The 65,535-nt window shown below is 34.7% G+C and overlaps 2 protein-coding genes across 3 annotated transcripts; both read right to left on the bottom strand.

Moving 5' to 3' along the window:
* Positions 1-20,906: 20,906 nt before the first annotated feature.
* On the bottom strand, positions 20,907-30,033 carry LOC117316276. The gene is made up of 3 exons (XM_033870814.1): positions 29,596-30,033; positions 21,743-21,876; positions 20,907-20,927 (listed from the first exon to the last, which is right to left on the bottom strand). Exons 1-3 carry the CDS (start codon positions 29,972-29,974, stop codon positions 20,907-20,909), a joined length of 534 nt encoding a protein of 177 aa, XP_033726705.1. The 5' UTR covers positions 29,975-30,033.
* A 12,273-nt stretch (positions 30,034-42,306) lies between these two features.
* On the bottom strand, positions 42,307-50,032 carry LOC117317087. Of its 2 annotated transcripts, XM_033871874.1 has the most exons (4): positions 49,333-50,032; positions 46,667-46,794; positions 44,208-44,298; positions 42,307-42,654 (listed from the first exon to the last, which is right to left on the bottom strand). In XM_033871874.1, the coding sequence occupies exons 1-4, from the start codon at positions 49,676-49,678 to the stop codon at positions 42,434-42,436; spliced, it is 786 nt and encodes a 261-aa protein (XP_033727765.1). In that variant the 5' UTR covers positions 49,679-50,032; the 3' UTR covers positions 42,307-42,433. The 2 variants fall into 2 exon arrangements, 1 of the variants encoding a protein (XP_033727765.1); XR_004530091.1 differs by lacking the exons at positions 46,667-46,794; positions 49,333-50,032 and adding an exon at positions 44,682-45,637.
* Positions 50,033-65,535: the final 15,503 nt, after the last annotated feature.

The following is a 65,535-nucleotide window of genomic DNA, read 5'->3' as shown; positions in this document are numbered from 1 at the left end:
AAACCAAAGCAGATAATGAATTTGAAATACCACAATATCACGTAAGAAAAAATAGAAAAGAAAGATCAAACGTCGACCGGTGGGATGATAGTAATCTATAAGAAAAGCTTATCGAAAATTCTGAAATTTTACAAATCTGAATCCGAATTTGTACAATGGTTGGAAATAGCTTATGATGTATTAAAGGGAAAAAAAACAATATTTTAATTTGTTGTAGTTTAGTTTAGTTTAAACATATTTTATTGCAAAAAGTTTACAAACGGATTAGGTACACGTTATTACAACTTATGTCATCACCCTTTCCTTAATAATGTACAAAATAAAGAAGAATATGCAATTGGTATATTAAACATTAATTTACATTATTAAATCCTTTTTTTTTTTTGGAGGGAGAAAAAGAGAAAATGGGAGAGATAGGGTTGAAGAGGTAGAGAGAAAGGGATGAGGAGAAACAGAAGGGTGAGGAGAAAGGGAAGAAAAGAAGAGAAGAGAATAAATCAGTATTTTTATTATTTGAATCTATTGCTAGTTTTGATGAAAGTATGGACATGCAAGAATATTTCTGAATTACATTCAAACGATAAATCTTCGTTACCGAATAAAAATAAATCTAAATCACAAGGTATTTTTAAATTCATATTGTTCAGGTGTTGCATAAGGACGTTTCTCTCTACAGTATAAAGGCTACATTGAAAGAAAAAGTGATGCGCATTTTCACATATATATCCACATAAACAGCTAGGAGTTTCCACAAGGTTAGCTCGGAATAGGTCGTAGTTAAGAGAACTACATTGATATCTCAGCTTCGTATGTATAATATTTAATTTACGATCCCCCATGCCAAAATATGAAGGAGAAAAAATCACAACGGGTTTTAAGATTTTTTTGAATACATTTAGCGATATTGATGACTTTACAGATTTATCAAGGTTATTCCAACAACGAAGTGTAGAAGGTAAAAAAGAAGAATTTGTTGATGATAACCTGTAAAAAGGGATTCTATACTTTCCCATATTTCTTAGTGAATAGCCAACATGATCTTGTACTGTAGAGGGGAGTAAGGACGAAAGCTATTCAGGTATTTGATGATTATGCATTTTATAAAAGAGCTGCAGTTTTTTTTTTTCTTTTTCTTCTGGAAGTTAAAGTTTCTAACCCCATTTCAAAATATAAAGAATTTGTAGTGGCATAAGATGGAAGGCCAGTTATAATTCTTGCAGCTTCACGTTGCGCTTTCTCTAACTTATCAGATTCTGAATTTGAACATTCGTCCCAGACTTCACAGGAATATTCTAAAACAGGTAAAATAAATGTTCGATATATCCTCAAAAGAGCATCACGTTTTAACAAAAAATTCAATTTTCTCAAGACATTTATTGACAAAATGTTACTATCACCAGCTATAGTGAGAACAATGCGCGCCAAAACAGGTACGGGAATAAATTGCTTGAACTATGTAAAAGATGTTCCTTATTTATTGGGAACGGTCGTATTTTTCGGGACAAATTTATTGATGTACTACATGTAAAAATAATAGTGTTGTAGGCTACCTTTTGTTGTCTCTATAATCATTTGAATTAGTGCCTTACTTCGAAATATGTGATTTTGATTTTTTATGTTCGAACGTTCGAAAAACTATAAAATTCTCTTGTCGCTTACAATGTCAAAATACATTTGATATAAACCCTTTTATAAGGTAAACGTGAAGATGATAATACTGAAAATATATGAAATGGGACCAATCTAAGGCATATACTTTCTCGGTTTGATAAGGACAGCATCCGAGATATTATCAATAGCACTCTGGATAGATTAGTGGGAAATGATTCGATTACTAGTGACCAAATCAACGATGTAGTAAATGACATTTACTCCGTGTCAACGACTACAGCGAAAGACATCTTTGGAGTTAAAAAATATCGCTTTATAAAAACGATCATAAAATGTAGATGAGTTATGGTTTAATAAAGAATGTAAAACGGCACGTAATGAATTAGATAGAGCTAAAAATTCATATAATCGTGTAAAGTCAACGTATACCAAATCACTGATGACTGAAAAGGGGGCAGATACAGGAGAAGACTCCGTATCAATTTCAGAAAATATAAAGAAAGGTGCGCGAAAAAAAAGGCAGATTTCTAAAAATAATCCAAAATTGTTCTGGAATACATTAAATAATAATGTAAGAAAAAAAAAAAAAAACAGGTGAAATTCCAATAGATACCCTTTATCAGTTTTTGTTTTTAAAATCTCAATGGATCTTGAGCAACTTGGAAAACCAGAGTCATAAATATGTTGCGTAGTAGCAATAAAAAATGTTAAATAATTACAGGGGGTTATTTATAATTCATTACCTGGAATTTTGATCAATGTAAACGGATACACGATGAAATCCTGTACCCTGATTCCGCTTCGGATTATAAATACGGAGCAGTAGGAATATAACTTTAAAATAGTATGTTTCTGTAATGGAGTATACTTTGATAACATATGATTTCATCCATCTCATACTTTAAACAAACATTAATATCACACAGAACAATTGAGTCACGATGTGATAGGCTATGCTTGTCTTCACCATTTGAACAGATCTGGCGTTTGTTTACATCTTTACCTGCATCTGATCCAGCTCATCTTACAAAATCAATACACTCCTTTAAAGCTTCTTGCAAGCTATCTAAGAGTTCTTGTCGTCTGCTTGAAATAAAAACAATCATTGTACAGTAGCAAGTAATTGATAATAAAGACGATTAGACATATAAAGTATTCACAACCCATAGGTATACCTATCACCCAGCAAGTTAAATAATTAATCTGTATTAGTTAGTATTAAAGTCTTTATTTATATCAAATCAAACAAAATACAAATCTGGGTTACAAATTACGAAAATGGAAGGTAGAAAACATGCAAACATTCCATAAAGCTAATGAGAGGTTTTTCTCGGCTGGTCGGGTAGCACAGTGTTAACACGATTGCCTTTCACCTAGGCGGCCTGGGCTTGATTTCCTGATCGGTTGTGAAATTGTTGGGTTTACATGCTCAACCATGTAGGTTTGCCTTGGACTATCCAGTCTTCTCCCACAGTAAGACCCTGTGCGCATCAATCCAGACGTGGTCAATATCAATTGATATAATTTGTTTCGAAATTGTTGTAAATAGAAAAAGGTCACTAACATTATTCATGGTTATTCTTTCAAGTCATGGCTACCTTACTTGTCTGAAGAGACAATTGGATAACAGACAAATTGATTGCATGTACAACTAACAATGATATACATGTTTATATATATATATCTGTTACTATCTTAAAATAAAGTTTTCGTTGGCATGATTTGATTTTATCTAGAAATATTAGATTTTATTCGTATGCATCGTAACCATTTTAGGTCAATATATATACATAGTCCATTGCCTATGAACCCAAAATAACTGTTGCTGAAAAAAATGAATAATTTGTGGCGGTTGCTTAACTTATAAAACGAGACGTAAAATTTTAAACTTGGAAAACAGGAGTCACAAATATGTCGCGTAGCAATATAAAATGTTAAATCATTACAAGGGGTTATTTATAATTCATTACCAGGAATTTTTATCAATGTAAGCGGATTCACGATTAAATCCTGTACCCTGATTCCGCTTTGGATTATAAATACGGAGCAGTAGGAATATAACTTTCAAATAGTATGTTTTTGTAATGGAGTCTACTTTAATATCATATGATTTCATCCATCTCATACTTTCAACAAACATTTATATCATACAGAAACTTCGAGTCACGCTGTAATACATGTAGGTCATGCTTGACTTCACCAATTGAACAGATCTGGCGTTTGTTTACATCTTTACCTGCATTTGATCCAGCTCATCATACAAAATCAATACATTCGTTTAAAGTTCATATGACAATGGTCGTCGGAGTTACAGCTTCTTACAAGCTATCTAAGATTTCTTGTCGTTTGCTTGAAATACAAAAAAAAATCATGGTACAGTGGCAATAGTGTGAAAAGTAATTGATATTAAAGTAGATTAGACATAGAAAGTATTCACAACCCATAGGTATACCTATCACCAAGCAAGTTAAATAATTAATCTCTATTGGTAAGTATTGAAATCTTTATTCATATCAAATCAAACAGAATACAAATCTGGGGTACAAGTCACGAAAATGGAGGGCAGAAAACAAGCAAACATTCCATAAAGCTTATGAGAGTTATTCTCAGGTGGTCGGGTAGCACAGTGTTAACACGATTGCCTTTCACCTAGGCGGCCTGGGCTCGATTACCCGATCGGTTGTGAAATTTTTAGGTTTAAATGCTCAATCATGTAGGTTTCCCTTGGATTATCCAGTCTCCTCCCACATTAATACCATGTGCGCTTCAATCCGGGCGTGGTGAATATCAATTGATAACATTTGTTTCGAAATTGTTGTAAAATAGAAAAAGTTCATTTAACATTATTCATGGTTATTTTTTTTCAACGAAGATCATTCAGTAATTCTAGTCATGGCTACCTTACTTGTCTGAAGAGAGAATTGGATAACACATGTCATAGCAATGCAAAAGCATTCTATAAGCAATACACGTACAACATTTTTTTTCAAACAGTTCGGCGATAGTTGTCAATATCAGTCATGTGGGAATTGCATATACGCTTTAGAAATGAATTTATTTGTATAATAAAACATCCATATCCTCGCTTATATATATATCACTATCTTAAGATTGATTTTGTTTTGGTATGATTTGATTTTATCTAGAAATATTACATTTTATTCGTATATATACATAGTGCATTGCCTATGAACCCAAAATAACTGTTGTTGAAAAATACTGAATAATTTGTTGCGTTTGCTTTATTTATAAAAAGAGATCTAAAATTAGAAACTGGGAAAACCTGAGTCACAAATATGCTGCGTAGCAATATAACATGTTTAATGATTATAGGGGGTTATGTATGATTCATAACTCGGAATTTCCATAAATGTAAACGGTGTCTTTTACCCTAATTCTGCTACGGATCATAGATACGGAACAGTGGCAATATAACTTTTAAAATGATAAATTTCTGTATTGAGGCCTACATTTAATATCATATGATTTCATCCATCTCTTACTTTAAACAACACGTATATAACACAGAACCATCGAGTCACGCTGCAATAGGCTATGTCTGACTTCACCAATCGAACAGATCTGGGGTTTGTTTACATCTTAACCTGCATCCGATCCAGTACGTCATACAAAATAAATACATTCCCTGTAATTACAAACGACAATTGACATAGGAGTTACATCTTCCTATACGCTACCTAAGAGTTCTTGTCGTCTGCTTGAAGTAAAAAAAAAAGCATTGTACAGTAGCAATAGTTTGATAAATAATTGATAATAAAGTAGATTAGACATAGAATGTATTCACAACCCATGGATATACTTTTCACGAAGCAAGTTAAAACAAAACTTTAATTGGTTAGTATTTAAGTCTCTTTTCATATCAAATCCAATAGAATACAAATCTGGGGTACAAGTAACGAATATGAAAGGCAGAAAAAAAAAACAAAAAAAAAAAACATTCCATAAAGCGTATGAGAGTTATTCTCAGGTGGTCGGGTAGCACAATGTTAACACGATTGCCTTTCACCTAGGCGGCCTGGGCTCGATTCCTCGATCGGTTGTGAAATGGTTGGGTTTGCATGCACAACCATGTAGGTTTTCCTTGGGTTATCCAGTCTCCTCCCACAATAATACACTGTCGGCCTCAATCCGAGCGTAGTCAATATCAATTGATATAATTTGTTTCGAAATTGTTGTAAAATAGAAAAAAAAGTTTACTTAACATTATTCATGATAATTCTTTTTTCAACGAAGATCATTCAGTAATTCATGTCATGGCTACCTTACTTGTCCAAAGAGACAATTGGATAACACATCTCATAGCAACGCAAAAATATTCTATAAGCAATACGCGTGGAAAAAATCATAAATCAATCACGCGATAATTGTCCATATTAGCCATGACTGAATTGCATGTACACCTAAGAAATGTATTGATTTGTATGATAATAAGTTTTGTTGGTACGATTTTATTTTATCTAGAACTGTTACATTTTATTTGTATGTATCGTATCCATTTTATGTTAATATATATACATAGTCCATTGCCTATGAAGCCAAAATAACTGTTGCTGAAAAAACTGAATAATTTGTTTCGGTTGCTTACCTTATAAAACGAGACGTAAAATTAAAAAACTTGGAAAACCGGAGTTACAAATATGTTGCGTAACAATATAAAATGTTCAATGATTACAGGGGGTTATTTATGATTCATTACCTGGAATTTCGATCAATGTAAACGGACTTACAATGAAATCCTGTACCCTGACTCCGTTTCGGATTATAAATACGGAGCAGTAGGAATATAACTTAAAAATAGTATGTTTCTGTAATGGAGTCTACTTTAATATCATATGATTTCATCCATCTCATACTTTCAGCAAACACGTATATCACACAGAACAATTGAGTCACGATGTGATAGGCTATGCTTGACTTCACCAATTGAACATATCTAGCGTTTGTTTACATCTTTACCTGCATTTGATCCAGCTGATCATACAAAATCAATACACACCTTTTAAGTTCAAACGACAATTGACATAGGAGTTACAGCTTCTTGCAAGCTATCTAAGATTTCTTGTCGTCTGCTTGAAATACAAAAAATTATGGAACAGTAGCAATAGTTTGAAAAGTAATTGATAATAAAGTAGATTAGACATAGAAAGTATTCACAACCCATAGGTATACCTATAACTAAGCAAGTTAAATAATCAATCTGTATTGGTTAGTATTGAAGTCTTTATTCATATCAAATCAAACAAAATACAAATCTGGGGTACAAGTAACGAAAATGGAAGGCAGAAAACAAGCAAACATTCCATAAAGCGTATCGGAGTTATTCTCGGTTGATCGGGTAGCACAGTGTTAACACGATTGCCTTTCACCTTGGCGGCCTGGACTCGCTTTCCTGATCGGTTGTAAAATTGTTGGGTTTACATGCTCAATCATGTAGGTTTCCCTTGGATTATCAAGTCTCCTCCCACAGTAATACCCTGTGCTCTTCAATCCGGGCGTGGTGAATATCAATTGATAGCATTTGTTTCGAAATTGTTGTAAAATAGAAAAAGTTCATTTAACATTATTCACAGATATTCTTTTTTCAACGAAGATCATTCAGTAATTCAGGTCATGGCTACATTGCTTGTCTGAAGAGACAATTCGATAACACCTCTCATAGCAACGCAAAAACATTCTATAAACAATACACATCAAAGAATCCTCAAACAGTTCGGCGATAGTTGTCAACATTAGTCAGGTCGGAATTGCATGTACGCCTTAGAAATGAATTTATTTGTATAATAAAACATTCATATCCTCGCTTATATATATCACTATCTTAAATTTTATTTTGTTTTGGTATGATTTGATTTTATCTAGAAATATTACATTTTATTCGTATATATACATAGTGCATTGCCTATGAACCCAAAATAACTGTTGCTTAAAAAATACTGAATAATTTGTTGCGTTTGCTTTATTTATAAAACGAGACCTAAAATTAGAAACTGGGAAAACCTGAGTCACAAATATGCTGCGTAGCAATATAAAATGTTTAATGATTACAGGGGGTTATGTATGATTTATAACTCGGAATTTCCATAAATGTAAGCAGTGTCTTTTACCCTAATTCTGCTACGGATCATAGATACGGAACAGTGGCAATATAACTTTTAAAATGATATATTTCTGTATTGAGGCCTACTTTTAATATCATATGATTTCATCCATCTCTTACTTTTAACAAACAAGTATATAACACAGAACCATCGAGTCACGCTGCAATATGCTATGCCTGACTTCACCAATCGAACAGATCTGGGGTTTGTTTACATCTTAACCTGCATCCGATCCAGCACGTCATACAAAATAAATACATTCCTTGTAATTTCAAACGACAATTGACATAGGAGTTACAGCTTCTTACACGCTATCAAACGGTCTTGTCGTCTGCTTGAAATAAAATAAATAATTGTACAGTAGCAATAGTTTGATACATAATTGATAATAAAGTGGATTAGACATAGAATATATTCAAAAGCCATGGATATACTTTTCACGAAGCAAGTTAAAAAAAATAATTTTAATTGGTTAGTATTTAAGTCTCTATTCATATCAAAGCCAAAGGAATACAAATCTGGGGTACAAGTAACTAAAATGGAAGGCAGAAAATAATAAAAAAAAAAACATTCCATAAAGCGTATGGGAGTTATTCTCGGGTGGTCGGGTAGCACAGTGTTAACACGATTGCCTTTCACCTAGGCGGCCTGGCCTCGATTCCTCGATCGGTTGTTAAATGGTTGGGTTTACATGTTCAACCATGTAGGTTTCCATTTGGTTATCCAGTCTCCTCCCACAATAATACACTGTCGGCTTCAATCCGAGCGTGGTCAATATCAATTGATAACATTTTTTTCGAAATTGTTGTAAAATAGGAAAAGTTCACTAAACATTATACATGGTTATTCTTTTTTCAACGAAGATCATTCAATAATTCATGTCATGGCTACCTTACTTGTCCGAAGAGACAATTGGATAACACATCTCATAGCAACGCAAAAACATTTTATAAACAATACACGTGAAAAAATCTTCAAACAGTTCGGCGATAGTTGTCAACATTAGTCATGTCTGAATTGCATGTGCGCCTTAGAAATGAATTTATTTGTATAATAAAACATTAATATACACGGTTATATATATTACTATTTTAAAATAAAGTATGTTTGGTATGATTTGATTTTATCTAGAAATACTACATTGTATTCGTATGTATCGTATCCATTTTAGGTTAATATATATACATAGTGCATTGCCTATGAACCCAAAATAACTGTTGTTGAAAAATACTGAATAATTTGTTGCGTTTGCTTTATTTATAAAAAGAGACCTAAAATCAGAAACTGGGAAAACCTGAGTCACAAATATGCTGCGTAGCAATATAACATGTTTAATGATTATAGGGGGTTATGTATGATTCATGACTCGGAATTTCCATTAATGTAAACGGTGTCTTTTACCCTAATTCTGCTACGGATCATAGATACCGAACAGTGGCAATATAACTTTTAAAATTATATATTTCTGTATTGAGGCCTACATTTAATATCATATGATTTCATCCATCTCGTACTTTAAACAACACGTATATAACACAGAACCATCGAGTCACGCTGCAATAGGCTATGTCTGACTTCACCAATCGAACAGATCTGGGGTTTGTTTACATCTTAACCTGCATCCGATCCAGTACGTCATACAAAATAAATGCATTCCCTGTAATTACAAACGACAATTGACATAGGAGTTACATCTTCTTATACGCTACCTAAGAGTTCTTGTCGTCTGCTTGAAGTAAAAAAAAAGCATTGTACAGTAGCAATAGTTTGATAAATAATTGATAATAAAGTAGATTAGACATAGAATGTATTCACAACCCATGGATATACTTTTCATAAGCAAGTTAAAACAAAACTTTAATTGGTTAGTATTTAAGTCTCTTTTCATATCAAATCCAATAGAATACAAATCTGGGGTACAAGTAACGAATATGAAAGGCAGAAAAAAAAATTCCATAAAGCGTATGAGAGTTATTCTCAGGTGGTAGGGTAGCAGAGTGTTAACACGATTGCCTTTCACCTAGGCGGCCTGGGCTCGATTCCTCGATCGGTTGTGAAATGGTTGGGTTTGCATGCACAACCATGTAGGTTTTCCTTGGGTTATCCAGTCTCCTCCCATAATAATACACTGTCGGCCTCAATCCGAGCGTAGTCAATATCAATTGATATAATTTGTTTCGAAATTGTTGTAAAATAGAAAAAAAAGTTTACTTAACATTATTCATTATAATTCTTTTTCAACCAAGATCATTCAGTAATTCATGCCATGGCTACCTTACTTCTCCAAAGAGACAATTGGATAACACATCTCATAGCAACGCAAACATATTCTATAAGCAATACGCGTGGAAAAAATCATAAATCAATCACGCGATAATTGTCCATATTAGTCATGACTGAATTGCATGTACACCTAAGAAATGTATTGATTTGTATGATAATACGTTTTGTTGGTACGATTTTATTTTATCTAGAACTGTTACATTTTATTTGTATGTATCGTATACATTTTATGTTAATATATATACATAGTCCATTGCCTATGAACCCAAAATAACTGTTGCTGAAAAAACTGAATAATTTGTTTCGGTTGCTTAACTTATAAAACGAGACGTAAAATTAAAAAACTTGGAAAACCGGAGTTACAAATATGTTGCGTAACAATATAAAATGTTCAATGATTACAGGGGGTTATTTATGATTCATTACCTGGAATTTCGATCAATGTAAACGGACTTACAATGAAATCCTGTACCCTGACTCCGCTTTGGATTATAAATACGGAGCAGTAGGAATATAACTTAAAAATAGTATGTTTCTGTAATGGAGTCTACTTTAATATCATATGATTTCATCCATCTCGTACTTTCAGCAAACACGTATATCACACAGAACAATTGAGTCACGATGTGATAGGCTATGCTTGACTTCACCAATTGAACATATCTAGCGTTTGTTTACATCTTTACCTGCATTTGATCCAGCTGATCATACAAAATCAATACATACCTTTTAAGTTCAAACGACAATTGACATAGGAGTTACAGCTTCTTGCAAGCTATCTAAGATTTCTTGTCGTCTGCTTGAAATAAAAAAAAATCATGGACCAGTAGCAATAGTTTGAAAAGTAATTGATAATAAAGTAGATTAGACATAGAAAGTATTCACAACCCATAGGTATACCTATAACTAAGCAAGTTAAATAATCAATCTGTATTGGTTAGTATTGAAGTCTTTATTCATATCAAATCAAACAAAATACAAATCTGGGGTACAAGTAACGAAAATGGAAGGCAGAAAACAAGCAAACATTCCATAAAGCGTATCGGAGTTATTCTCGGTTGATCGGGTAGCACAGTGTTAACACGATTGCCTTTCACCTTGGCGGCCTGGACTCGCTTTCCTGATCGGTTGTAAAATTGTTGGGTTTACATGCTCAATCATGTAGGTTTCCCTTGGATTATCAAGTCTCCTCCCACAGTAATACCCTGTGCTCTTCAATCCGGGCGTGGTGAATATCAATTGATAGCATTTGTTTCGAAATTGTTGTAAAATAGAAAAAGTTCATTTAACATTATTCACAGATATTCTTTTTTCAACGAAGATCATTCAGTAATTCAGGTCATGGCTACATTGCTTGTCTGAAGAGACAATTCGATAACACCTCTCATAGCAACGCAAAAACATTCTATAAACAATACACATCAAAGAATCCTCAAACAGTTCGGCGATAGTTGTCAACATTAGTCATGTCGGAATTGCATGTACGCCTTAGAAATGAATTTATTTGTATAATAAAACATTCATATCCTCGCTTATATATATCACTATCTTAAATTTTATTTTGTTTTGGTATGATTTGATTTTATCTAGAAATATTACATTTTATTCGTATATATACATAGTGCATTGCCTATGAACCCAAAATAACTGTTGCTTAAAAAATACTGAATAATTTGTTGCGTTTGCTTTATTTATAAAACGAGACCTAAAATTAGAAACTGGGAAAACCTGAGTCACAAATATGCTGCTTAGCAATATAAAATGTTTAATGATTACAGGGGGTTATGTATGATTCATAACTCGGAATTTCCATAAATGTAAGCGGTGTCTTTTACCCTAATTCTGCTACGGATCATAGATACGGAACAGTGGCAATATAACTTTTAAAATGATATATTTCTGTATTGAGGCCTACTTTTAATGTCATATGATTTCATCCATCTCTTACTTTTAACAAACAAGTATATAACACAGAACCATCGAGTCACGCTGCAATATGCTATGCCTGACTTCACCAATCGAACAGATCTGGGGTTTGTTTACATCTTAACCTGCATCCGATCCAGTACGTCATACAAAATAAATACATTCCTTGTAATTTCAAACGACAATTGACATAGGAGTTACAGCTTCTTACACGCTATCAAACGGTCTTGTCGTCTGCTTGAAATAAAATAAATAATTGTACAGTAGCAATAGTTTGATAAATAATTGATAATAAAGTGGATTAGACATAGAATATATTCAAAAGCCATGGATATACTTTTCACGAAGCAAGTTAAAAAAATAATTTTAATTGGTTAGTATTTAAGTCTCTATTCATATCAAAGCCAATGGAATACAAATCTGGGGTACAAGTAACTAAAATGGAAGGCAGAAAACAAAAAAAAAAAAACATTCCATAAAGCGTATGGGAGTTATTCTCGGGTGGTCGGGTAGCACAGTGTTAACACGATTGCCTTTCACCTAGGCGGCCTGGCCTCGATTCCTCGATCGGTTGTTAAATGGTTGGGTTTACATGTTCAACCATGTAGGTTTCCATTTGGTTATCCAGTCTCCTCCCACAATAATACACTGTCGGCTTCAATCCGAGCGTGGTCAATATCAATTGATAACATTTTTTTCGAAATTGTTGTAAAATAGGAAAAGTTCACTAAACATTATACATGGTTATTCTTTTTTCAACGAAGATCATTCAATAATTCATGTCATGGCTACCTTACTTGTCCGAAGAGACAATTGGATAACACATCTCATAGCAACGCAAAAACATTTTATAAACAATACACGTGAAAAAATCTTCAAACAGTTCGGCGATAGTTGTCAACATTAGTCATGTCTGAATTGCATGTGCGCCTTAGGAATGAATTTATTTGTATAATAAAACATTAATATACACGGTTATATATATTACTATTTTAAAATAAAGTATGTTTGGTATGATTTGATTTTATCTAGAAATACTACATTGTATTCGTATGTATCGTATCCATTTTAGGTTAATATATATACATAGTGCATTGCCTATGAACCCAAAATAACTGTTGTTGAAAAATACTGAATAATTTGTTGCGTTTGCTTTATTTATAAAAAGAGACCTAAAATTAGAAACTGGGAAAACCTGAGTCACAAATATGCTGCGTAGCAATATAACATGTTTAATGATTATAGGGGGTTATGTATGATTCATGACTCGGAATTTCCATTAATGTAAACGGTGTCTTTTACCCTAATTCTGCTACGGATCATAGATACCGAACAGTGGCAATATAACTTTTAAAATTATATATTTCTGTATTGAGGCCTACATTTAATATCATATGATTTCATCCATCTCGTACTTTAAACAACACGTATATAACACAGAACCATCGAGTCACGCTGCAATAGGCTATGTCTGACTTCACCAATCGAACAGATCTGGGGTTTGTTTACATCTTAACCTGCATCCGATCCAGTACGTCATACAAAATAAATGCATTCCCTGTAATTACAAACGACAATTGACATAGGAGTTACATCTTCTTATACGCTACCTAAGAGTTCTTGTCGTCTGCTTGAAGTAAAAAAAAGCATTGTACAGTAGCAATAGTTTGATAAATAATTGATAATCAAGTAGATTAGACATAGAATGTATTCACAACCCATGGATATACTTTTCATAAGCAAGTTAAAAAAAACCTTTAATTGGTTAGTATTTAAGTCTCTTTTCATATCAAATCCAATAGAATACAAATCTGGGGTACAAGTAACGAATATGAAAGGCAGAAAAAAAAATTCCATAAAGCGTATGAGAGTTATTCTCAGGTGGTAGGGTAGCAGAGTGTTAACACGATTGCCTTTCACCTAGGCGGCCTGGCCTCGATTCCTCGATCGGTTGTGAAATGGTTGGGTTTGCATGCACAACCATGTAGGTTTTCCTTGGGTTATCCAGTCTCCTCCCACAATAATACACTGTCGGCCTCAATCCGAGCGTAGTCAATATCAATTGATATAATTTGTTTCGAAATTGTTGTAAAATAGAAAAAAAAAGTTTACTTAACATTATTCATTATAATTCTTTTTCAACCAAGATCATTCAGTAATTCATGTCATGGCTACCTTACTTGTCCAAAGAGACAATTGGATAACACATCTCATAGCAACGCAAAAATATTCTATAAGCAATACGCGTGGAAAAAATCATAAATCAATCACGCGATAATTGTCCATATTAGTCATGACTGAATTGCATGTACACCTAAGAAATGTATTGATTTGTATGATAATACGTTTTGTTGGTACGATTTTATTTTATCTAGAACTGTTACATTTTATGTGTATGTATCGTATACATTTTATGTTAATATATATACATAGTCCATTGCCTATGAACCCAAAATAACTGTTGCTGAAAAAACTGAATAATTTGTTTCGGTTGCTTAACTTATAAAACGAGACGTAAAATTAAAAAACTTGGAAAACCGGAGTTACAAATATGTTGCGTAACAATATAAAATGTTCAATGATTACAGGGGGTTATTTATGATTCATTACCTGGAATTTCGATCAATGTAAACGGACTTACAATGAAATCCTGTACCCTGACTCCGTTTCGGATTATAAATACGGAGCAGTAGGAATATAACTTAAAAATAGTATGTTTCTGTAATGGAGTCTACTTTAATATCATATGATTTCATCCATTTCAGCAAACACGTATATCACACAGAACAATTGAGTCACGATGTGATAGGCTATGCTTGACTTCACCAATTGAACATATCTAGCGTTTGTTTACATCTTTACCTGCATTTGATCCAGCTGATCATACAAAATCAATACACACCTTTTAAGTTCAAACGACAATTGACATAGGAGTTACAGCTTCTTGCAAGCTATCTAAGATTTCTTGTCGTCTGCTTGAAATAAAAAAAAATTATGGAACAGTAGCAATAGTTTGAAAAGTAATTGATAATAAAGTAGATTAGACATAGAAAGTATTCACAACCCATAGGTATACCTATAACTAAGCAAGTTAAATAATCAATCTGTATTGGTTAGTATTGAAGTCTTTATTCATATCAAATCAAACAAAATACAAATCTGGGGTACAAGTAACGAAAATGGAAGGCAGAAAACAAGCAAACATTCCATAAAGCGTATCGGAGTTATTCTCGGTTGATCGGGTAGCACAGTGTTAACACAATTGCCTTTCACCTAGGCGGCCTGGACTCGCTTTCCTGATCGGTTGTAAAATTGTTGGGTTTACATGCTCAATAATGTAGGTTTCCCTTGGATCATCAAGTCTCCTCCCACAGTAATACCTTGTGCTCTTCAATCCGGGCGTGGTGAATATCAATTGATAGCATTTGTTTCGAAATTGTTGTAAAATAGAAAAAGTTCATTTAACATTATTCACAGATATTCTTTTTTCAACGAAGATCATTCAGTAATTCAGGTCATGGCTACATTGCTTGTCTGAAGAGACAATTCGATAACACCTCTCATAGCAACACAAAAACATTCTATAAACAATACACATCAAAGAATCCTCAAACAGTTCGGCGATAGTTGTCAACATTAGTCATGTCGGAATTGCATGTACGCCTTAGAAATGAATTTATTTGTATAATAAAACATTCATATCCTCGCTTATATATATCACTATCTTAAATTTTATTTTGTTTTGGTATGATTTGATTTTATCTAGAAATATTACATTTTATTCGTATATATACATAGTGCATTGCCTATGAACCCAAAATAACTGTTGCTTAAAAAATACTGAATAATTTGTTGCGTTTGCTTTATTTATAAAACGAGACCTAAAATTAGAAACTGGGAAAACCTGAGTCACAAATATGCTGCGTAGCAATATAAAATGTTTAATGATTACAGGGGGTTATGTATGATTCATAACTCGGAATTTCCATAAATGTAAGCGGTGTCTTTTACCCTAATTCTGCTACGGATCATAGATACCGAACAGTGGCAATATAACTTTTAAAATGATATATTTCTGTATTGAGGCCTACTTTTAATATCATATGATTTCATCCATCTCTTACTTTTAACAAACAAGTATATAACACAGAACCATCGAGTCACGCTGCAATATGCTATGCCTGACTTCACCAATCGAACAGATCTGGGGTTTGTTTACATCTTAACCTGCATCCGATCCAGCACGTCATACAAAATAAATACATTCCTTGTAATTTCAAACGACAATTGACATAGGAGTTACAGCTTCTTACACGCTATCAAACGGTCTTGTCGTCTGCTTGAAATAAAATAAATAATTGTACAGTAGCAATAGTTTGATACATAATTGATAATAAAGTGGATTAGACATAGAATATATTCAAAAGTCATGTATATACTTTTCACGAAGCAAGTTAAAAAAATAATTTTAATTGGTTAGTATTTAAGTCTCTATTCATATCAAATCCAATGGAATACAAATATGGGGTACAAGTAACTAAAATGGAAGGCAAAAAAAAAAAAAAAAAAAAAACATTCCATAAAGCGTATGGGAGTTATTCCCGGGTGGTCGGGTAGCACAGTGTTAACACGATTGCCTTTCACCTAGGCGGCCTGGCCTCGATTCCTCGATCGGTTGTTAAATGGTTTGGTTTACATGTTCAAACATGTAGGTTTCCATTTGGTTATCCAGTCTCCTCCCACAATAATACACTGTCGGCTTCAATCCGAGCGTGGTCAATATCAATTGATAACATTTTTTTCGAAATTGTTGTAAAATAGGAAAAGTTCACTAAACATTATACATGGTTATTCTTTTTTCAACGAAGATCATTCAATAATTCATGTCATGGCTACCTTACTTGTCCGAAGAGACAATTGGATAACACATCTCATAGCAACGCAAAAACATTTTATAAACAATACACGTGAAAAAATCTTCAAACAGTTCGGCGATAGTTGTCAACATTAGTCATGTCTGAATTGCATGTGCGCCTTAGAAATGAATTTATTTGTATAATAAAACATTAATATACACGGTTATATATATATTACTTTTTTAAAATAAAGTATGTTTGGTATGGTTTGATTTTATCTAGAAATATTACATTGTATTCGTATGTATCGTATCCATTTTAGGTTAATATATATATATAGTTAATTGCCTATGAACCCAAAATAACTGTTGTTGAATAATACTGAATTATTTATTGCGTTTGCTTAATTGATAAAACGAGACCTAAAATTAGAAACTGGGAAAACCTGAGTTGCAAATATGCTGCGTAGCAATATAAAATGTTTAATGATTACAGGGGGTTATGTATGATTCATAACTCAGAATTTCCATAAATGTAAACGGTGTTTTTACCCTAATTCTGCTACGGATGATAGATACGGAACAGTGGCAATGCAACTTTTAAAATAGTATAATTAATTTATCTTTGTTTTCATTGTAAATACTCAAATGTCGAAAAATTCCTTTCATTCTTCTATGAAAGAAATTCCGAGAATGGCGCGAAAAATGTGACGTCACAATACGACAATTGACGTTGCGTATTGATTTGAGAAAAAGAATCCCATTTAAAACCAGTAAAATTGTACATAAAACATGTTTTAAATTAGAAAATAATTTTCAAAAATTAATTATAAGCGTTGATGTCAATTAATATTTAGTTTCATCGGGGTATGAAACAAATTTTGTTTGCAAACTTCTGTAAGAATCCGCTACGCGGATTCATACAGTTTGCAAACAAAATGTGATTCATACCCCGATAAAACTAAAAAAAAATGACATCAATGCTTAAATGTTTCTGTTATGAGGCCTACTTTAATATCATATGATTTCATCCATCTGTTACTTTCAACAAACACGTATATCACACAGAACCATTGAGGCACGCTGTAATAGGCCATGCCTGACTTCACCTACTGAACAGATCTGGGGTTTGTTTACATCTTAACCTGCTTAAAATAAAATATTAAATCATGGTACAGTAGCAATAATTTGATAAATAATTGATAATGAAGTAGACTAGACATAGTGTCATTCAAGCAAATAAAATGTGTTGCCATAGCAATAGATCCATGTCATTGTTTTCTTTTGAAATAAATCAATGGACCATACATGTATATAATTATGGTTGCTGAATATTGGTTGAAGAGCAACGCAACAGATAAAATGTTTTTAAATATTTAATGTAGTATGTATAAATGCATTATATATTTATCACGGGAATGCGATAGGAAACTAAATGCTTTATTTCAAATTTCGAATATTTATCTAATGTTCACACACCTATATTTACAATATATCCAGCATCCTATCAGATTATATGATATTTATGATGATATTGACGAGAAAACTATTTAATGTGTGCTGCCAGCGAAGCGGTCACCCATCCTTTAGCTGATCACACTTGACGTTTTTTAACTTCTGTACATGGTTATGACACTAATTGCACAACCACTCATGCTAGCTAATGGGCTATGCAGCTGAAATCCACAAAAATATTGTATGAAAAGAACGCTGCTTTCTCATCCAACTTTGTCTACCAAAGGGAGATGAAACGTGCCTTATCAGCAATGTACTGCAATATTTCATTCTCATCAAAATGTTTCGTGTCAGAGTTATGAAGTTCTTCTTCTGAGATTAGGCAAACCTATTCTTGTTTCGTGATAACCTGTTCAATGACATCAAGATAAGTATGTGTTAATGTACGAAAAAATGGACTGTTATTTGTTGAACTGTAAATGTGTTTTTCATGACCAGAAATAATATATCTTAGATCTTGAAATTCGATTTAAATCAAGTAAATGCCTATTACTTTATACACTCGAGTATATTCTTGTAAAGAATGTCTTGATGACCATTGTTGATATAAAATCTTATTTTAAGGTATCTGTGAGTGGATCAATTACAGCGATAACAACACATTGTTGCAGAAGCCTATTGGAAGCAGACAAATGCCTACATTGAATATGGATAGTCAGGGGCATCTTAATTTAGTTCCCAACACATCTTACGTGATATATATTGTTTTCCAAGTACAAGTAAATAGCCTATGTCAGCATAATTTGCTCCAAATCTCTCTACCAATGAATTACAAAGAGGAAATATCACATGATACCTTCTTAGGTACAGTACATGCTTATTTCAAACGCCAGGTTGAAGCGAGAGCTCAAAAACTGAGACAAACAATCGACACGCATGTATTAACACTTTTACGCAAATCACTCGCACAATGTTTGAACTTGATTTCTTCAATATCAAAACAATACTCTGAATTTACGAGTCCAGTTTTTAAAGTAGCCTTCACCTCTAGGGTTCCATAACAATACACTAGGGCTAGATCGCTGACATGACAAATGTGTGAAGATCGACTGGTTGTTTCGGTTTAACGAAAACCTTGTACCATAGTAAGTTGAGTTCTGTCACAAAGGTGAAAACGTTGATGATTATAAAGGTGGTCACATTATTTTTCGTTTCTGTCGTCACTTAATTATATTGGTTTTCCTGTTTGCTTGTGCAATTTGCCGATATTTGTATTTGTGTCGATGTAGGACCGCTATTGTTGCTATAGATGACACACTAAATGAAAGCAGCAGCCCTTCAAACGAAAGACCTGAACTAATGCATTATCACGAAAACAAAAAGGAGTTTTAAGTTCAAATTTATTGGGGTTGTTTTTACAAAAATAAAGATCAGCAAGCGAGAACATGTTGGTGTAAATTTTTCATACATGTACATCAAATATGGATTCAATACCAAGCAGAAAAAAAAGAAAATACAAATAGAATTAATAAAATTACTTGTACCAGTGTCTAGGAACGGCTTTGAGTTGATTAGGCTAGTTGACATAACACAAGGAGTGTCTTTGGTTCGCCATCTTTTATTATATAACTGCCCGGATGTACACACATGTATACATTTACACATACATCAACAAAGCATGGTAGTATGGAGGGAGGTAACTCTTAGAACTCAAATATCATTACAATAATAAGAGTTAGAAACATGTTAACTTAAGAGAGAACGTCTGATATATCTAAGATTAGAGGCCTTTTTTTGTAAAATATGTAGCCATAGCAGGAAGTATGTTCATCAATATTATGGTTATACCTACCATACGACGACACTTGTGCTAATCCAGGGTGGAGCTGTGACCGTGCCATGTTCATTGTGTCGCAATATGTGGATTAAAGAGAGAGAAAACCGTGTTATCAAACATTATCAGAGTTTTCCTGGTTGGTTTATTTGATATTCCACACATGGATTTAACAGGAAACCAGAATCAAGATCTGTTAGCTGATACTAATAACCCGCTACACAGTAATTGTAATGTACACTTGCATACATGGAAGCATTAATACCGAATATCAGCAATGACTCCATGGGAATAAGAAAAGTTCGATCTGCTTTGATATAGCTGGCGAAAATCTAGTAATGGAGATATTATAAATCAAACAGGCTAAAATCGGCATTCACATTAGATGAAAAAACGGGTAGTTTTATGAGATAATAAACCGATAAGTTTTTTTTTTCAAATTCGAAGGGAAGACCGATTTTGATGTTACAACTCGTTTGTTGTGAGTTGATTTCTCAAAAACAAACAAGAATATCATAAGTTGAATGTAATTTGTTAATAATGTTACTAGTGGTTAAGGCAACTCTTACATAATTATAAAACCCGTATGTGTAAATAGAATCTTCTGAAATCTTCTTGAAGAGAGATGTGCATGTCTACAAGTATTAATTGGCAAGTGGTTGTAAGTGTTTATAAGAAGTGTGCTAAAGAACTTTAGAAAAGAGATAGTTGGATAATGTATTGTAACGATTTGGCAATATAGTATAAATAACATTAGTGACAAATTGTTATTCAGAACTGGTTTACAATTGTCAATGAGAGCTATATGAATTTTGTTGGAATATTAATTGTCTGGAACTTTGAACTGTGGGATTTATAAACATTCTTAATTATAGAGAAACGGATAAGAAAGGATAATTCAAGAACAGCTGTTGGAAGACAAATAAGTAACAGTGTTGATTTAATACACCACATTGAACACATCTTAATTATAGTTGTGAATCATCTCTGTAACTTGATTTTTTTAGTATATCATTAAATTATGATTTGAACTTTGCTCTACGATTTCATCTTTCTGTTTTGATCACGTAACAATAATATGGGCATCATAACACTTCCCATTATTCAATACGGAGTATTTTTAATAAGGATATGAAATAAAATAACTATTGTATGGGTATATTAGAAAATAACTATACTATGGATATGTAATACAATAACTATACTATGGATATGTAATACAATAACTATAATATGTATATGTAATAACGTGACTATGGTATGAATGTGCAATTGAGTAACTGTCATATAGGTATGTAATAAAACAATATATAATATGGATATGTTATAAAATAGCTATAATATGGATATGTGATAACGTAACTATAGTATGGATTTATAATAACGTAACTTTAATATGGATATTCAATAAAATAACTGTCATATGCATATGGAATAAAACATCTATATTATGGATATGTAATAGAGTAACTATGATATGGATATGTGATGAAGCAACTGTAATTTGGATATGTAATAAAATAACTACGATATGTATATATAATAACGTAACTTTGATATGGATATGTATTAAAATAATATTTGGAGTTTATATCGAGTTGTGTTGAACAGAGTAGTGAAAATGTGCATCGTTAAAGTAATCAATTTCAGTAAACTCACAATTGCAATTGTCCATTCCGTTTTTTGAAAATTACTAGAGACAAAGTAGCACTTTTTCGGAGATAATATCCAACCATTGTCACAGGCTCGTGGTGGGGCTGTAGTTGTAGTTGTTGTCGTCGTAGATGTGCTGGCTATAAAAAAAACAATGATACACTTATCAAAACGGAAATATAATTATTACCTAACTGCAATCAACACAAAAATAAAAGTCTTGCCATCGCATATAGCTAAGCATTTTCTATTGAAAAAAGAACATTTGGATTTTTTTTTTGCAACAGAAAATCATATGTCATGTGTTATTAGTTTCATTCATTAGTTTTCCGTAATATAACTCTCTGTATTTTGAAGTGGCTATATGGAGCATCTAATACATATACATGCGGCCAACATTGCATTATTGCGTAGAAGCGATTAAATTTGGGATGTTATATTTTCTCGTCCCTTATTTGAAGGATCACTCGAAGGAGGAGGGCTTTTTGTTGTGTCCCCTGAGCGAGACATACCAGTGTATCTGAGATAGTAGTTGATACTTCTACTTCAGGCTCTGCAATTAGGATAAATAATTCCGTCCGTTGTCAGAATTATGTAGCCAGATATTATGTCCTCTCAATGTCCTAAGTTCGTTATATTGAAGACAGACCTTAAGGTAAATTGCCTGTACGATGAACACTACTCAGCTACATGTCAATGTACATCTATACGTACATCTGTACTATCTTTGAAATTGCATGTATTTATATAGACTTTTTGACCTTCCTCCAGAATGTCCGATCTACTAACTAGACCGATGTCTGTACACTTCTTTCACAGATTTCTGAAAGGACTAACTCATGAAAAAATCCTTAGCGCTGTTGAACAGACAATAGACAAAGAAAATGTAAGATCAATCCAGATACTTGACAAGACATGTGTGATAACATTGAAAAATGAAACATCGAAATCAGTGCTCTTATCAGAAGGAATAGTAATCGATCTCCAGACTATTCGTCTAACTAGTGTGGAGAAAAACATTACAAACATTACTATAAAAGATGCACCAGTTGAAATGTGTGATGAATTCATATGCACCCATATGTCAAAATTTGGGGAAATCGTAAACGGATCTATGAAAAGGGGAAAGATTAAGGGAACCGACATAGAAAATGGTACACGGTATGTATCTCTAGTGAATTGTGTGTCCATCCTACCATTAACAACAGATTTTGGAAGATTCTCGGTCCGATTATTCGGTGACAATAATCGTACGCCATGTTTCCGATGTGGACAAACAAATCACCCGTCATATCAGTGCCCGAAAAGGAATGAAACAATCAGGAAATGCCACCGATGTGGCAGCCCTGAACATCTCATCCGAGATTGTCCTAAAGCGTCATCCGACGAGAGGAGGTGTCATTTTTGCAACGTAACAGGTCATATTCAACGTGACTGTCAACAAAAAACACGCCTTGAACAATATGGAGAGTACGCCGGTGAAATAGAGGATCCGGATATCAACAACAAATCCACGTGTTCCACAGCTGATCATGGTCAGCTGACACAACAAAACAAACAACAGAGACACGGTCTAATTATTGGAGCGTCGAACTGCAAACGAATTGACACGAGTGGGAAAAATGTTACCAACGTCTCAATATCAGGCGCGTCCTTCGATAACATTGGGGATAACATAGACAAGGCAATCGCGGAAACGCGCACGTGTGACAGTGAAATCAGTCATGTGGTGGTTTGCCTAGGAACCAATGACATCACCAAACATTACAGTGACATAGACAATGTTTACATCAGCATCACTGAGGCGCTTACACAAGTGGGGAACGCCTTCCCAGACGCATCAGTAGGTGTGTGTAACATTATCCCACGGAAAGGGAAAAGCAACCACATACGCGAACTCAATGAGGCCACGGTTAACGCGAACAAGTTCATCGAGAAACTGTGTAATAGAACTGACAATCTCACATTGATTGATACACACAGTGAGTTTGTCCAGAATGGCTCACCGGTAAAAGGTAACTATGACCTGAATGACCCAAGTGGTGTACACATTAACAATAAAGGTGCAGAAACACTGCTGGGTCCCATTCTAGACTTCGTGAACGGTGAAGTAGACATAGAAACCTCCAAAACTCCTGCAAAAAGTAAAAAACGCTACCTCAGCAGTCAATCTACCCCTCCCTCTGAGAGACCGTGCTCAAAGGCCAGTAGACATGACAACAGAGGTGAGACAGGTGCTCCAGTAGCCAAATAAACTGTCATTAGATATAAATAAATATAAACATGATCCTTTGTACATAGATGTATAGATACCATTATTTACTTTTTTTACTATTTGCTTATCTAAATGTTAATATACATGTATTGTGGAATGAAACCAAAGTAATTATGGGGAAAAGAGAGAGAGAATCAAAATATACATACATGTATTGTATATGAAAGCCTGTATTCATTTAGCGTGTTTGAATGTCAATGGATTGAGAGATATTAAAAAGAGAGAGCGAATTTTTAGCTGGATCAATAGCCAAAATTATAATGTGATATGTTTACAAGAAACACACTGCACAGATATAGATACTGTTAAATGGAGTAACATTTGGAAAGATTTAGGGGGGAGTGGCAGCATATGGAACAATGGAAAACATGACTCTAGAGGTGTTGCCATCCTCTGGAAAAAAACTTCAAATATCAAAACTATGAAAGAAAACTATAGAGAACAATGTGGCAGAGTATTAGCGGGTACCATAGAATGTGAAAATAAAACATATACTATTACAAATATATACTGTCCAAATAAAGGTGCAGAAAGAAAAGAATTCATAACAAACTTAAATGCTATTATGGAAAATACGAATGAAAATATTGTAATGGGTGATTTTAATTGTGTCCTAGACGGATACAAAGATAGAGCTCCACAACTAACCTCTGAAGATATTGGTAAAAAAGAACTGAAAATATTCTTGGAAAAACAAAACTTGGAAGATATCTGGCGTGAAAAAAATCCAAACTTAATTAAATATACATTTAAAAGGGGTACATCAAAATCGAGAATTGATCTGATACTAACAGAAAAAACTATAAATCACTTAATTCAGGGTGTAAAAATCAAGTATTGTCCCTATAGTGATCATGATGTTAACTCACTAAAAATATTATTGAATGAAATAGAAAGAGGCCCAGGAACATGGAAAATGAGCTATAAAATAATTACAAATACAAACTTTAAAAATGCTTTTGAAGCCTGCTGGGCTGTATGGAAAAATGAAAAAAAATTGTATAATGACATTACTGAATGGTGGGATATAACAAAAATAAAAATAAAGCAATTGTGTATAGAACTTGCCAAGACAATAAACATATCAAAGAAGGAAATCAAACATCTTGAAGAGAAATTAGAAAAGCTAGAAAACAACCATGGAAATGACTCTAATGAAATAAATGAGTTAAAAGTACAAATAAAAGGATACTACACAAACCAAAGTAATGCTGCCAGAGTAAGAAGCAGAGCAACAGTATATGAGCAGAATGAAACATCTTCCAAATATTTCTTCAGCTTAGAAAAAAGAAATGCAGAAAATAAATTATGGTATAGAATAAAAGGAATAGATGGTAAATATAAAACAGGTATTAAAAATATTTTAGAAGAACAAACTATATTTTACTCCAACCTTTTTAAAACAGAAGGATGGGATGAAGAAAATGCAAAATTTTTAACAGATAAGATAGAAAAAAAACTATCTGACAATGAAAGTAAACAAATAGACAAACCCGTCGAACAAAATGAAATTAAAGATGCAATAAAATCATTGAAAAAAGACAAATCACCTGGTGAGGATGGTATTATAAGTGAATTCTATCAAATTTACTGGAACATAATAAAAAATGAAATCACTCAATTAATAGAATATGTGTTTGAAGAAAACAAACTTTCTAGATCTTAAAATAAAGGGGTTATCAAACTATTATTCAAAAAAGGGGAGAGGGAAGACATAAAGAATTGGAGACCAATCACATTACTAAATGTAGATTATAAAATTATAGCAAAGATTTTAGCAAACCGACTTAAACCTGTTCTTAGCAAATTAATACACCCAGATCAAAAAGGCTTTGTGCCAGGTAGGAACATAATGGATGCAAACAGAATGATTCAAGATATAATAGACTATAGCGATATGGAAAATCAGGATGGCTCGATAATTTTTCTTGATCAACAAAAGGCTTTTGACAGGATAGAATGGGGATGGGTCCTTAAATGTTTAAAAGATTTTAATTTTGGTACAAAATATTGTAACTGGATATATATGCTTTTAAAATCAGCAGTAACCTGTATACAAACTAATGGTTTTACCTCGAAATATTTCAAAATATCCAGATCTGCAAGGCAAGGATGCCCAATCGCACCTCTTCTATACATTATTCAGGCAGAGCCAATGGCATGCGCTATCAGAGCAAATCCAGATATTAAAGGAATAAAAATACCTAATAATAACTCTGTGGAGATTAAAATAAATATGTTTGCTGATGACACTCAGTTGTTCAACAAAACAGAGGAATCTATCAAGCATGCGTTTAAAATATTAGAAGCATATGAAAAGGCATCCGGAGCAAAAATAAATTATTTAAAAACTGAAGGTTTATATATTGGGGCATCAAAAAATAGAAAACCAATATTTAACAAAATAAAATGGACAAAATCAAATGTTAAAACTTTAGGTATTCATCATGGGTACTCGATAGATGATGATAAGATTTGGAGAGAGAAAATCATTAAAATAGAAAACTGCCTGCGTATCTGGAAAACAAGAAACCTTACATTTAAGGGCAAAGTACTAATTGTTAAATCACTAATAATATCCACAATTGGATATGAAATAGAAGTAAGAGGAATACCAGATAAATACCTGAAAGAAATAGATAAACTAATATGGAAGTACATATGGGATGATAAAACACATCTACTGGAAAGGAAACTATGTTGTTTTGAAATAGAAAAAGGAGGGATGGAAATGGTTGATATTGACATTTTTCTACAAAGTAAACAAATCAAAACTATTCATAAAATATTAAACTCTAAAACAGAAAACTGGAACACCATAGGTACTTATTTTCTAACAAAGTTAGACAAAAAGTATGGAGTTAAAAACTTTATATGTTCTTGCTCTGATTTGAATGGAATAGAAATCAATAGACTACTTCCCAAATTTTACTCTAACAGTTTAAAATCTTGGGCTAAGTTATTAAGCCAGAAACCAATACAAAACAGAATTAATGTTTTGAATCAGAACCTCTTTGGAAATATTTACATCCAATTTCACAACAAACCTTTATTTATACAGTCTTTTTTGAAAAGTGACCTCACAAAAATATCTGATATTTGGAATGAAGAAACACAGGATTTTATATCAAATGAAACATTACTGCAAAAACTTAAATACAAACATAATTGGATAGCAGAAATCACAAAAATAAGGAAAGCAATCCCAAGCAACTTTATAAATATACTAAAGGGCATTGAACCAGCTATGGTTGACAACCAAAACACACCAAAACCTGAAATTTATATAAATAATAACTTGGAAGTGTGTTTAGTTTTGAAAACAAAAACAAAAACCCTGAAAATAAAAGATGCTAAATTAAATATATTTCAACAACTATTTAGCTCCAACACCAGACAAAAATGTGAAATGAAGTGGGAAACAGAACTTCAAAAGTCATTTAATTGGAAGGAACTATGGATTAACTGTAGAGGTGACTTAACGGCGACGAGTAATAAAATTAAAGAATTCAATTGGAAATGTTTGCATAGAATAATATATACTGAGTACAAACTGAATCTCATGAATAGATCTAATGGGAATTGTCACTTGTGTAATAATCATATCGAAACTCAGACACTTATTTTATCATTGTGATTTTACCAAACAAGTTATACAGCTGGTAAACAATAATATATTAACATTGTTACCAGAATTAGAATTGAATGAAGATAACCTTTTAATCGGAAAATGTTTAAATCAAGATGATGCTCCACAAACAAATACCATATCTTTCACTATCAAGTGGGTTATATGGAAAGTAAGAAATATTTACAAGTATCAAAAAAAAAGGATAACGCCTTTTGCTGCTGTAGTTATATTTAAGACCATTTTATTGGATAACATCCGAATGTTCCTGAATTTTTACAACAAGGAAAACAATACCTCGTCCAAAATTACAAAACTTTTAAGAAAATACACCATATTGGCAAATAACTTATAACAACAAGTAGAATTGTCTCCCCTTATGCAGTAGCTAGCGTACGACACAGACGAGAATGCTTGTAATTATCGAATTGTATTAAGCTACACTATTTATTATATTGAATACGTCCGAATTAGATTGAATTAACTAACCTGACAATTAATTCAGAAATGGAACAGACAAACCAGACACACAATACGACAATATTTACCATTTAATAAAGTCCGGAAACAGGAAGTCATCTTGCAGTAGGAAAACTATCTACTAAAATCCTTAATAATACTAAAACATATCCACTTAATTCACCTTCCAATATCGACTGTATTAGCCTGATTTGTATGTAAATATGTATCGTATTTTTTTTTTTTTTTTTCATTTATATTGATCTTTATTACACAAATATTTACCGAACATTTTGTTGATTTGCATATATTATGGTAATTGTGTTCACTGTATGTGTACATTATACTTATAAAAAAAAAAAAAAGCGTCAGAGTATGAGATGTGTAAATTGTGTCAGTTGTGTGGCGAGTGAGAGCCCCCCTGCGTGGGGACATTGTTTATATTTTGAAGGCTGACCCCAAGGCCCCAACCTTGGCAGCCTTCCAATGTAAAAGACAGACCTTAAGGTATATATGACATGTATTTTGTTTAACAAGTGCAACCAAAGTGAGATGAGTTTTAATTTAATCCAATAATCACGAATAGTCACAAACGTCGGGACGATTCAAATTTGCATTTAGCCAATGATGATCTTGAAGAAAATTTTTTTTTTACAATAAGCCTAATAATTATTATGTACAAATTTATTTGCTAACGTTTATTCAACTAAACTGGCAGTTCACTTCTATTTTTTAGCAGGATGCAAATTATTGCATCTAAGATGACGTCATGATTCAGATTTATGACGTCAATATTAGATTTTCGAATTCAAATAAGACCTTTGCGTTTTACAATTGTTATTGAATTTAATGTTGAAATCTAACTGAATTTTATAATATATATATATACATGTATACATGTATATACACTGTATATATAAGGGAGGAAAAAACACACACACACCTGTTTATGTGTTATGGAGTATAAATTCACTGATCTTTTCGCTAGATTAACAAAAAAAATCTACTGGTGTGGTGTGAAAGCATAATATTTCTAGCATCTGGGATTCTGGTGATAATGGGCGTTAGACTACAGAACGTGTGGTTTCAGCATATGTGTACAGCGGCTTCGAACATGAGTTAACAGCTGTTCCCAAGCCATATAACCTCCGAAACGATGGATGCAGAATCTAGGATTCATGACACTGATTCAGAACATTAACACTTTATTTTTGACTGACTTTTCTACAAACAAATTTACTTCTAAAGCAAAAAGGGACAACACACTTACTTTATAAATGAAGATGTTGAATGATTCATGTTCACGTTTATCACTGAGGAAATGTTTTTCGTATTATAACAAACAGATACAGGTTATCAAATAGATCTAGAATTACAAGTATCATTTAAATTACATACTATTAATATCATTGAAAGCATGTTGACCTTTCTACTTTTCTGTCATGTTCAGTATAACTGTTACAATATAGAACTGTGGTATCTGAATTACTATCTTACCTTCGCTGTCTCCTCTTCCAAGTCGCTCAAATAACTCGGCGTGTTCTTTCTTCATAACGCGAATTTCATTTTCAAACCCGGACAGAACTTTTGAGATGTCTTTAATTTTGTTTGATATTGATCGTTTGAATTCAAGAATTGCCGTTTTGTTGCATTCACACTGATTGTCTACATCAGTTGCTCCTTCAATAGCATCAACCCTCCTTTGTAACTGACACACTTTCTCGTTTATATTAAAATAAGTCCCGTTTAAAAGACCGACAATTTCACTTGTTATGGAATGCTCCTCGAATTTCTCCTCCAAATCATGATTCTTTGAGAATGCGTTACCACACTTGGAAAGGAGAACCAAAGCAATACAAAACAAACCTGTAAGCATTGTTCTAAAGCGTTAAGTGGACGGTAGTTGTTGTGTGAAACAGAGTCGATTCCCTTGTGGTAGGAATAAGATCGTAGTCACGTGTTTTTCGGTGCTGATCTTGTTGTCGATTGTAATTGATATCAGAGTATTCCAGCCAAGCAGCAGTATATAGTTCGATGATCTCACATGGATGGCTATGGAATATGGAGTTAATTAAACGAGTTCAGTAATTGTATAATCAATTATTGAAAGAATTATAGAAATTCCATGTTACAAAATTACATACACACTATTGTAAGATCATTTTGAACATTTGACTCATACATATATGAGAAAATAAGTGAAACCATTCATTATATCATCGCATATTTCAACTCAAACGGTATACAGAGACGAGATAACAGGGATGTGTAATCTAGACATAGGACTACTTCCCGATTATTTGTATGTTTTCTTGCATTGTAATTGACCTCATCCAATTAAATGGTTTTAATTGAATATTGAATTTTAAAAATAAGATGAAGTGTGTAAAGCCATTACTCCCTCAAAGTCATATATATACTTGAATCTGTATGATATGATTCAAATTCGAAAATTTCCAAGTTTCCAAAATGTTGATATCACTAGAAATTGACGTATTTGATACAATTAGATTTTAGAAAATCACAAATATTTAACTAGCCCTGAGATCACTTAGAACAGTCATGGTAACATGCATTACTTAAAGGGCTTATTTTAGACTATTGAAAATAGTAAAATCTTTTTAAAAATCTTATTTGATTGATAAATTTCTTCTTTTATCGATATTTTATCTTCGCCTTTTAGATAAGCAATCGAGTCTGCCATCGCTCGGTGAATCGTTCACCATTTCGACTTCAAAAGAACAATCAGGTCAGAAGAGGATTATTTGCTTTACCCCAATATTTTATTTTCTTTTTGAAGAAATGTGGCCGCCAACATTTGACCCTAACTCAAAACGATAGTGATTGTTTATGAAACGATAACATAGCAAATACACAAAATTAATTTTCTTACAGTAATCAATCTATTTTTAATTGATTCTAATGAAAATGTGTTGTAACTCATAACATACATGACAACAAAGGGAAAATTAAAATTTCATAATTAATTTGTTTTTAAACAATCGATAAAAAATGAAGGTGTGTGTTCTATATAGATTGTGATACATATATAGTTTGTTTGCATGAACGAAGACTAAAAAGACAACCAACTTATTTAAACGGAAAATACACCCAATGTTCCATCAAGTGAAACTTGGTAGCCCATGTTTATCTAGCAAAGAACGTCGAACATTATTATTTTGCTTGATGAGTTTTAATATTCTAATATTTTAACATTGTGTGTTATATGGTAGAGCACATAAAGAACGTGTTAATAAAGATACTGAACAATATCGACGTACATAGATAAGTTATAAAACCTCCACGTGGTAATCGCCGATTCTATATTTAGAACTTTAGTGGTATTGTTAAAACTGAAATTAAATCCATACATTTTATTGAACGGTTTCACTACTTACCTAATCGAAAATAAATATTGGTATAAAATCACTTTGTTTAGCAGAGGAAATTTTATTCTGAAAATAGTGCATGTACGTTCTGCATAAACAGCTGTTCAATACAGTGACGTCATGGCAGCAGTAAAATAATGTTACGCCAACAATATAACTATGTAACCTTGGCAATTTAACCATCGCATGGTGGGATTTCTTCTTGTATTTTTTCAAAACAGAATCCTTCAATCAAACGTCATATATGGCTCTCCAGTCGTGGTTATTATAATCAATTTGAGATAAGTTAAGAAATGTCTGTTGGGTGTCAACGTTAAAGATGCATTTACTGACGTTATATTCAGGGAATGCATTCCCAGTAGATATGTGACTATAAGACAGAGTGACCCTCTTTGGATATGTACCACTATTCGAAAACTCATTTGTAAATGTGTACGATTACAAAGGAAGGCTTGAATGTTTGATACAGCCGTTGCTTTGATCAATGAGTCAACTGTGCGCGTCAAAAAGGTTTCACAACTGAATTTCTACTTAGCTTCATAATGTACATGATAAAAGAGATCGATAGAAAATAGTCCAGTCTCTTCGACGCTTATCTCTCCAATTCCACTATTCCTGGTATCAATTATGAAGGGCGCCAGTATATTGACGATGCCAACAAGGCTGAGGCATTCAACATTTTAAACACATTTATTATATCTGAAGACGATATCACAGATGCGATCTCTTGCTTAGACACCTCCAAGGCGATATCAGCCAAATGCACATGTTGATGTCATATGAATAAAAAAAATACCTACCCGAAGCATCAGCAATATAATTACACAATAAGAATTACCTTATTGTAAGCAAACTACTTTGTTTATCTCTCAGTAACTTGAGTGTAGACCACAGTTTGACAAGTGTGAATTTGTGTTAATACCGGCGGATGTTGCTTTCCTTCACAGATCACCTTTCAATGCTTTCAAACACGATATCTACTTCTTGTGTGTTTTTTATGTCATGAAGAAAGTGAACCGGGTTTATAACGACTTCTTCAAATTGCTGAGAAATTGTTCTGTAGTGGATAAATCGATTTTAACATATCACAAAAATAAGCATTCCTGTGTGCATATTCGACTGGTAAACTTATTCCAAGAAACGCGAAACTCTAGATGCTTCTGTGGTTCAGAGAAATAGTTTTTTTTTTTCAGATGTGATTTTGAGTGGCCCTTTGTGTTAAATACATGATTAACATATCATTGATGTAAACTGCTATGAGGATACTGAACTCTTAACTTACATTTTTTAATATCACGGTTTCATAAGTCTTAACAATTTATTTGTTCCATTTGCTCGCTTATTTGCTTACACGAACATTTAGATAATACGACATATCCTTACACCCAAAGTTACTAGATAACAGGATTACAGAACTTTTTTTCAATAGACTTTCATCAATGGTTCAAACACGTTAGAGGTTTGGCATCCTAAAGCCTCATTGTACCTTAAAGCATCATTCATTTATGTAGGACTGTCTCTATGACAGGATAATAAACAATCATTGTCAGATGCATGCTTTCTCTTTGACAATACCTGTACCTGTTTTAACGTCTTCCTCCTGAAATATTCAGTTAATGAATAGCTGGTCTCATTCTTTACTGTTGAAGTACATTCTACTTAGATCGAATATTTCCCCAAAAAATCAAATTAGCGCCTATAAAAATTACCCTCACGAAGTGTCTTTAATAATGATCAATTAATTTATGTCGCATGCGTTCAAAAAATAGTACACAATTTTGAATAATCATAGTAACAAAATGCACAAGGATAATTAGACCGGGTATTCTTTATATGAGAGAGTCTTCTGTGTTTTTCCTATTCATCTACTTGTAAAGCGGTTTTTATATAATATACGTTTACATTTCTTCGTTTTATTTATAGCCAGTACTACTACTACTACTACTACAACCCCAATAACTACTACTACCACCACCACCGCCGCCAATACACCACGGGACTGTGACGATGGTTGGATCACGTCCCCCGAAAAGTGCTACTATGTCTCTGGATCCATCTTTTAACACGGATTTGTCTACGGCAATTGTGAGTACTTTGGCGATCAAAATCTTTATTTTAGCGCTTTTTGCGTTTAAAGCATGGGTTACTTTTGACTCCAATAACAGTCTGGTTTTTCTAACTCTTAAATGACCTTAGCTGTTAATAGGACGTTAAACAAAATAAACCAAACCTCTAATATAATTTAAAAACAAATTAATGCGTATTGAAAGGGAGACCCTTGAAGGTGTGTTCATGGATTCATATCCACTTAAAATTGACAAATTGTTGAAGATAAATACTTATTTTACCGACCAAAGTATACGCTAACGGTAGATACATTATCAAGAAGTTGTTTTCGGACCTTAAGCATAAAAAGAGCCAACTGAAACCATTACTTTTACATGTACAGTAAATACGTTTCATGTTGGTAACATGTTTTACTGTATTGAATGCATTTTATTGCATTGGCTATTTTTTTCTGTGATGTTTAGAAGATATCCGTGAATATTTACAAATGCTTCACAAATCAGTCTCTATCATTACATGCACAAGTGTTACTTGCATTGATTGTATGATTTTATTAAAAAAAATCGAAACAGTAATTTACATTGTATATAACTATCAAAATCTTTCGATTTTGGTTAATACAACTATAAAAAAAATCATCAACCTTTGATGATATTTTTTCAGGTCATTAAAGCCGTATATCGACCATAATTATTGATAAAAAACTATATTTTATATTCTTCTGCAGATTGTAATAGAAATGTATTTCAAGAGGTACAATATAATATACGTTAAAATTTGCTACAGGGTTTAAGGTTACAAGGACAAGCATTTAGCAGCCATTAGTATAGTATAATGAAATCCATAGATGCAGGAATTAAAATTGGTATCATATACTCGTTTAAATCTGCATATCTTCTACGTGTGATTTCCCTAAAATGATTATTATGAAGATGCTAGACGTCACACCTTCGTGTAAAGGTATTTCACTTCGAACTTCCTTGCATTGTAATGCATGTTTTACACTGAACTTGTATGTGTTGTTACTACATTTCAGACCTGCATTACATAGTACTGTACTACAGGTCAACTCTCGATATGTAGATTCCATAGTAAAATTCCCAAATGTAGGTTCGGCAATGAAAACTCATGTGTTAGTTCTACACTAAAAACTTCCATATACGGGTTCTGTATTCAAACCACCATGTGGAGATTTTAAACGTACACCGCTATATGTAGGTTCAACATTTAAATCTTAATATGTAAGATATTTACAGTACAGTGTACGTACATTTAAAATATGTGTATGTAGGTACTTCACGACTGCCCTCCACTTCAGGCTTCCATATGTACATTTGTAGGTACCACACTCCAAACTTCCATATGAAGGTAATACACCTCCGGCCCCTGTATGTGGGTACATCATGCCCCTGTCTGACATAACTACTGAATTGTAAATTAAAGCGACTTCAGACACGTGACATTTCCTATTTGATCTGTTTTTAATTTTTTCAATATGTACTCGTGTTTCTTCAGAAGCATTGTATTTCCAAGGGAGCGAAGTTAGTTGAAATCCAAACGGACGCAGAAGGTCATTTCATAATGAAATCACTTCGTTATGAGTTATTTGGTAAGGACTATATGTATAAAGTTTTGGTTAAACTAAAAACATAGCCTGTGTAATGTGTCTTTGTGACAAGCACTGTATCGTTACACTGTTTATTGATGTACTACGTTGTTTTCGATTTTGAAACACAGCAGAAAATTTTATGAGATCTTCTTTAGGGGTATTTATATTGTGCACATTAATAATAAAAGCAATATAACAGATTATAAAAAGAAAAGAAAAAAAATATGTCCTATCAAAATCGGCAAGATGATAATATGTGAAGTTTTTTTCATATGTTTCATTTCATTTCAAGGGCAATATATTTATACCGGACGTAAACGGAATGACGCAGGTAACTGGGTTTTCGCCAGCAACGACAAGATAGTAGATACCTCTGTGAGGTCATGGTCTGTTGGAGAACCAGACGACGAGATTGACCAGACCTGTGGATGTACGAATACAGAGGACGATTTCTTAATGCTAGACTGTGTTTGTATCGGGTATAGCCTCTTCTTTATCTGTGAGATTGCGCGTTAGTCATCTACTGCCGCGACAAAGGTTACCTAACATTTATGTAACACTATTGTAAATACATGTAGTTGGTGACGAATACTGGAGTCAACTTTGTTGGCCTTAAATAACGGAAACGAAATAAAGAAAATAAATTGAGCACACATCAGAAATGGATCTATTGTTTTTCTTTTTAATTTGTCGTATGCTACGTGTGATAATTATCATTTGGCGGTTCTCAGATGGTAGGCATTTTCAATATACATGTATGTGCAATTATGGAAACGTATATGACGTTCTAGGAAGTCCTGTGTACTATAGAGAAAAATCAATATAGTAATGTCTGTTAGGTAGTCATATTTAATTAATTATACGGAGAAAGGAATATAACTACTGTTAATTAATGAGTCCCCTTTATAATGGACATATAAATAGTACAGTATGACGTCTGTTAAGGGATTTGTGATTTCATAGATTAATTTACAGTCAAACCTTTTCAGCCCGAATCAGATAATTCGAAGATCTCTTTTAACTCGAATTACATTTTCAGCCAAAATCCTTCTTTTTAACAATAACAGTTAATTCGAACTCGGATAATCCCAAAATCTCGGTTATCGGCTAACCTGAAATAAAATCTTAGGTTCCGATAACATAAAAACCTTTGTAAAATGTAACGGTTATCCTGAAAACATAATGTGTCAACAAAATACTCATCGTAGGTCTTGATAAATTGTATATTTTACTATTGCCTAATTAAAATACGGTAGGTGGTCAGCGTTCATTTTCCATTGTTATTCGGTTTGTTTAGGTCAGTTATAGCGTAATCAGCCTGAGCTGTCTTAACTCGGATTGAGTACAACACTCCGATTGATTGATGTATATACTGCATATCGCTTAAAGCCTTCCTTGACAAGACCTGGATTTTTATCTACGTCTACTTTGCTTGTAGGGCAAATTAATAGTACTTGCGTTTTGCTGAGAATTCGACCGTAAGGACTGGGCCTAGCCCGTGAGAAGAAGTCACCACGTGCTGTTCCTCCGGTCGAAATTACCGATTACGGAAACCTGTGTATTTTTTGTTTGATACTTAACTCTCAACACTGAAATTGATTGCAGAAAAAATATATAGAGGATATCTAACAGTGTCTTCAGTAATACCAAATATATTTCACGAGTGGGGCTAATATTTTGATATTTTTCACGAGTGCGCAGCACGAGTGAAAAATATCAAAATATTAGCCACACGAGTGAATTATATTTGGTTTTACTGAAGACACTGTTAGATATTCTGTTTATTACATTTTTTATCAACGAAAACCCTATCCCGTATGCTAACTAGGACTACAGCGATAATTTGTAAACAAAAAAAGTAGTTTCCCCTGTCCAGCTGCTGACGTATATGTCGGGCTTTCTGATTGGTCAATTATTTTGCTATTTTCTAATCATTAATTTGATTGGTCAAATCAGCAAAAGTGATAATTTTTGATATTTCACTGGTAAAAATGTAATAAAAATGTATATGCTTCAGTGTCGGTATAATGATCAAATGCAATGCGCCTTCTTAGGCATTTTAATCAAATTTGCTTTGGTGAAGCTTTCCTGGTCCATAATTGAGCCTTGGAAATCAATTTCTCTCATATCTCGCCATGTTGGATAGAGTTTGCCCATGTAAGATAGCTATGTAAGATAAATCTATCTTACATAGCATTTCACGCGCGCGGATTAATCTGCGTTCAAGGGGGACAACTCTCACAACGTCGTCTGCTTGTGTTCACATCCGACAGTCCTTTTCGTCGGTGTCGGTTTTGAAACGTTGGACTTAACTATAAAAATACATACATTCTTAGATAAATATATATCATATCAGCAGTAAACCAATAGGGCTACACGGTTAAACGATTAGACATTTCATCTGAGCGAACATACAATGTATAACTCCGTTACTGTAACAAACAGTTAGACTACGCCTACAAGCCTGTTGTAACAGTTACAGTACAATACAGACTTGCCTACCCGACAGATTTGTCATTTGTCATTAAAAACATGTAAACACACACAATCACCTGGAAATGACAGGAAGTAAAATAAAAGCCATACATAAAAAAAATATAAAAAAGAAAATGTCAAACGTCACAACCTATGAAATGGTTCCGTTTGCGTCAGCAGGGGGCCCTGGAATTTGTTTACTCTACTGTACTGTACTGTACTGTCAGTAACTGAATGAACGAACATTCGGTAAAAATGACACCCCTCGATGTTCATATAAAAATATTTATTTTAATTGTAACTCAGAGTCTATATTTGTGTAGAGTAACCATGAAAACTAACTGCCATCCTAGCCTTTCAATATGATCATCGTTAGCCTATCGACTGACCTACCTTCGTCATTCCACCAAGACAACCGGTTAAACACATATAATCCTATGTCACAGAAAAGATCGAATACTCGTACAGAGTCACTGTTCGCTGGTTCACACACGAAGTTGCCAAAATCACAGTGAATTTAAAATTACCAGCCACGAAACATCGCCGCGTCATGGCGATCGAGATCGACATCACTCTCAATATCCTTGAACTATGAATGGAATTCCAATGACAGTCGTGACGTCATGCAGTGACGTAGTATTTTATAAAAAAAATTGACTTGACATTTAAAAGTACAGTGTGTTCTGTGAAATGATTAAATATGTCGAGGTGCAAATCAAATTATATGTGAAGTTGGAAAACTCATTTCAGCGTTGGGTTTCAGTATTGTTGATAGAACTTCTTTTTCTCGGATGTTGACAATTTGATCACGGCCACGTAAAAGTCGGTCAAGTTACGGTAATTTTTATCGGCGAATAGTTCATTCGTTCATCACTTAACCACAAAATGAATGAAATTTGTGTTCAAACATAGTTTGTCAAAATAGGGTATGATCTTTCAGAATATCACAAGTATATTTAGTAAAAACGTCAAATAAAGAAATTAAAAAATTGAAGAAAATGGATGGCTGAGGGGCACTTTCGCCAGAAATTCGGTAATGATATGAGAGAAAAAGACTCTTTCATTATGTGTGTATGTAGGATAGGGATATTCCACCCTCGGGATCACAAAATGTGGTAAAACCCTCGGCAAGCCTCGGGTTTACCACATTTTGTGACCCCTCGGGTGGAATATCCCTATCCTACATATACACATATGAAAGAGTCTTATAATATTCGGCGACAGTTGTCCGCGACCTCTCCGAACTAAATCACATAAGGAATGTTTCCGTAGTCCCCGCGAACTTGGATTGATGCTTATGGATCGTATATTTGTCTCGGACATCGGGCAGACTTTAATGAAGAAAACACATGTGATGAAACATTTGATTATGATTAGGTAACGGATACAAATGTGCCAAACAATGAAAACAAAACTATTGTAAATCACTTTTATTTCGCGTGAGATTTATTTTCGCGATAAGACACGTAGAGAGTCATTTACTACATGTGCTAAATAGTAATTAGCCTGTATTTGGGTATGCTTTTAAGAGCTATAGTCACATAGCTCATACAAATGTCGACCAAGCTATTAGTTAACATTATAAGAGTAAGGCTCCATGCCTCTAATAGCTCATCATTCGCTTATAGCATTTCTAAATCAGAGAAATAATGTATTAGCGATTATGTCTGAAGAGGTAAATTCGCGAAATCTAAGTTACAACAATACATATTGTACAGATGTTTCTTTTATCTGTGTCTTTTTTACTTTTGATTTTTCTGGAAAACAAAATATTGAAATCAAATAAGAAGTTAGAAAACCAAGCGAAACAATACAGAGCGTTAAAGACTGATATTTAAAAAAAAAGGGGGTTCGGAAAGATTGATATTACTATACAATCTGTAATACAAAAATACAGGAACCCTTAATTTAACATCGAAAAATGTGAAGTTCACGTGCTATAAATCCGTAGGTATTAAAACACCGCCCGAATTTATGTGAACTCGATTTGGACCAATAGCTACACGTGTGCACCCGGTAAACATGAAGCAAGATGCCAACACAACCAACGAAGCCGTGGCCGTAACTGGCTATAGATGCGTAAACTATAAACAGATATTGACAAAGCTTGTTATTTAGAATCTTCTTTTTTACTGAATTTTAAAATAACCAACAAGATTAAGATAGAAATGATAAATAAATTTGCTCTAATTTCATTTGAAGTCATATCTATCTGCGACTTGCTATATCGATTACGTGAACACAGTGTTTAATTGCATTTCTAACATGAAAACCTTATTTCAATAAACTAACTCTTTACTGCAGTGTTTTGATATACTTATTTATCGTTTAACCAGCCACCGTGTTTTGTTATCAAATGCCCTAAGTTTTTTGTCATCCTTATCATAAAAATGCCCTGTTATGACAACTTGATCATACGTCTAAAAGTTATTATATTTATTTCAGTATCAATGTCATAACATTATACCGTTCCATGTAAAGAAAAAATACACAATTCAATTGCACTCGGATATTTGTCATGTTTCCATCTTGCTTTAATACCCTATTCTACTCATGTGACTAATCACGGCACAATTAAAGCACTATGTATATATACATGTATATAATTAAAAGTAAATACAGTCCTTGCGATGGATATACATAAAATTAAATCAAAACACAAACCAGAAGATCACAAGCGCTTTCACTTACTTACAGAGCAAGCTCTTCAGGTGATATCACCTGCAGAGCTCGCTCTGAAAGTAAGAAAAGGCGCTTGTGATTTTCTGGTTTGTATTCTTATCTAGTCTTACATGTATATATATATATATATATACATGTAAGACTAGATAAAAACACACACATATATATATATGATTTAAACGGAACAAGTCAGCTTAACGTCCTGATAAACAGCGGTTCAAATAGCTATAGTTATCACATAGTCACAGTGGTTGCCTCATTTATCACGTGAAGCTCGCTTTAAGCTATATTGGCCAGTGTGTTCATTTATATTTACCACATGCTTGTAACCACTTTGTTTACTTATATTGATCACGACGCCACTGTGTTAAGTTATATTTATCACACCGCTGCTGTGTTAAGTTATATTTATCACACCGCTGCTGTGTTAAGTTATATTTATCACACCGCCGCTGTGTTAAGTTATATTTATCACACCGCCGCTGTGTTTAGTTATATTTATCAGACCGCCGCTGTGTTTAGTTATATTTATCAGACCGCCGTTGTGTTAAGTTATATTTATCAGACCGCCGCTGTGTTTAGTTATATTTATCACACCGCTGCTGTGTTAAATTATAGTTATCACATCGCCTCTGTCTTTAGTTATATTTATCACATCGCCACTGTGTTTAGTTATATTTATCACATCGCCACTGTTTTAAGTTATATTTATCACATCGCCACTGTGTTAAGTTATATTTATCACACCGCCACTGTGTTTAGTTATATTTATCACACCGCCGCTGTGTTAAGTTATATTTATCACACCGTCACTGTGTTAAGTTATATTTATCAGACCGCCACTGTGTTAAGTTATATTTATCACACCGCCACTGTGTTAAGTTATATTTATCACACCGCCGCCGTGTTTAGTTATATCTAACAGACCGCCGCTGTGTTAAGTTATATTTATCACATCGCCATTGTGTTTAGTTATATTTATCACATCGCCCCTTTATTAAGTTATATTTATCACACCGCCACTGTGTTAAGTTATATTTATCACACCGCTGCTGTGTTTAGTTATATTTATCACACCGCCACTGTGTTAAGTTATATTTATCACACCGCTGCTGTGTTAAGTTATATTTATCACACCGCCACTGTGTTAAGTTATAGTTATCACATCGCCTCTGTGTTTAGTTATATTTATCACACGCCGCTGTGTTTAGTTATATTTATCAGACCGCCGCTGTGTTAAGTTATATTTATCACTTCGCCCCTGTGTTAAGTTATATTTATCACATCGCCCCTTTATTAAGTTATATTTATCACACCGCCGCTGTGTTAAGTTATATTTATCACACCGCTGCTGTGTTTAGTTATATTTATCACACCGCACAATGAACAAATGCAATACAAAATGGTTAAATCTCTGTCTCTAATCGTAGTCGTTGAATGAAACGGTCGCGGCATCTAACATAGGCCTAAGCCTAGAGCTTCCATTTTGGTTGGGTGTCATTCGGTACGGATATTGTACCAACAGAAAAAAAATCAACGAATAAACACTTTCTTATCATTCCACTTACCACTATTACGAATATATTTATCCCAAACACAAAAATGTAAAAAAAAATCATCTTGCAACATTTGTCTCTTGTCAGTAAACTGATGACATTTCGTGTAAACACACTGACAAACGTGAAATACATATTGCTCAGCACTCCAGCTCGGTTTCCGAAATATTTGTTGAAATACACGGTGTCTTGAATGAATAGATCTCAGAATGAACATTTACCATAACAATAACCAGTAATAGCATACCTACGAAATCCAGGGTAGGACCGATAATGATTAATCTATTATTCAGCGGTGACGTTCGACTTCGCGAAGACGGCGTCGTCTTCGAATATTTTGAGCGGAGCTCATTTAAACAAGTTACCAGTTTTAATTTTAGTGAGGAAAATTTCATTTTTAGTTGCTCAATTACAAATAATTAACAACACATTTATATATTAATACCAATTTTAATGCCAAGCTTCTTATGTTCAACACATTCATGTTCTTTAACAGATATGTCCATGTGTAGCGGAAAACTTCACTTTTAAGATAAGGCATTCACAGCAGAGTGTTCCTAGCGCAAAATTTCGCAGATGAAATAGAGATCGTATCCGTTACATACACAGTCTTGCATCAGAAATCTGTTCGCTTTCTTTGCACACCCGCAAGTCTCTCCGGATGGTGCATTGTAAGCCCATGACCTCACAGATGTATCCACTCTCTCATCGTTGCTGAGGAAAACCCAAACGTATTCATCATTCCTCCTCCGTCCAGTGTATACCCAATCAAAGGGACCTGTTAGTAACAAAAGAAATATAAACTATTCAATTCCTAACTAAGCATAAAGCCCAATATCAAATAAGAAGTAACTATTGCGTGTAATATAGACTGATTATTAATGGTGTTTGGATTCAAACTACCCTTGCTCCTAGTTCCAGACCATTACATTACTGGATTTTTGGAAAATTTGCAATGTCGACTGTATCAATACAACCGTAGACTGGTGTTGTTCATAAACACATATTCTAATTTATTAGTTATTAGAATTAAACCAAAATAAAACAAATACATTTTAATAGTACTTGAGATTGTTTACTCAATGAAATTGATATCAAATCAGTCGATGTCCTAATGCGATACCTCTGATACATGCCTTTCGGTAGACATATACCAAAACCTGCAAATTAGATACTTCAAATATACACTCTCATCTTTTAGTTGAAGTTAAAACAACGTTCCGCCAAACATCACGTTTTATCTGTATTGTAAGACGTCCATCATATCAATGCAGTAAATCAGTGTGATTGAAAGCACTGAATTTTGGTGAATATAGACCTTTAAACAAATAGTTGTTTTCAAACTTGTATGCGTTAACTTTCCTTTTAATATTTACATTGCTCGCAAAAGCCGAAAATAATAAAACAAAATTGACCTATTTAAAAAGGAAGCAAAATTATTTTTACTGTAATTTACTGTAATTATTGTGCATTCTTGTTTTGCAGAATTTTATATATTTCTGCACATTAGAATGAAGAAAAAATTTTGCGTCTCTGTTTGTCTGCCATTTCTGAACAGCTGGAAGGGAGAGAACTCCGTACAACAGAATATAGGGGTCACAATGGTGGCACGCGCCTCAGTAATATATAGAGGATATCTAACAGTGTCTTCAGTAATACCAAATATATTTCACGAGTGGGGCTAATATTTTGATATTTTTCAGGAGTGCGCAGCACGAGTGAAAAATATCAAAATATTAGCCACACGAGTGAAATATATTTGGTATTGCTGAAGACACTGTTAGATATTCTGTTTATTACATTTTTTATCAACGAAAAACCTACCCCGTGTGCTAACTAGGCCTACAGCGATAATTTGTAAACAAAAAAAAGTAGTTTCCCCTGTCCAGGTGCTGACATATATGTCGGGCTTTCTGATTGGTCAATTATTTTGGTATTTTCTAATCATTAATTTGATTGGTCAAATCAGCAAAAGTGATATTTTTCACTAGTGAAAAATATCACTTTTATAGAATGAATAATTTTTGATATTTCATTGGTAAAAATGTAATAAATGAAGTTTTATTTCCCTCACGATAAGGATATATGATGTTTTACATCCCTGTCACGTGATGCGTTTTAACTAATCATGGAAATTGTAGCAAACATCATCATGATATAATTTAAATTACAGTTTTGTTTGATCGCACGATATTGACTTAAATTGATAAATATTATATTTATATATTACATCAATTCTGTTAATTGTTTTCATGATATTGTATACATAAAATTTTACTGTATTTGCATTTTGTTAAAAGCGTTATTGATTACAATATTGAACACACTCACCAATGTTACCTGCAAAGTTGTCTACAAGGAATTGAGCTTCTTTATCCGTTTTGACCTCTACCAGGTTCGCTCCCATTTCCTTGCATCGGTCCTAATTAATGATTAATGAATGACACTTTATCTAGATTGCATTCAATTGTACTTGTACGTCTTAATGAGGTTTTTACCCCTGCTTTTTTTTGTATATGTTCTTTCTTTTTTTTTTAATTTTTTTTTTTTTTTTTTCGCTTCTGAAAGGCTGCTGCCAGTGGTGTAGTGAAGCTAATGTCGTTAATATTAAGGTTAAACATAGACCATTTTGGTAACTATAGTCAGTTCTTTTTTCTAGGTTTGAAACAAATATTGTAACAAATAAAACCAAATATAGGTACATTTTTATGTGAATGATGGTCAAAATATTTAATCATTGAACTAATAAGTCTTTAAAAAACAATAAAATTTCCTCTTAGCAAAATTAATATCATTAAAACTCACAACTGCTGGGGCCCATTCTCTTTTATCGGAATCATATGAGAAAAAGTAACACTTTTCCGGTGACGAGATCCAGCCATATTCACAAACTCGTGGTGTAACTGTAGTTATAGTGGTCGTGGTAGTGCTTGCTGTAATTAATTGGAAAACAAAATCAGCGACATTGTTCAAATAATTTTTATACCAATCGAATATCAAAAACTATTCATCATATAAAAGTGATCATTTTTCACTGGTGGAAAATATCACATTTTGTCTGATTTTACCAATCAAAACACTGCTTGTAAAAGACAATTAGTAAAATCAAATGCTGACCCAGTATATTTTGCCTCAAAGGGGCATTCCGTCATTGAAATTATATTATGCTATAAAAACAAAAGTAAATGGGAATCTTGTATTTTTCTCACCTAGTAAAAGTTATAAAAATAACTGTATTACAACGCTCAAAGCCTAAAGGTAACCCAAAGTTCTTAGAAATATTTTTTTTTTGAAAATGTCACTTCGACCAACAGTGCGAAAGTAAATCGCCGCAAACGACTATCAATACGAGCATGCGCGGACATGTTCACGAACAGAAACGAAAATGGCGTACACGGCTCCACAGTAAGCGATCAACTGGATACGACAAGATAGCGAACGTCATATCAAAAAATCATATACATATCGGCAACTAGTTGGAAACATGGAAGAGAACAAAGGAGGCCGCGATAGCGAGTCGAACGAGGCATTTTGGCATTGCTTACGGAAAGTTCTGAGGGATATACTGCTAATCAACTTAACAAATCTTCAGGTTCGTAATGAAGTTCCACTCGAAGTTACACTTGTAACCAAACTGATAAATCACAGACACTAAATCTAAATAATTTTGCAAGTATATAGTGTATTTATCTTATATATATAGCCATTTCATTCATTTACATTTATGTACATTTTGGTACATATCAGGTTGTAAGCACGGCAAACATGTTTGCGGCCTGTGGTGCGCATATCTATGCGGTTTTGTACACGAGTAAGATCATGTTTGTGTGTAATATTTTTTATGTTTTTTTTATATTATTAACTAAATAACTAGCTATGCATGTTATCATAACATAAGTCATTGTGGTAAAACGGGCTATAAGTGGGTTTATCATCACAATCACAACAACATCTCTCGTTATGCTGTGATATGTGTACGGTTGTCTGCGGTGTCAAGTAATATTTAAGTGAAGCGTTAGAGACGTGGCTGAATATTCCTGTGCGGATGCAGAGCGGAAGAGTTTTGCGAATTTTCTGTACAAATATGATATTTTTCCACCACAGTTTATCATAAATATGAGTGAAAGCTTCCTTTACTGAAAAATCTTAAGATTTACTGTACAACACATAGCTGGCGTTTGAACCAAGGAATGTCCCTTTAAACAATGTAATTAAAATGTATACATGACAGTTTCTTCAGTAATACTAAATATATTAAACGCGTGCAGCTAATACTCGAGAAAAATATCAAAATATTAGCCCAATTTTTGGTTTGGTTTTGTTTAACATCCTATTAACAGCCATGGTCATTTAAGGGCGTGCCAGGATTTGGAGGTAGAGGAAAGCCGGAGTACCCGGAGAAAAACCACCGGCCTACAGTCAGTACCTGGCAAATGCCCCTCGTAGGTTTCGAACTCGCAACCCAGAGGTAGAGGGCTAGTGATAAAGTGTCGGCATCGGATTAGCTCTTATCTAAATTACTTGGGTGGATATATATAGATATGTATCTCTCTCTCTCTCTCTCTCTCTCTCTCTCTCTCTCTCTCTCTCTCTCTCTCTCAATTTAAATATGTAAATATGTAAATATGCCATCTTGTTGTAATGATTATGTATAATTATATCGGGAAAGGGCTTTATATAAGTTGTATAACTTGTGCCCAATCCCTTTGTAAAGTTCAGTTACAAATAAAAATATGTTTAAATCAAAAATAAAATTTCCTCTTAGCAAAATTAATATCATTAAAACTCACAACTGCTGGGGCCCATTCTCTTTTATCGGAATCATATGAGAAAAAGTAACACTTTTCCGGTGATGAGATCCAGCCATATTCACAAACTCGTGGTGTAACTGTAGTTATAGTGGTCGTGGTAGTGCTTGCTGTAATTAATTGAAAAACAAAATCAGCGACATTTTTGAAATAATTTTTATACCAATCGAATATCAAAAACTATTCATCATATAAAAGTGATCATTTTTCACTGGTGGAAAATATCACATTTTGTCTGATTTTACCAATCAAAACACTGCTTGTAAAAGACAATTAGTAAAATCAAATGCTGACCTAGTATATTTTGCCTCAAAGGGGCATTCCGTCATTGAAATTATATTATGCTATAAAAACAAAAGTAAATGGGAATCTTGTATTTTTCTCACCTAGTAAAAGTTATAAAAATAACTGTATTACAACGCTCAAAGCCTAAAGGTAACCCAAAGTTCTTAGAAATATTTTTTTTTGAAAATGTCACTTCGACCAACAGTGCGAAAGTAAATCGCCGCAAACGACTATCAATACGAGCATGCGCGGACATGTTCACGAACAGAAACGAAAATGGCGTACACGGCTCCACAGTAAGCGATCAACTGGATACGACAAGATAGCGAACGTCATATCAAAATCATATACATATCGGCAACTAGTTGGAAACATGGAAGAGAACAAAGGAGGCCGCGATAGCGAGTCGAACGAGGCATTTTGGCATTGCTTACGGAAAGTTCTGAGGGATATACTGCTAGTCAACTTAACAAATCTTCAGGTTCGTAATGAAGTTCCACTCGAAGTTACACTTGTAACCAAGCTGATAAATCACAGACACTAAATCTAAATAATTTTGCAAGTATATAGTGTATTTGTCTTATATATATAGCCATTTCATTCATTTACATTTATGTAAGGTTGTAAGCACGGCAAACATGTTTGCGGCCTGTGGTGCGCATATCTATGCGGTTTTGTGCACGAGTAAGATCATGTTTGTGTGTAATATTTTTAATGGTTTTTTTATATTATTAACTAATTAACTAGCTATGCATGTTATCATAACATAAGTCATTGTGGTAAAACGGGCTATAAGTGGGTTTATCATCACAATCACAACAACATCTCTCGTTATGCTGTGATATGTGTACGGTTGTCTGCGGTGTCAAGTAATATTTAAGTGAAGCGTTAGAGACGTGGCTGAATATTCCTGTGCGGATGCAGAGCGGAAGAGTTTTGCGAATTTTCTGTACAAATATGATATTTTTCCACCACAGTTTATCATAAATATGAGTGAAAGCTTCCTTTACTGAAAAATCTTAAGATTTACTGTACAACACATAGCTGGCGTTTGAACCAAGGAATGTCCCTTTAAACAATGTAATTAAAATGTATACATGACAGTTTCTTCAGTAATACTAAATATATTTCACGCGTGCAGCTAATACTCGAGAAAAATATCAAAATATTAGCCCAATTTTTGGTTTGGTTTTGTTTAACATCCTATTAACAGCCATGGTCATTTAAGGACGTGCCAGGATTTGGAGGTGGAGGAAAGCCGGAGTACCCGGAGAAAAACCACCGGCCTACAGTCAGTACCTGGCAAATGCCCCACGTAGGTTTCGAACTCAAAACCCAGAGGTAGAGGGCTAGTGATAAAGTGTCGGGACACCTTAACCACTCTGCCACCGCGGCCCAACTCGTGAAATATCCATGGTATAACTGAATACACTGTTAGTTATCCTCTATATCTCCTATAAAAGGATCAATGAAGATTTTAAATCAATATATTCACTAACAAATATATAACAAATATGTTTCATTAGCCATTTTTTTCAGTGATAGCATGATATTACACAATCACACATATATGTATGGCTTATCACTTTTATGGCCTCTGAGTTGTCTAAAATGTAACAACAGGTTATGGGATTTTTCACGTATCATTGCACGGTATTTTGTTGATGTAAAGTAAATGAAACACGGCGGAGTAATGGTAAAATAGATCAGATTCGAATACGATATAATATTTTTTACTGAATTGGAAAATAAACAGGTTTGTTCAACTAAGTCATAAAACAAGACATAAAACAAGGATATATTCCCATACGTTTTATACGAGGCGACAGTCTAAAATAGCACATCTGCTTACAATTACTGTTACTATCAACACATAGTCATAATTTGTTTGAAGGAATGAAACGGCATTTGTAACTCGGTCTCAAATAACTTTAATAAAGAGAGTTAAATATTTGGTTTATGTTTTGGCTGTGTTTTTGTACGATTGAATCTGACATGTTTTGTTGGTTTATATTTAGAGTCCCCAAAAATCTAGCTTAGCTTCTTATGCCCTCGCCGAATCTGCAGGAATGATAAACCCTGTTTATACCATCTTTTCAAATCTAAAAACTATTAATAGCCAGACATGTCATTCGATGTTTTAATGCTTAATGCATTCATAATATTAAATCGAAAGCCACTACTTGGAGGACGTTTAACCACATTCTCTATACTGACATTTAGTTGATACAAAAAATGATTTCTATGATAACATGTATACATATAAATATATACCGACATAATCGATCTCAAATAGTATTCTACGAGTATGATATTTACAGTGTACATACTTACAGTCTAGTATACACCAATCAGTATCTTACCGCCAGCAAACATCTCCCGTAAATCTGACAGATCATTTTTCAATAGGCGAATTTCATTTTCAAATCCGGACAGCAATTTGGAAAACTTCATCAGGTCCGAAGATATTTCTCGTTTGACCTCTGTAACCACTGTAGCGTTACAGTCACAGTTGGGATGTTCGATTTGATCGACTTGAATTTCTAGCTGATTTATCTTTTTATTGATATGAATGTAAGTCCTGTTTAAAAGGTCAACGACAGTTGAACTGTTCTCCTCGTATACTTCCGCCGAATCATTGTTGTCAGAAAGTACTTTTCTATCCACTGATATTAAAACCAAAACGGTCAAAAGCCAGTAAGTCTTCATTATTACAAATATCTTCTTCACAATCTGTGGGGACTGGAGTTAATAATGTTCCCATTTGGCTTTAATTTATTTCTAGTCACATGATTTCTCGGGAACCAATTATTCTTTCGCTAGGTTTGCCAAAAGAAATGACTCTTAGTACTGGAATGTCAGCTTAAATCCTGTCTAATTATTCATTCGCCGCAGAAAATGTTCATTTCTATGTATTTTTTCGAAAGTATTTCAGTTAAAGTCAACACATGTACATCAATGTTGCGCCACACTGTGATCCATTAACTTTTGTATGTAAACGATACATTGTTGTGCATTGTGGCAACGCGTACATTCCAATGACGGAACACTGTTTACAGGACCTATGTTGTGTCTACACTGTTTGACACAAAGGATACATTTTGTATAATTTTTTGTATTTTGCTAGTTTGACTGTTAATATCGTATTTAAGCGTTGATGTCATTTTTTTTTAGTTTCATCGGGGTATGAAACAAATTTTGTTTGCAAACTTCTGTAAGAATCCGCTAGAAGTTTGCAAACAAAATTAATAATAAATTATAATTATTTTGATTTTCTAATTTAAAACATGTTTTATGTACAATTTTACTGGTTTTAAATGGGATTCTTTTTTTCAAATCAATACGCAACGTCAATTGTCGTATTGTGACGTCACATTTTTCGCGCCATTCTCGGAATTTCTTTCATAGAAGAATGAAAAGAATTTTTCGACCAATCACATTTGAGTATTTACCATGAAAACCAAGAAACATTAATTATATCATTTTGCAAATGGTTTTTTTACGACCGTTAACATTTACTTTTTGGTACAAAATTGTTATTTCAAAAGCCCTGTTGAATAGCATCCTTTCTTGTGAGACATATGTCATTGTTCAATGGCCGGAGAATCCCTCAGGTTGTCAAAAAGATAAAAACTAATCCAAAAGAGACGACTAACACTCCATTTCGAACATTTAGAAAAGGTTAAATCCGGTACAAAAGCAGTAATGCATCCGAAAGTCGTCCGATTTTCGAGTACATCTGCATCTCTATGTCCCTCTGTTCAGCTTCCCGCTATCGCATGGCCTCACAGATGTATCGGTGATCTCGTCATTGCTGACAAAAAATCCTATCGTTTGCATCATTCCTGGTGCGCCCGGTTTCTACTTAGTCAGTATTTCCTGAATTATAAGGCAGCATGCATTGTATACAAATAACAGCTAACCATACTGTACACGAAGTACATTTTTAATTCGATGGCATGTATTCTGGGCATTCGGTGTGACTTCTGATCTCGAGGAAAAGGCAACCAACATAAACAATCCCATCACGTTATATATTTATTACATAATGCATTTGATTTTCCTTATCTATACGCTTAAGCTATATTTTGAACTATTGCACGTCTGAAATGACTATTGCACGGTCACGTGCGAACTATTGAATACCTGTGACGTTTCGGAATTTAGTCCTGCCCTTTCAAGCGAGTTCGAAACCTACGTGGGGAGATTGCCAGGTACTGACCGTAGGCCGGTGGTTTTTCTCTGGGTACTCCAGCTTCCCTCTACCTCCAAAATCTGGCACGTCCTTAAATGACTCTGACTGTTAATAGGACGTTAAACAAAAACAAGCCAAACAAACCAAATCGTTTACCAGTACCTCGTGTCAAATATTCTGGACTATTGCACATATACCCATGATATATCTGTATAATATATATTAACTTTATTTCTGGAAACTATACACTGATACACTTGCGCTTGTGCAAGCTCCCATATTTTTTCCTTAACATAACATAACCCCAATTTGACCTAGTACAGAAGACGCTTACACCTCAGTAACGTCTGTTCGTATTATCCATGTACTGTTTATCGGTATCAATGTAAATATATATATTTATTTAAATTTCGTCCTCATTTAATCAAGTTTGAATATTTCCGAGAAGATTCCAATAGAGTAAATTGATGACGCAGATTAGAGTACTTGGTGTTAATAGTTGAAGTGATATATAGAGCTATATAGATCTCAGACATATATATTGGGATTCCTGTAGGATTATAATAATTCTTCGTTTATCATCCTATAAATCAATCATTTCTGTCCACTACTACTGCTCTTTGTTGGTATATTATTTAAAGATAAAATGTTCAGGACCTACAAGTTATCAAATGTGTTTTGTTTACTTCGTCGCGTAAGATTTGTACCTGCGGACCACATTGCAAGACTTCGCAGAAGCGACTGAATCCAGGGGTACTATAATTTCTCATGTTTCAAAACAATTATCTTCTTCCTTGTGTTTCTCTTGGCACGACCTTAGTTAACTAGAGGGATCATCCTAATGAGGAAGGCTTTTGGTTCTGTCCCCAGACCGGGACATACCAGAGTCTCTAAAAAAGTAGTCATTACTCCTGCTTTAAGCTCAGTATAATCGGGAATATCGATTCCGCCCATTGTCAGGATAATGTTAACGGATCTAGTGTCCCGAAGACATGGCTAAATGCATACATATATAATGTATATTTTGTTTAGCAAATTCATCCTATACTTTCCTATAATTAAATAACAACTTAATCCAAAATGCTCAATTTTTTTTTCTACTCTCTTCTTTATCACATTTTTGAATTGAATATTCTTGTATATACCATCATGTGACTATGTTATTGTTTATTATTTTGTTAATTTTACGGGAGAAGTCGTTTATAAGTTGGTAAAACTTGCTGACTAATTCCTTTGTCATTTTTGCCAATAAAATATGTTTAAACTAAATTCATCCTGTATGAGTTTTATTTTCATCCAATAATTATCATTAGTCATGAATATTGGGCAGTTCAAACTGCGTTTAGCGAATTGTAAACTTGACGCAATGATTAATTGCTTTTTTCAATAAGCCTTATATCAATGATGCGAACATGTTTTGTTAACGTAGATTACACTGATTTGGCGGTTTACTACTTTGAAACTATTTAAACACGATACAAATCATTGCATCAAATGCTATGTCTTGTTACAAATAGAATGACGTTACCATTAGGTTTTCGTTTGGATAATTCATTTAAGAGCAATTGTGCTTTACCGTTATTTTACTTAAATGTTAAATGTAAATTCATTTTTGACAAAAAATATATCTATTCTACTATTCAACTATTTAAACACGATACAAATCATTGCATCAAATTTTATGTCAAGTTACAAATAAAATAACGTCACCATTAGGTTTTCGTTTGGATATTTCATTTAAGAACAAATGTGCTTTACCGTTGTTCTTTAAATTCAATGTTAAATGTCAATTTCTTTTTGATAAAAAAATATCTGTTTATAAGGAAAGAATATCAAAACTAAAAGCATGTCCTGGACAATGCTGTATAGTGATAAAATCCTTATCAAGTTAAACCTGACATCTGCAAAACAACACGGTTTTTGTCGAAACACTAAAACGCATGTTTGTATGTTATGAAATATAATCTTACTGATATTTCCGCTAGATACACAAAAAACGTTAAATCTGTCGCCAGCTAGAGTTCAAGGTGAGGTGAAAGCACCGAAACTCAAGCTGTGGCATTTTTAACATCTGGGATTCTGGTGAAAAGGAGCATTAGATTACAGTTGGTGTGGTGTCAGTATATGTGCACAGCGGGATCATTTGCAGAAATCTACGCGATACAGATCCGCTGAAACGATGGGTGCGTAATCTAACTTCCTCAGAATCTCGACACTTGTTCATAATATTAACCCATCATTTTTAACTGAATTAAGTTAAACCATATCTATTTCTCAAAATAACCAATCAAAGCACTTCGTTTCAAAAAGCAAATGTTCAATGTTTTAATATATACATGTATATATTATTTTGTTAAAAGTCATATTTTGGTGACTAATCGATGACTTACACAAATTCTCGCAGATATATAAAAAAAAAAAAAGAAGATTATATCCGGTGCAAGTGCAGTGCAGCATTTCGAAGTCGTCTGACTCTCGGTTACATCTGCACGCCTGAGGCCTTTAAATTCGTACTTCGCTAGCCCATATCCTCATCGATGTATCGAAGGAATCATCATTACCGAGTACAACCCACTCGTACGCATCATTCATCTTATGTCCGGTATTATGTTACTTCTAGCTGAAACTGAAAAAAACTGTATATATGTATTCCTTGTATAAACAGTATAAGTATGCTACTTCCACAGCGTCAAATACATATTTGTCCCTTAACTTTTCATCAATATGGGGTTTGATATGAAGAATATAAAATACTGAGATATGTTAAGCTTATTGTTTCCTTTAGATAAAATGATATGTAAGTACGTTAGAAACGTACGTAATATATTTGTCCGGAGCATAATTTTAAAACATGGATGATAATTTCATCAAACTTCATACACATCAATACCCAAACAAGGCGGAGTGCAGTGTGAAAGAGCCGTAACTCTTGCTTCCGTTTTTACAGAGTTATTCCCTTTAAAACAAATATATTTACCTTGTCTGAAGCACAACTTTCAGTCCATGCATGAAAAATTTTATCAAACTTCAAACACAACAAGACCACAACAAGGCGGAGAGCCGTATGCAAGAACCGTAACTCTTGCTCCCGTTTTTACAGAGTTATCCCCCATTGAAAGATATATTTACCTTGTCCGAAGCACAACTTTCAAGCCATGCATGATAATTTCATAGTATAGATTAGTATAGTTTCGCGATGCCTTGTTATATCACTTGATTAAACTCCCATTGTCTAATACTGTGGTTCTAGTGAATCTCGTTGATACCATGGTAACATTGAAGAGTACTGATTTCATTTTATCTCATTTGTTAGAAAGAAATTAGCGAAATAACAACGGATATGTGTTAATACATTAGAAACGGTTAAGGAGTACACATATAAACACGTGTCGGCAGATATCGCATGACAAACTTCACCTCCTCATCCGTTTGAAACTCCACTAATGATGCTCCCTTTGAGAACCCCGATACTGCAACAATGATATGTAATTATTAATTATCAAACTAAAACAAAATATGAAACGTTAAAAATGAGCACAGGCGGAACACACATTGTACTAATATATTTTGGAACAGCGTGGAATCTTTTCGTTTCTTTATAATTATGCTTTTGCTGTTTGTACTGAGAATGCTGCTTTCTGATTCGTCATTTTGTTATATTTTCAGCCTTCTACAAAAAAAAACTCCGCTAACTAGATAATAATTGGCAACCCGCCAGCAAGCGAAACTTTTCATGAACCTTATCCCTGTTTACTGTAAGTGTTATTGTGTATACGCCCATGCAGTGTATATCCCTTGCTGTCATTCAAAGTTGTAAACAAAAGCGAACCCTAACAACTTAAATATTGTAATATATTTATTGCATCTTACAACATAAAGCGAACAAATAGAACAATGAGATTAAAAATAAAATTTTGTCAGCTTGCATGAAGTTTGCGACCAACCTTTATGACAACAGAATGTCAACCAAATACCTGGCGCGTGTGTTCTCCGGCGGAACTGTAACTTCAACTAACTTAAATTTTGTTTGGCATCCCCATTGGTTATTACCACTGGTCATGACGCAGGATGTAACCAAACGACATTTAACAAAGATAGGCTGTTTTTACTCCACTGACACTTGTCACACTCTCGTAGTTCATCATTGGTTACTTATTTATTTGTGTTTAGCAAAAAAAATATATCCCCTAAACTGCTATTTTATTCATCGTTCCATAACCGTACATGTTTCTTTCGAAAGTGACGAGACCTTCTCATGACTGAATTTCCTCGAGACTGAAATTGCGTGAACCAGCTGATTTAACAACAGTGAAGTCACACAAGAGACTACGCAAGGGATATTTAAATTTGTAAATAAAAAAATCTGAATTAGATTATTGTATTGGTGCATATTTTAGTTTTGTCTTTTACATTGTTACTAAAATATATTAACGGTTTTTATAGGATTTGTATTTTTTAGTTTCATGCCTATATGAAAGAAACAAACAGCATATTTATTATAATTCATGATTAGCTTCCATTTCAGGTTTTCTTACTTTAACACAACGTGAACTTTTACACGCGTTTAAGTTTGTAAATCAGTTTTTCTTTCATATAGGAATGAAACTAAAATAGTCCCATCAATGCTTAATCAATAAAATGAATGTCAACTTTTCAACATTAATGCTTAAATGAAATGTCATATGCGTAATTTGTCCGACGAGATATTATGATCAGTTTAGATATAGAAAGAAAAAAATTCCATTATTAAGACAATAAAATTGTATACGTCCTACCATAGCTCTATTCCACTCAGTGGAAACATATTAACAATTTCCTACCGGTGACATGATCAAGTAATCGTTACATACTGGTGCTGCCGTGGTGGTGGTGATGGTGATGGTGGTGATGGTGGTTGTAGGAGTTATCGTAGAAGTAGAACTGGCTATAAATATAGTAACTGTCGAGTTCACTAAAATATAAATTTATTCAACTTAGTTTGTGATATCAAACCGCACACGCAAGGAGGACAAAGCAACAGACAACTAACCTTATGGGTCTTTAGCAATTTGCTTTCTATCATTGCAAAAGACCTATTATTTTCCTTAAGATGTCAATATACATCACACGTAATATTTCCTGGGATTGTTTAAATCATTAAGCTGACAATTCATACAAAGCTACATGTACCTGATAGTATTTTTTAAACTCAATTTTTCATGTTGATGCCCTGCACAGCATAGCTTGAAGGATACATTGTCTATATGTAACAAAGGCTCTCGCTTTGGGAATTTGCAGCAAGGATGATTCATCTCTTACGAAGAACAGTGACTATATTTGTCAATATCTCCAAAAAGAATATTAAGTATAAGGCATTAGTCATTCTATTCATTGACTGTGGTATATATAATACATTTATGAGTTCTCAGTACCGAGACTGTAATTTACCTGGAATGTTCGTGTAATTGTTTTGTTCTTTCACCTTACCAGGGACTTTCATCTCATTGCACTACCTATTGAATTTCATCACCATTTCATCTGATACCCTGTTGCACAAGAATGTGAGGTAAGATCATTTTCAATTTGCGCTTGCGATCATTGTAGTATTTCATCTTAAGTATATCTGTGATATTTATCTTTAGTCTATATGTCCAATACAAATAGGATAGAGAAGTTTTTGACAAGGCCAGTGGAAGCCCCACCAAATTTGGTTAAAACCCCATTACTGTTAAGCAGCAGCAAGGGTGTTTACTTAAAAAGGCACATTGATTTAATCAATGATTATGATTTCACATAATTTTCACATTCAGTGTTAGACCTCTGTGCTAAGGTTATGCAACCAGATTTGGACTTGTTTGTAAGGTCACAGGTACCAAGCCAAACATACACATGTATTTGACCATAGGTTCTAACAACCTGATGTAGGTTCTTAACTAACCAATTGTAACCAAATTTGAAATCGCCACCTGGCTGGCACTGAAATCTCAACGTGAAGTCACAGTGGCACCACTTGTGGAATGTGTGTCGGATGATCCTGTCTCTCATATGGCCAATGAGGACACAGGTTCGGTCGATTCATTCGCTGCAGTCGACTGGAAAGTACAACAGCACCGGGACAAAGACATAGCAAGGGTTATTGACCTATTGAGAACCGGTTTTCTTCCCAGGGGGAAAAGGCTACAGGGTGAAACTGTATACGTCCAGAATATGTTTCGCACTTGGAGGAAATTGAGTTTGCATGACTGTATACTATATCGAACCGCTTGTCTAGACGGTCAGAACGTTAAACAGTTGGTGCTCCCAAAGCAGTATCATTCCCTCGCTCTAAAGGGTGTGCATGATGACACTGGTCATCAAGGGAAGGAAAAACACTTTGGCTGGCAAAGCAACGGTTCTACTGGCCAGGCCTAGAGAATGATGTGAACCATAAAGTTGAGACTTGTGGGCGTTGTGTACGACGAAAAGCACCAGTTAAACCTGTTGCTGAACTTATTCCTATCAGCTCTAGCCACCCTATGGAGTTGGTCTGTATAGACTTTCTCACAGCAGACAAGTGCAAGGGTGGAATAGAGGATATCCTGGTTATAACAGATCACTTCACCAGGTATGCTCAGGCAGTTCCCTGTCGCAATCAAACGGCAAGGACAACTGCGAAAGCTTTGTATGAGAACTTTATTGTTCACTATAGCTTTCCTGAGAGAATACACAGTGATCAGGGTCGCAACTTTGACAGTAAGATCATCGAAGAACTTTGCAAACTGGCCGGTGTGAAGAAAACCAGGACCACACCATATCATCCAATGGGAAATGGTTCTGTGGAAAGGTTTAACCAAACTCTTCTTAGGATGCATGCCACCCTTGATGAAGATAAAAAGGCTGATTGGAAATCGTACATAGCTCCACTAGTCCAGGCCTATAACGCAACCAAAAGCGATGCCACGGGGTACTCTCCTCATTACCTCATGTTCGGATGGCATCCACGGTTGTCAGTGGACGCATTCCTGGGTACTGAACCAGGTCAGCAGGGTGCGGTTGATCACACCTCCTATGTTGGCAAGTTGCGAACTAGGATGGAAAATGCTTACAAAACCGCACAGAGTGAAGCTAAAAAGAGATCTGCTCAGAACAAGAGTCGCTATGACCGTTCTGTTCAGAACTCCAAACTGGAAATAGGAGACCGTGTACTGATACGGAACGTAGGTCTCAGGGGCAAACATAAACTGACTGACAGGTGGGAACGGGAACCCTGTGTGGTGATAAAAATACCAAACAGTGACATTCCTGTATATGAGGTGAAGTATGAATCGGGCAAAGGTCGTAACCGTACATTGCACCGTAACATGCTACTTCCCTTTAACTCCATTCCAATGGAAGTTCCTCCTAACTCGCAGAACCGAAAGGTTAAGCCTGCAAAGTATGTTGCTGTCCGAAGGGCAGAGCCCACATTACCAGTATCATCCTCAGAGTCTGATTCTGAGTCAGACTCGGAGTTTGAGCTACCTCCTGCTAGACCAACTCGTTCCCGGAAGTTGCAGAGAGTACCAAACCCTTCCATGCAAGAACCTGTGTTCAACAATTCCGATCCAATATCCGTGATAACGGAAAATGAGTTTGAACAGAGATCAAGTTTGGCAGACCTCACTAATCTGTCGAGAGACTTGCATCTGGGTCCGGTATCCAGCCTTAATGACAGTGCTGAGTCCACAGTGTACCAGGAACACGACAGTTCAGAGGTTGTTGAACCAGGAAGGTCAGCTAGACCTAGACAGCCTCCAGATCGTTATGGTCAGTGGGTGTTTCCTCTGCAGTGTTCATTACAAAATCTAGATCTGAAGTAAACCATGATTATGGATCTGTGTTAAAACATTCCTGAGATGAAATGAGTATTTTAACATTTTTATATACATTTTACAATTGATATTTAACCATACCTGTAGGGCATAACGCTCTGGATGGTAGGGACTGGCCCAACCTCCAGAGAAGTCCTAGGCAGGTGTGGTAATAATTTTTATTTCATCGTTGTTGTTTTTTAACTATCATCGTTTCATGTTAGCTATATATGTGATTTACTTTTGTTTACTGTTCATGCAGTCACCTTATAGTCATGATGGTGCTGGTAGGGACTGGCCCAACCGCACAACTCGTGGCTATGTTGGACATGAACCTTTACCTGAAAAGGTCATATAATTTGGTTCTTACCGTGAAACGTGTTGGATATCTCCTTGATTCAAAACCCTATCTGTAAAGATTGGTTTAGGTCAACCTACAGTGTATACCGGTTTGTTTTGCTGTATTATATATGTAGCACCATGGTGTTACCAGCCCTGGTTATATTAAGGCTAGTGGGTTAATCCCAATATAACTGTAAATTGTTGACCCTAGTTATAATTGCAGTTGTTTCTAGAACAATTGCTAGCTCAGCATGCCATGTATCTGTTTCAAGACTGATCCTACGTGGTATTAATTGAGATACCAGGAGCCATCTCATCAGGGAGGGGGAGTATGTAGCCAGTTGGATATATATATAAGATAAGTGTTATATAATAACAAAGGTCAGGGTTGACTGACCAACAGGTAAGTTCCCGCGCCTCATACTGCATCATGCATTGGAATGTAAGGTATGTGTGGAAGTTGTCCTGATTGGTCATTGTAGTGAGCAGGTGAGTGTGTGCGTATGCTAAACACCTGTCAATACCCTGCACCAGCACACTTTTACATCATTCCAGACACGGCACTCAGCATGACAACATGTTACAATGTACCAGCCATCCGTCCCTGGCCTTCTGATTAAACCTGAAACTATACAAGTTGTCCGTGTGATGTTTGCCCACACACATAAGGCTACATACATATTGACCTACATGTCACACCATACATATTGACCTACATGTCACACCCTACACAATGACCTACATGTCACACCCTACACAGTGACCTACATGTCACACCCTACACAGTGACCTACATGTCACACCCTACACAGTGACCTACATGTCACACACCCTACACAGTTATATACATGTCACAGCCTACACAGTGACATACATTTCACACCCTACACAGTTACATACATGTCACAACATACACAGTTACATACATGTCACACCCTACACAGTGACATACATGTCACACCCTACACAGTGACCTACATGTCACATCCTACACAGTGACGTACATGTCACACCCTACACAGTGACCTACATGTCACACCCTACACAGTGACCTACATGTCACACCCTACACAGTGACCTACATGTCACATCCTACACAGTAACCTACATGTCACACCCTACACAGTGACCTACATGTCACACCCTACACAGTGACCTACATGTCACACCCTACACAGTGACCTACATGTCACACCCTACACAATGACCTACATGTCACACCATACACAATGACCTACATGTCACATCCTACACAGTGACATACATGTCACACCCTACACAATGACCTACATGTCACCCCCTAGACAGTGACCTACATGTCACACCATACACAGTGACCAACATGTCACACCCTACACAATGACCTACATGTCACACCATACACAGTGACCTACATGTCACACCCTAGACAGTTACTTACATCTCACATCCTAAACAGTGACATACATGTCACATCCTACACAGTGACATACATGTCACACCCTACACAGTGACATACATGTCACACCCTACACAGTGACATACATGTCACACCCTACACAGTGACATACATGTCACACCCTACACAGTGACATACATGTCACACCCTACACAGTGACATACATGTCACACCCTACACAGTGACATACATGTCACACCCTACACAGTGACATACATGTCACACCCTACACAGTGACATACATGTCACACCCTACACAGTGACATACATGTCACACCCTACACAGTGACATACATGTCACACCCTACACAGTGACATACATGTCACACCCTACACAGTGACATACATGTCACATCCTACACAGTGACATACATGTCACACCCTACACAGTGACATACATGTCACACCCTACACAGTGACATACATGTCACACCCTACACAGTGACATACATGTCACACCCTACACAGTGACATACATGTCACACCCTACACAGTGACATACATGTCACACCCTACACTGTGACCTACATGTCACACCCTACACAGTGACATACGTGTCACACCCTACATATTGACATACATGTCACACCATACACAGTGACCTACATGTCACACCCTACATATTAATCTACATGTCACACCCTACACAGTGACATACATGTCACACCCTACACAGTGACGTACATGTCACACCCTACACAGTGACCTACATGTCACACCCTACACAGTTACCTACATGTCACACCATACACAGTGACCTACATGTCACACCCTACACAGTGATCTACATGTCACACCCTACATATTGACATACATGTCACACCCTACACAGTGACGTACATGTCACACCCTACACAGTGACATACATGTCACACCCTACACAGTGACCTACATGTCACAACCCTACATATTGACATACATGTCACACCCTACACAGTGACCTACATGTCACACCCTACACAGTGACATACATGTCACACCCTACACAGTGACATACATGTCACACCCTACACAGTGACCTACATGTCACACCCTACACAGTGACATACATGTCACACCCTACACAGTGACGTACATGTCACACCCTACACAGTGACGTACATGTCACACCCTACACAGTGACCTACATGTCACACCCTACACAGTGACCTACATGTCACACCCTACACAGTGACCTACATGTCACACCCTACACAGTGACGTACATGTCACACAATACACAGTGACCTACATGTTACACCCTACATATTGACCTACATGTCACACCATACACAGTGACCTACATGTCACACCCTACACGGTGACCTACATGTCACACCCTAGATATTGACCTACATGTCACACCATACACACTGACTTACATGTCACACCCTACACAGTGACCTACATGTCACACCCTACACAGTGACATACATGTCACACCCTAGACAGTGACCTACATGTCACACCCTACACAGTGACCTACATGTCACACCATATACAGTGACCTACATGTCACACCCTACACAGTGACCTACATGTCACACACCCTACACAGTTATATACATGTCACAGCCTACACAGTGACGTACATGTCACACCCTACACAGTTACATACATGTCACAACATACACAGTTACATACATGTCACACCCTACACAGTGACATACATGTCACACCCTACACAGTGACCTACATGTCACATCCTACACAGTGACGTACATGTCACACCCTACACAGTGACCTACATGTCACACCCTACACAGTGACCTACATGTCACACCCTACACAGTGACCTACATGTCACACCCTACACAGTGACATACATGTCACATCCTACACAGTGACTTACATGTCACACCCTACATATTGACCTACATGTCACACCATACACAGTGACCTACATGTCACACCCTACATAGTGACCTACATCTCACACCCTACACAGATACCTACATGTCACACCATACACAGTGACCTACATGTCACACCCTACACAGTGACCTACATGTCACACCATACACAGTGACCTACATGTCACACCATACACAGTGACCTACATGTCACACCATACACAGTGACCTACATGTCTCACCATACACAGTGACGTACATGTCACACCATACACAGTGACCTACATGTCACATCCATCCTACATATTGACCTACATGTCACACCTTACACCATAACATGGATTCACGATATTGTTTCCGTTCTTTCCTTGCTGATTCGAGTATCCATCATAGTTCTTCTATATCTAAATTTATCTTGCAATGCGCATGCACTTTTTCAGTCTTTGTACTTTTGGTCGAACTTTTTTTTTTTTTTTTTGTAATATTTCACAGAAAGTGGGAAACTTTACAATTATATAAACGCTTCGTTTTGTTTATGAAAAGGAAGTCCTACCATTGAGTCCCTGGAATTATTCGCGCTTTGTGATCATACATACAGTAAAAAAAACACTGTTTTTTATTAGACCCCTGATTCCTACTAATAACATCGAGAGGGATGACAGTTTTGTGAATGCTGAGCTCCAGTTTCTACAACAGTTTACGCTGTTGGACATGTGGAAATGTAACTACTACTTGGGTCCTTGTACATTATGTTCATCTTTGTCCATGTTCGGCCGAAAGAAAAGCTCAATTCGTTAAAGTATAAACACTACATTTGTAAAAATTGCGGCTAGAAATCAACAAATAAAGTCAAAGTTAATTGCATTGTCTATTTGTTCGTATCTGAATAACTAACATGTAACTTGTTTGTTAGTTTCTCCGACTTCTGAAATAGTGGACGACTTCTCGAAACCCACAAATAATAATTCAAAGACAGTTGATACCAATCTACTGATCATCACTGTTACCTTATTTAGCATTAAAGTACGACTTTATAGAAAGCCCTCTTTGTTGCCAAAAATATACATTATGACATAATTCTAAAAGAAATGTTGAATGATAACCTGTATGAATCTACGGAAGCGTATTAGGGCCACTATAAAAAAAAATTAAATCGTACATACGATTACTAATCCGTACGTACGATGTACTAACTTGTACGTACGATGTACTAATTCGTACGTACGGATTACTTAACTAGTACGTACGATGTACTAATTTCGTACGTACGATTTACTAATTCGTACCTACGATTTACTAATTCGTACGTACGGATTATTAATTCGTACGTACGATTTACCTCGGGGCTCTCCTACAAAGTCTATGTCGTATAGAAAGTATATGGTAGTGTTATGTCGACGTAATTATGCAGTATTTGACGTTATTTTGGTGCCATGTTGACCTATGTTTCGTCCATTAATTAGTTAAAGATATTTAATTAGACCTCAGTTTTTGACCAAATAACTAGTTCAGTTGAAACCTTATGTGATTCCAACCAACTTTGGTCCATAATGACATAACTAAATGTTTAGCAGTTAAGTGATACTAAATCTGACCTTGACCTTTGATCTGATGACCTTGATCTTTGATAAGTTGACTTTTTCTTGTATTGTGACCAATTTTGCTTTATTATGTCATAACAAAATGTTTACCAGTCAATATACAATTCATTGAAATATTTTGACCCAATGATCACTTGCTCACTTGGTTACATGTTTACTTGACACCTTGTTTTATTCCAACAAACTTTGCTTTATAATGCATATGTCATAAACAAATGTAAACAAGTAAGAAATTCAAACTCTGACATTGACCTTTGACAAAATAACCTTAGGGTTTGGTAAGTTGAAATCCACCCAAAGCTTTGAACAATGACAAACTATTTTTGAAAAAAGCAACAAGCAAGCTTTTGTATTTGACTCTAAAAATACTGTACTGGAATGATTATGTTTTATGTAAATTCCACGTTCATATTTTTTTTTGGGGGGGGGGGGGGGGGGGGGGGGGGGGGGGGGGGCAAATCTATTTACCACAAAACACTCCAATTAGTAATCCGTACGTACGAATCAGTGATTCGTACGTACGAATTAGTAAATCGTACGTACGATTTAATTTTTTTTATAGTGGCCCTAATACGCTTCCGTAGCAATCTACTGATCATCACTATTACCTTATTTAGCATTAAAGTACGACTTTATATCAAGCCCTCTTTGTTGCCAAAAATATACATTGTAGCATAATTATAAAGATATGTTAAATGATAACCTGTATGAATTAGTACCGTAGTTTTTCAATGCAAAAATTGAAATCGGTGAACTACCCATTGATTACGGAGAATCTCATGCGTTCCTCCATTCTCTGAAATAGGTTGCGGGAAACATATCATGCGCAAACTGGAGTGTCAAAACCATGTATCAGAATTATATAAGTCCGAGGTCAATCCGACGTACTGGTTGCTGCCGCGAAGACAAAGAAAATAAGGGTGGCTTTGGTTTGTTTTGTTTAACGTCCTATTAACAGCCAGGGTCATTTAAGGACGTGCACGGCTTTGGAGGTCGAGGAAAGCCGGAGTACCCGGAGAAAAACAACCGGCCTACAGTCAGTACCTGGCAACTGCCCCACATAGGTTTCGAACTCGCAACCCGGTGGTGGAGGGCTAGTGATAAAGCGTCGGTACACCTTAACCACTCGGCCACTGCGGCCCCTCTAAGGGGGGCAAAACAACTACATGATTTATGCTTTAAAGAGTCAATGTGGGTAGGTTACACAAAAATTAAAAATAAACCTGAAAACCCATCATGAACTAGAAATGATTTTGTGTAGAAATACCCACGTCTTTCTGTTTATCGTGGGGGAAGGTAATTCGGCGCAGATTTAAATTTGGTTCACGTTTGATCTTTATATGTTTATTA

The sequence above is a fragment of the Pecten maximus genome, chromosome 18 (assembly GCF_902652985.1).
Source record: "Pecten maximus chromosome 18, xPecMax1.1, whole genome shotgun sequence".
Classification (NCBI taxonomy): domain Eukaryota; kingdom Metazoa; phylum Mollusca; class Bivalvia; order Pectinida; family Pectinidae; genus Pecten; species Pecten maximus.
This window is presented reverse-complemented; position numbering and strand designations above follow the sequence as displayed.

Bases quoted from the DNA above. Each gene is read 5' to 3' on its own strand.
- LOC117316276 (XM_033870814.1), bottom strand. From the start codon at position 29,974: ATGCTTACAGGTTTGTTTTGTATTGCTTTGGTTCTCCTTTCCAAGTGT. The intron at 21,877-29,595 runs GTAAGATAGTAA...TTTTTTTTATAG, and splicing joins TGGAAGAGGAGACAGCGAAG to CCAGCACATCTACGACGACA. The intron at 20,928-21,742 runs GTGAGTTTACTG...TAAATCCCACAG, and splicing joins CGGAATGGACAATTGCAATT to TTCAAAGTTCCAGACAATTA.
- LOC117317087 (XM_033871874.1), bottom strand. From the start codon at position 49,678: ATGAAGACTTACTGGCTTTTGACCGTTTTGGTTTTAATATCAGTGGAT. The intron at 44,299-46,666 runs GTGAGTTTTAAT...ATCATTAATTAG, and splicing joins GAGAATGGGCCCCAGCAGTT to GACCGATGCAAGGAAATGGG. The intron at 42,655-44,207 runs GTGAGTGTGTTC...TGTTACTAACAG, and splicing joins CAACTTTGCAGGTAACATTG to GTCCCTTTGATTGGGTATAC.